Genomic DNA, 72,089 nt, shown 5'->3' with positions numbered 1-72,089 from the left:
GCTTGAAAGGCACAACAGGAGACCACATTTCTGAGTAATTCAGAAAGGTAAGCAAAGTTACATCATGGTGAAGTGTGGCGCTGGAAAAAAGCACAGCAAGTCAGGCAGCATTTGAGGAGCGGGGAGTCGACGTTTTGGGCATCCTGAGGAAGGGCTTACACTTGAAATGTCGACTCTCCTGCGCCTTGGACGCTGCCTGACCTGCTGTGCTTTTCCATCGCTACACTTTTCGATTCTGATCTCCAACATCTGCAGTCCTCATTTTCCTCCAAATCATGGTGCAATAAAGCAGAAGCAATCTTAAAGCAACGGTGTGCAAATTCTGGTGTTGCAGACAGCGAAAGGTATTACAAAAAACGAGCAAGTCATGCAAGCTTTCACAGGTCTTTGATTATTCCCATCATGACGTAATTCCCCCTTCCGCCTCTGTTCTGGGAATATCAGATTTAACCTCGTGGATAATCTTCTCCTCATCAGCAACTCTGCTGGAGCTGTCCGTGTAGTTGTGTGAGGTTTAATCGCTTCATCAAACGGGAACCGACACTGTTTGTTCAGCCTGCATTCAAAGTTGGGAAGGCTTTTTTCCGCCAAACTATTGGGTGATGGATAGCATGAAGTTGACGGACATGCACAAAGCCATTCATCTTTTGGAAGTACTCAAAATCGTTGTTGGTAAATGATGTCCCAATGTCCGTGGCCAATACTTCAGAATCAGTGTATCATGAACGATGCTCGCAGCTTTTCAATCATTATCCCTGAATTGTCAATGCATTGTGCACGCACGCTAAAAAGTTGAATGGGCATATACAATAGCCAAGAGCATTGGGCTCTTGAAAGGACCGGCACAGTGGCGGGTATTCATACCAAGTGTTTCCCTCGCCATTTCCATTAATTTGGCAGTCCTGCTGGTAGCATTCTTTGCCCTTGCAGGTGCTGTGGGCGCTGCTCCCCTATGTTGGCATCTAATCCTGGCCACCAGACATAACCTCTCGCCAACATCTTCATGTTGGTCACCCCTGGATGATGATGGTGGAGTTCAGCCAGCGTCTTGAGGAGACTTTTGCTCAGGACAATAACCATTGATCCCCACATTAAAAAAAAAACCCATCGTCGACGGCGAGTATTTGGGACTTATCCATCTGCAAGAAGCAGTTTACTGTTTGTTTCAAATCCCCTCAGAGGTAAACCGACCTATCTTCTTCACAACCAGTGCGACTGGTGCTACCCATCTTGCAAACTGGACTTGTCTGATGAATGCTTCACTTACAATCCTCCTGATTTCTGCTTCTGCTGTCAGCCATTGGGCGCTGGGCGGGCCTTTTGTAATCATGGACTCGCTTCTTGGTCAACATGCAAGGAGGCTTTGTCTCGTTTGATAATCCCTAGAGCTTCCTGAAAATCCTCTGGGTGATTATTTGCGACTGTATTCAGCCAACCATTTTCGAACAGCAAAATGCTGAAACAATCGAGGTGATTTTCTTCTCAACCAATCCCGCCCCAACTGTCTTGGGTGCGAGCCTTTTGCTAAAATCGCTGGTAACTGAAGCAGCTGCCTAATCATACTAAACCATAACTTAAGTTGTATCCTTAACCTGGAAGGCTTCCACACTGTCGGTTCTAGGTCGAGTCGAGGTCTTAAACAAACTTAATTTGGAGTTCAGAGGGCAGTTTCTTAAAGACAAACAACTTCAATCAATGATATGGCCGCACCAGCACTATACTGCATTAGAGCTGGGTGACCATTTCAACAGGTACTTACTTTGGTCAGTTCTGGATTGTGAGCTGCAATGCAATTGAATTCTTGCAAGCCAGGTGTAGGTGGGCTTCCCGGAGTGTGCACTCCCCTGGATACTGGCCTATGAGCTCTCTTACTCAATTCTGGCCCAGTGGGACTCTTTTTTTTTCTGTCTCAAGATCTTATTCCAGCAACATCTGCATTGTCTTTCCGACCCAGGTCCTGAGGAAAGCATGAACCACTTGACAAAGACTTGGCTTTACCTTCTAGTGTTCCTGTGGGCTGATCTGGAGACCCTCTGTCCACTATATGCCCTGAGTGAAGCTGTGTAATTGCCTCCACTCAAGCGGTATTCCTCAGCGCAGTTATTCTTGCGATGCTGGCTATTTGCACTGACATACCCTGCAAATGTTATGCTCCACTTGCTGCATTTCCGGTTGACATGGCCTATTGAAGTGCCTGTTTGAAGTCCAGTGTGGCTTCAGTGAGTAAGTGCTTTTGCAAGGTTATGTCATTCATCCCACTGACACTGAGGCCACAATCCCGTCACCAATTGACCCTTTATTTACACGTGGGAACCTTTTTATGTTGCTCCAGCTTCTTCACACCAAGCTGGTAATGAACAGAACTCTGACACTCCCATTTATTTTAGTCAGCCAGGGCTCCCTGATTGGATCAGGTTAACAGCTCCAAACACGGAAGTCATTCTATGAAATCGAGATGGCTAACTTTATTATAATCACGGCACCAACTGCATTCCAGTTGGCATCTAACCCCTCCACACTTGGTTGCCTACGTGCCTGGTACCTTAGCACTCAAGCCACCTTGCACCCCTACTAACCTGGTGTCTCACTTCATTCCCCCTTGGTCAAATTACTCTTACAACACTAGCAAATCATCCTTCCTGCATGTCACAAAACTGCTTCTTGTTTCCTAAAACCTGGTCCATTTCCCAAGGATGGTAGTCCTTGTTTTTTTTTTCCAGAGATGTCATAAATGCTAATGGTGCCTATTAGAATGGTTCGGTACAACGATTATAGGGTACTGAGAGACCTTTTTGCTTTTTTATGTAAATAGATGAGACTTCAAGCCAAGGTGGTCATGTTCTGGAAGTTACTTGCATAATGAAAGGGTCCAGCTGAGCTGTTCAGTTCAGTCCAGATCTAGTTCCAGATCTAGAACAGCGCGCTGTGCGAAAACTCTCTCTCTCTCCTTCTGCCCTTCTAAGTGGATCGTGCAGCCATCTGTTCCATTTCATTTATTGATTTTTAAGGGGGTTTGCTTATTGGGACTAGATTAGATTAGATTAGATTACAGCGTGGAAACAGGCCCTTCGGCCCAACAAGGCCACACTGACCCGCCACCCACGCCCCTATATTTACCCCTTACATAATATTACGGGCAATTTAGCATGGCCAATTCACCTGACCTGCACTTCTTTGGACTGTGGGAGGAAACCGGAGCACCCGGAGGAAACCCACGCAGACACGGGGAGAATGTGCAAACTCCACACAGTCAGTCGCCTGAGGCGGAATTGAACCCGGATCACAGGCGCTGTGAGGCAGCAGTGCTAACCACTGTGCCACCGTGCCGCTCACCTGTTGTGTATATTCAGAACAGCATAATTAAGTCTAGTTTGGATAGACAGAGTTCATAGGGGTTCCTTATTCTGTTTCGTTATGTAACATTGTGAATTTTTTTTGTGTGTTTGAAAACCTGGTCGTCAAAATGAATGGCTTCCTCCGTGTAATTCTTACTCTACATATACTGACACAGATTGCAAAGTTATGATCTGGGTTGGCTTCCCAAGGATGTTTTGAGTGACCTGCCCTACTCCATAACAGATTCGGGGGACTTTGCGGGATTTTGAAGAGAAAGTGGTAGGTGCTGGTGTTTTTATTTCGCGTGTTGGATTGGTTGGGTAGACAAAGCTTGGGATAGCAATAGCTCTTTTGTCGCTAAAACGTTTCTGGAGGTGGATCTGGTGACCTTGAAAGTTTTGTAAAAGATGAATAAGACCAAACTGCAGGAATTAGCAGACCAGCTGTAATTGGAGCTGCCTGCCTCTGTAAGGAAAGTAGAGGTAATTACAGCAGTAGCTGAGCATTTGAACTTGCTGGAGAAACCATCAGAATCTATAGAGATGGCAAGAATTCAATTGCAAATGAAGCAGCTTGAGTTAGAGGCGAGAGAAAAGGAAAGGGCAGCAGAAATGAAACAGCTTGAGTGACGATTAAAAGCAGCAGCAGATCACCCAAAACATCCTTGGGAAGCCAACCCAGATCATAACTTTGCAATCTGTTTCAGTATGTGTACAGTAAGAATTACACGAAGGAAGCCATTCATTTTGACGACCAGGTTTTCAAACACACACAAAAAAAATCACAATGTTACATAACGAAACAGAATAAAGAACCCCTATGAACTCTGTCTATCCAAACCAGACTTAATTTGAACTTCAAAAGCTGACACTTAAAAGAGAAAGTCAGTTTAAAAGGCAGGAGACACAGGTTGAAGACAGCATTAGCGAGGAAATAGTGCGAACTCATGTGGAAGAGCAGACAGTTAGAATGGCAAGGTTAACAGCTGAAGCGGCTGCTCCATAGACAGTGGTTTTATGGGCTGGTCCATAAAACTCGGTTTGGCTTCCAGAATCAATTTCAGTCCCCAGAGGAACAGAAATTGTGACAAAGGGAAATCCTGATGTGGAAAACGAAAAAGTAGATCACCAGTGAAGATCATAAGGATAACTTACCGCAGGGTAAGAAGGAAACCATTCCGGGAGACAAAGAAGTTGCAAAGCTCCAATGTTCTATTTGTAATAAAGTGGGCGGCACGAAATCACAGTGTTGGTGGGCTTGGAGAAAGCTTTACTTTTCTATTATTTATCCAACATTTTGTAGCTAGAGACCTTTGATAGTGTTGGAAATGGCGAAAATCCACGATTTTCGCTGCACTCATGTACTCCTTTACTTGAGTACACGTGACAATATAATTTAGCTCTACTTCTCGGGGAATTAGTGGAATTTCAGTCATCAACACAGATTCTGTTGAGCTCAGAGGAAAGTGATATATTTGCTGCTTGTTTAATGTATGACTAATGTAGCTCGTGATTCAAACAGACTTAGCGTCTCAAAGGACGTTCAGCTTCCACATGAGATGAGATTGTCTTGCCCATGTTATTGTATTTCAGCGGACAGAATCATTGTCTCCATAGCAACAAACAGACCTGCGTGGAACAGAATGAAATAGGAAAAGAACAAAAACAAAGAACAAAGAAACTTCACAGCCCAAGAACAGGCCCTTCGGCCCTCCAAGCATGTGCCAATCCAAATCTACTGTCTAAACCTGTCGCCCAATTCCTAAGCATCTGTATCCCTCTACTCCCCACCTACTCATGCACCTATCCAGACGCATCTTCAATGTATCTACCATGCCTGCCTCTACCACCTCTGCTGGCAACACGTTCCAGATACCCATCACCCTCGGTGTAAATATGTGCCACGTGTATCCCCCTTAAACTTTTCAACTCTCAACTTGAAAGCATAACCTCTCGTTATTGAAGTCTTCAGCCTGGGAAAAAGTTTATCTCTATCTACCCTGTCTATACCCTTCATGATTCTGAGCTGCCTGAGGAGCCTTGTTCAGCTTCTGCAATTCAAGTTGCAGATGATTCCACTGTTTTTACTGAACAGCGGTGGAGGGTCAGACTGACGCTTTACGGCTATGATGGCAATCAAGTAGCCTGAAATGTCCTGGAAAAAAGAAAGACAAACTACTGCAGATGTAGGGTATCTCTATTAAACAAAGGAAATATCTGATAAGCCCGAAAGAGTTGGTGGTTTTTGTGTACAGAGAAACAAAAGCGAAGAGTTAGAGTCTGCCTTAACACTTCTTCGGAATTTTGCAATCTCCTAGATAGCATCAAGTGCCTTTATTTGTTATTGGAGCTGAACCCATCCGGGCAAGTGGGGAGTATTCCACCACACTCCTGACTTGTGCCTTATAAATAGTGGGTAGATTTTGCAGAGTTAGGAAGTGACTGCAGAATTCATAGCCTCTGACATACTGTTGTGGAACCAATCCTGATATGGCTAATCTAGTGTAATATTAGGTCAGTGGCAATCCTCAGGATGCTAATAATGGTGATTTACGTGATGATAGTGTCTCTTAATATCAAAAGGGGTTGGTTAGAATCTCTATTGTTGGAGATAGTAATTGCCTGACCCTTGGGTGGATCTAATGTTAATTACTACTTTTCCAGAGATCATGAGTCTATAAAGCAGAGGAGCAAAGTTAGCCCATTTGGCCCAACGAATCCTCTATGCCATTCGATCATGTCTGATAAGTTTCATAAACCTACTCTTATGCCTCCTCTTTGTCCCCTTTGATTCCCTTACTCATCAAGAAATTATCACTGCCTTAATTACACTCAGTGACGGTCTCCGCAGCCTTTCTATGGCAATGAGTTCCACAGCTTCACCATCTTCTGGCTGAAGACATTACTCACATGTCAGCTCTAAAGAGTCGTCCCTTCACTCGAGTTTTCAGAGTTCTCCACATTTTTCCAAACTCCATCGAGTACAGATACACAGTCCTCAACTCCTCCTGATATGTCAAATTATTCATCCCCAGGATCATTTTTGTGAAATTCCTCTGAAACCCCTTGAAGACCAAAATATCCTTCCTTCGACCACATGCTCCAAAATCACTCACAACACCTTGAGTAAGTTGTAAATGTCGACTAATAAGTATATGAAAATAATGAGTACATGGAACTTTCATTAGCAAGTTACCTTTCCACATAGTCCACTATGATTTCATTGTATTCTGATTATTGCAATAATTTTCTAGCAGATGATTGCGTGGTCCTGTGTTTAATTTTATGTTTGACTAATTATTTTCAAAGGGCAGTTATTAGAGGAAGATGTAAAATTATGTCCAACATTATCAAACGCATCAAAGCAAATTAAACCTCAAACTGGACCATCAGGTTAGTGCAACCATGTTCTGCTCATATAATTATTGATGCCACTGGATCTGTCCGTTGTGAGCTTGAACAAATATTTTCCCAGTATGATGCCTGTAGTTATTCAATATATACCAGAATAATCTGACTTGTTGCAATTTCATCTGGTCGACCTGCATTGCGCCTCCCCAGTAAATTGGCAGCAACATTCAGCTCTCCTATATCGATGCTGTGAGTTCCAACCTGTGGATCACACCAAGTCCCACCTGCTTCAGAGATGTGTCATGATATCTCTGAAGAGGATGATTCGGAAAATACATTGATGCTTTTAAGTACTTGGCACTGTCAATAAAGGGAAGTCAGATAAAATGGTTTTGCAGTAATTATTCAGATTTATTGAATGGTATTGAGTTAAATCGTTTTTGTTTTTACCTGGAATACAGATAAAATTCATTTTTTGAAATTGAGCATCATGATATTGTCAAATGAATATTTTGCTGTACATGTGGACCAATAAGATATCAGATTTCGTGAGAAGGATCTTTGTTTTCCATCAATTCTGCTATTTCAGTACTTTTATACACTCTGTGTTTCCTTTCACAGCACAGGTCACAGAATCATAGAAAACCCACAGTGTGGAAGCAGGCCACCGAGCCCATCGAGTTCATACCAACATTCCATAAAACAGCCAATACAGACCCACTATCTACTACCCATGCAACGTTGCACTCCCTATGGCTTACCTACATAACATGCACATCCCTGGACAATTTAGCATGGCCAATGCACCCTAACCTGCACGTCCTTGCACTGTGGAAGGGAACAGGAGCACCCGGAGGAAACCCACGTAGACATGGCAAGAACGTGCAAACACGACACTGTCGCCCGAGGTTGTTATCAAAACAGGGTCTCGGGCACTGTGAGGCTTCAGTGCTCACCACTGAGCCACAATGCCACCCTCAGGCAGTTGCTCAGTTTCTGAACACTGTCGTCCATTTTTCAAAGAAGAAAGAACAAAAAACGTAACAGCACAGGGACAGGCCTTTCGGCCCTCCAAGCCTGCGCTGATCCAATTCCTCTATCTAAACCAGCCATAGTCTTTCTAAGGATGTGTATCTCTTTGCTCTCTGCCCAATCATGTAATTGTCGAGATAAATCTAAAATGATGCTGTAGTTCTCATTCCTAAAACTTCCGCTGGGAACGCATTCGTGACACCCATCACCATCTGCGTGAAGACCATTCCACGTATATCTCCGTTAAGCTTTTCCCCTCTCACTTTGAGCATGAGACCCTGAGTAATTGAGTCCTCTACTCTGGGGAAATGTTGCATGTTATCCACCCAATCGACACCTCTCATGATTTCGTAAAACTCAATCAGGCTGCCCCCCAACTTCCTTCTTCCCAATGAAAATCCTCCTGATCGACTCAAATTCTCCCCACATCTCGCACCAGACAACATTCTGATGAAACTTCTCTGCAACCTGTCCAAAGCATCCACAACCTTTTTGCAACGTGGTGACCAGCATTGTAACCATTGTTCCAAATATCGCGGAACCAAAGTCTTGTACAACTGAAACATGACCTGCCAAGTCTTGTACTCAATATCCCATCCAATGAGAAAAACAACATACCGTACTCCAGCAAGTCAGCCATAAATCAAAGCTTCCATTTCTGAACGTGGTTCTGAACGCCGTCTTCTTGGACTTCTGCACTCAGCGGTTTGCAGACAGATTCCTTCTTACATTTCAAAGATCAAACATTGCTGTATGTTAATTTTGACGAATCAAGTATTCCACAAACCAAGATTTTTTTTTTATTCCTTAGAAGTTCTTCCACCCATATGTTGATCCACTCGAACACGTTAATTCTCACACTTCCATTATCTTCACAAACCCACGATAATTTAAGAATCTTGATCAGGAATAAGAGCATGCGAAATCGAAGCAGAAGTCGTTTATCCTGAAGCCTGCTAGCTGTTCTATGGAATCAGGGCTTATCTGTTGCAAGTTGTTTTTTTTGTGCTGGTTTCCCATTTCCTTTAACTGTATGATATTTCAAAAATGTAACTAACTCCTCAAATACTTTCAGTGATCTAAGTTCCAGAAATGTCTGGGCGTAGAGCTCCAGGCAGTCACTAATACCTGAGGAGCAATTCAATTTAACCATGTTCAGCAAGTTAGAGAAATTGCACCAAAATTAGTAGTGTAGTACAGTGAAGAATGTTCTCTAAGATTACAAGGGGGCCTTGATCAATTGGGCCAATAGGCCGAGGAGTGGAAGTTGGAATTTAATTCAGATAAATGTGAAGTGTTTCATTTTGTAAAATGAACAAGGGCAGGACTTACATAGTTCATGAAATTTTCCCGGGGCGTAATGTCAAACAGATAGACCTCAATGTTCAGGTGCACAGTTATTTGAAAGCTTTGTCACAGGTAGACAGGTTGGGAACTAAGGCATTTGGCTTCCTTGCCTTCATAGCTGAGGCAAATACATGTCGGAGTTGGAATGTCATGTTGCATTTGTACAGGACGTTGGTGAAGCCACTTTTGGACTATTGCGTAAAATTATGAGGGGTATAGACAAGATGAACAGCCAAGCTATTTTCCTTGGGGTTGGGGAGTCCATGATTAGAGATCATATTTAAAGGTGAAAGGAGAAACTTTTCGAAGTGACCTAAGGGGCAACGTCATCAGACAGAGAGGGCTTCCTTTATACAGTGAACTGCAACAGGAAGTGTTGGATGCAGGTGCAGTTATACTGAGAAGGTATTTGCACAGGTAAAGGAATAGATCAGCTTTAGAGGGGCATGGGTCATACACAGGCAAATGGGACCAAATTTAGTTTGGGGAAACTGGTTGGCAAAGGGCAAGTTGGACTGAAGTGTATGTTTCCGTGATGCATGACTATATGATGGTCTGATTGAAAACCAAAATCAAATTTAAGATGACTCGCATCAGAGAAAAGTTTAATAAACTATCGATTGGATCATGGAGATATGTTTCATTAAAGAACACAGACCTCGACAAATAAGAAGCAACGTACATTCCTAGTATTCAACATGTTTATCGTTGAAGCTTACTTTATAGATAAAATATTAGAGTAACTTAATCCAATCTACACTTCAATTGGAAACTATCCCTTTGGCCCCTGGAGATGACAGCCTTAAATAGTAACGAGGGACCCATACTGCTAGTGGGATGATTGAATTGCATTTGTAGAAGTCAGGAATATTGGAATGCAGTTAAATGGAGTACGCATTTTAAAGCTGCAAGGATAGCGATAACGTTGTCTGGGAAACATCACAAGATCATGGAATATCGAGGGTCATCTATAAAGATTATCCACCACTGACCATCCAGTCACATTGTGAATTGGATTAGGTGCGTATGTAAGTAATTAACAATATGATTGTGCCGTAATTGCTAAAGGTTGGATAAAATGCATGTAGAAATGTTTATGTCTTTCCTTCGGTCAGTAAAGAAGCTTCTGAACCTCCAGATGTTACTTCACATCCGTGTGACATCAATTATCTCTATGAAGCTAAAAATGGAATCTGGGGTCATGTGACTTCTTTCGCCATTCCACCCAAAAGCATTTGTTTCACACCAAAAAAATCTTATAAATGCAAGTTACCTTAAAATGAGCTTACGTATTCAAACTGAAATTTGAATTCATATTATTTCATTTATGTCATTCATGCGTGGGATATGAGCATTATTGGCAGGGCCAGCATTTTTTGCCTGCCTCTCATTGTCATTGAGAAGGTGGTGTTGAGCTGCAATCTTGAAATGCCAAAGTCCACCTGCTGTGAGTTGATCCAGAATGCCCTGAGGGAAGGAATTCCTGGATGTTGACCCAGCGACTGTGAAGGAACAATGATATATTCCCAAGTTAGGTTTTTTTTAGATTAGATTAGATTAGATTAGATTACAGTGTGGAAACAGGCCCTTCGGCCCAACAAGTCCACACCGACCCGCCGAAGCGAAACCCACCCATACCCCTACATTTACCCCTTACCTAACACTACGGGCAATTTAGCATGGCCAATTCACCTGACCTGCACATCTTTGGACTGTGGGAGGAAACCGGAGCACCCGGAGGAAACCCACGCAGACACGGGGAGAACGTGCAAACTCCACACAGTCAGTCGCCTGAGGCGGGAATTGAACCCGGGTCTCTGGCGCTGCGAGGCAGCAGTGCTAACCACTGTGCCACCGTGCCGCCCACAAGGTTGGTGAGTGGCTTGGAGGGGAACTTGTAAGGGGATGGGTTTCCCTCATATTGGCTGCTCTGTCATTCTGGGTGGAATTGTTTGCAGATGTGGAAGGTGTTGACAGTGACATTTTGGTACATTTCTGCAGTGAATCCTGTAGATAGCACACAATTCTGCGACTGAGTGTTATTGGGTGGAGGGGGTGGATAATGTTGTGAATGTAGTGTGTGTCAAGCAGGCTGCAAACGCAACTTCAAATGACAGTATTACTTTTCTGACAGAGGACCACACCTACTGAGTACAATAATGATTCTCATCTGCTACTATACACCTTCGTCTCATGGCTCTGCCGCCCTCCATTTGCAGCTCCGGCAGGTTTGTGGCAAGCATGAGTGAGAAAGCATGGACTCTAGTAAGTCACAGGCCAGTCCAATAAACTAAACCTTGTATTGGACCATTTGAGTTCCCATTCCGAAAAATTATATATTGTCCTGTTGAGACACGTGCTCAGTTTCTGATTGGGTGAAATGATGTAAAATACCTTGTTCTTATTCCCATTTGAATCTCTTGTGCTTTTCTCCATTTTACCAGTTTGATAAGCATGAAAAAGTTATTAAACTGTTCGGTGAATCTGTCAGCATCACATACTTGCATTAAAACATTTCATTCATTATAATTTTCATTTCTCACTGATTGATTTAGTCTGTCTATCCATAGGTTTAAAGCGTGTCTTTCTTCATTTCTGGAGTTTGTTTGAATCCATAAATGCATTGCATCATTTTACCAAATTGGTGTGATTTAGAAGGCTAGTTTAGCTGTTGTTTTTTGCTGTAACTCCATTCATACAGAGGCTCATCTACGGTTTTTTTTAATAGTTAACTTAGTGGCAATTGTGCTTCTGACTCGAGGCAAGTGTGAACTCTCTCGACGCATCACTCGCTATTTGCTGGCAATGTCAACAGCAGATCCACTTCTCGTCATCCTTAATTTCGTACTGAACCAAATAAATAATGTTTATTTCTCAGTTAATTTCTTATCCATCACTCCTGTGTGCGCTGTGAGAGTTGTTCTTTTCCATGCAGTACTGGACTGTTCAGTTTGGTTCGCAGCTGATTTCACATTTGATCAATTTGTAGTAATTTGTTGCCAGAAACTCAGATATTGCAATATGAGAAATGCATTTGTGGTCATAATAACAGTGAGTGTGGTGAGCTGTTTGTGGTCATTTACTTTGTATTTTGTATTTATTCCTTCATTTGTTATTGACAATATACCATGGTTTTGTGTCACAATACCAAACTATTACGCATCGTTATGTTGGAAGATGTATGAATGGGCTGACAGTATAATTATGCTGTTGCTTCCACTCATATTGATTTTGGTATTTAATGCTCTGACTGTCAGGAATATTATAACATCCAACCAGATCCGCTGTCGTTTCCAGATCCATGGAAATGGGCAGAATAAAACTGATTCAGGAGTGGTAAACCGGAGAAAATCCATCTTCCTGCTTTTTGCATTATTTGCAAATCTTATACAGTTGTAGATGACCAATGTCATACGCACGTTAATATGGCAAGAAAGAAACTATAATTATGAAGACAAGACTTTTAATGACACGATATTTATCTTTCAAGAAATTGGATTCATGCTACGGCTTCTGAATTCATGCACCAATACCTGCATTTATGCTCTAATACAAACAAAATTCAGAGAGGAGTTAATCAGTGGAATAGAATACCCGTTTATTCGAACTGTTAAGCTATGCAAATAAGCATACACGTCTGACCTCTATTTGAAGACATTCTTGCAGTCAAAAAACAAGATCTCCTTGTTGACAGAGCTTTTGGAATTTCCCTGGCTGCACTAGCTGAAAAGAAATTCATGTTCTCAGAATTCGAACGAACCTTCCCAGTCACTCAAATTGGAAAGAATTCGCTCTAAGAAAAGAAACGAATTGAAATTAGCATCATTTATCAAGTAGATTGTGTCTTTCTAAAGCATGTTGCTGGTCGAACGCATGACTCATTGCTTTTGTATTTCATGTTAATAACTTTTCCAATTTCTAAAGTTTTGCATTTTCCGATTAATAGGTTTATGTTCTTCTGCTGAAAGGACAGTGCCAGCCTCATGTGGATATGTTCACTGATTAACAGCCATGATTACCAAATACAAAGATTAAACATAAAATTTTCCCAGATGTTGTCACTGTTGAATCTGAATTGGCCAGTATTACTTGCGGCTGTTACCACAACACACACCATTCAGAAGTATTTTCCACAACACACGTTGAGTCTCTGGCATTAATGGGTAAAAACCACTTGACTGGTCGTTCAAATTGTTGTATACCATATCCCACAATCCATTCTTGAATCTGCCCCATTGCCGACATTTCTGAAACTTCTTCTTTGGGTGTGCCTTGCATGCTTTTTAAAAGCTGTTATAGACTGCAACGTGATTTTTCAGTTCCGATATGTAATTGTGATTTGTTTTTAACACATTTTCCTGTTTATTTTTGGCGCATTGAATGCATGGCACAGTGGATGATGACCTACTTCACCATATCAGGACAGCTCCATGAACGTTGAAACTGAACGCCAAGAATCACTGTGAAAGAAATTCTGTGGAATGACACTAATTATGACGAAATTTCTTGACAACTGTGAACGACATCATTAACCAATCAGGATGTGCTGAAGTAAATTGATACAAAATACATGATCTCCCCCGATCAAACACGCTACAGCGCTGAAATAAACCCTTTGATGGCTGGAATGGAATTGAACGCCAAGTGGTTGACTTAATATTGTGAGCAATTTTGGTCCCATGCCCCACGAAAGAGGTATTGGCCCTGGAGCGGGTTCAGAGGAGGTCCACGAGAATGAAAGGCTCAACATATGAGTAACGTTTGAGGACTCTCGGACCATACTCGATGATGGAGATCTGTGAGTGGGGCGCGTGGTCTGACTGAAACAGTCAGAATACTGAACAGTCTGTACAGAGTGGTTGTTAGGGATATGATTATATTGGCACAGAGGCGAGAACCCGAGGGCACAGCCTGAGATTAAAGGGATGATCTTTCACAACAGAGATAAGGAGAAACTTCTTTAGCCAGTGAGTAGTGAATGTGTGGAATTAATCGCCACAGAAGGCTGTGGAGGCCAAGTCATTTAGTATATTTAAAACAGAAATACTTAAGTTGTTGTTTGCCAAGGGGATTGATTCGAAATGTGTCAAGATCAGGTCATAACAGGGTAAAAACAAAGGACTGCAGACGCTGGAAACCAAATTCTGGAGTAGAGTGGAGCTGGAAAAGCACAGCTGTTCAGGCAGTATCCGAGGAGCAGTAAAATAGACTTGCTCAGTTTCCCCAATGTACCATGCCTCAGGGCATCCTTGCCTGTAACGTATAAGAGACAATGTTGGCTGAGTCACATGAGTACCTGCCACGTACATGGTGGGAGGTGTCCCCAAATGTAATGGTGGTATCCATGTCCACACTCTGGCACGTCTTGCAGCGCCTACCGTGACAGGGTTGTATGGAGTTTCCTGAAGAAGGGCTCATGCCCGAAACGTCGATTCTCCTGCTCCCTGGATGCTGCCTGACCTGCTGCGCTTTTCCAGCAACACATTTTCAGCTCTGATCTGCAGCATCTGCAGACCCCACTTTCTCCTCCAAGGGGATCAAAGACTACGGGAAAACGCGCGGAAATGTGTTAGAAAAACCTGTCAACCATGATTGAATGGCAGAGCACTCGATGGGCTGATTGATGTAATTTCTACTCCTATCTCCGATGGTCTTTGGTCTTAAATGATTCCTCTCTAACAACGGATGTGTGATGTTTGGTGGCTCATTGTAATATTGCACAGATAGTCTGTAAGAATATAAGACCATAATAAAGGAGGCCGTCCGTCTCCTTCAGCCAACTCCAACATTCAATAGGATCTTGTTGGATCTGACAATTCGTGGGTCCACTTTCCAAGCGGTTCCCCAAAAGACTTGATTCCCCGACTGACCAATAATATGTTTCTCTCATCGTTAAACACCCAAGAGGATGCAACCCCCACAGTTTTTTTCCCCCTGCATTATGACCACTCCCCAGTTGGCAACCTACATGTGTGGCACTATAATTAAATTGCATCGTGTTCACCTTTTGCACGACATTGTTAACCAACTGGAACCTGACTATTGCAGAACTGCTAAATCACAATTCCTGTACGAATTACAAGACAGTTCTAGCCATGAAAGATACTTCAGTGTGGACGAACGGGTCCTCATTCTTGAGGGTATCCTTAAATGGAAGCTGCTCTCAGAAAGGCAATGCTCTATCCTTTCATCAGAAAGAAAATAGCTAGAAACAATTTGTGTTTCAATCTGTGATTCCCACCTCCTGGGAAATCTGTGCTGGTCTTCTGCTGATTTCAAAGGCAATAAGGAAGGAAAAGCTTTATCTCTTTAATCTACTAAATACTAAGAAAATCTATAATGTTTAATTTTAACCAGGATTATTTACTTTTCTACTTTGTATCTAGGCATCCTTGTATGTAGGATGGCGCCGGGAATGGAGATGTTGTCCACTTTTCGCTGTACTTCTGTATTTCTGTACTTGAATTGTAATTCTCAGGAAAATAGCGGCATTTTATTCTTCAAAATGTATAACTGTGAAATAACCCTCAGAGGAATATTGTTACTTTGCTGCTTCTCAGATTGCAGCAATTGGTGCAGTTAGTGATCCAAACATATTTATTCTCTCACAGGGCATTTAGCTTCTCAATAAAATGAGGTTGTGTTGACGTTATCATTATTTTTCGGCAGACAGAATCGTTGTCTCTCCTCTCACAGGCGATCTGACTGGGACAGAATGAAATACTCAGTAATCTTACAGGCCGCACGAATTTACTACCCGATACTTGCAGCTGTTGGTATTGTTGGTAAGTATATAAATGCAGCTATGTTTGTGTAAACCTATTTAACTCCACTCCCCCATTCTTCATTGAAATTTGATGGAGGTTGCTCGGCTTTGGTTCATTCTAACCTTTTGCATTTCTAGTGGTTTCATCCGACGTTGATTTTCACTCTTGTTTGCTTCCATCTGTGCAATCAGGTTTAGCAATAAATATTTTACAGACTGTTAAATTGCATTACAGAGCAGGCTGAGACAGCACTAGTTTCCCATCCTGAGTTACACTTGAGAATGTAGTGGATCGCGGCGTTGTCAAACCACTGCAGACCAACTGGTGTAAGACCACCTGTATTGAGTTGTAGATTCATCCAGCATGGAAACAGATTCTTCCGTTTAACACGTCCCCACTGACCAGATTTCAAAGAACAAAGGACCAAGAAAATTTACAGCCCAGGAACAGGCCCTTCGGCCCTCCAAGCCCGAGCCAATCCGAATGCACTGTCTAAACCTGTTGGTCAATTCCTAAGCATCTGTATCCCTCTGCTCCCCACCTACTCATGCATCTGTCCAGACGCATCTTAAATGAATCTACCGTGCCTGCCACGACCACTTCCGCTGGCAACACGTTCCAAACGCCCACCACCCTCTGTGTGTGAAGTACGTGTCGTGTGTATCGCCCTTAAACTTTCCACATCCCTCCTTGAAAGTGTGACCTCTCGTTATTGAATCCCTCACCCTGGGAAAAAGCTGGTCTCTATCCACCCTGTCTATACCCTTCATGATTTTGTAAACCTTAATCAGGTCCCCCCTCAATCTCCTTTTTTCTAGTGAAAATAAACCTAACCTACTCAACCTCTCTTCATAGCTAGTGCCTTCCATACCAGGCAACATCCTCGTAAACCTTCTCTGCACCCTCTCCAAAGCGTCCACATCCTTTTGGTAATTACAGAACTGTACAGAGTATTCTAAATGTTGCCGAACTAATGCCCTGTACAATTTTAACATGACCTGCCAGCTCTTATACTCAATACTCTGTCCAATGAAGGCAAGCATACTATATGCCTTCTTGACGACTTTTTAGATTAGATTAGATTACTTACAGTGTGGAAACAGGCCCTTCGGCCCAACAATTCCACACCGCCCCGCCGAAGCGCAACCCACCCATACCCCTACATTTATCCCTTACCTAACACTACAGACAATTTAGCATGGCCAATTCACCTGACCTGCACATCTTTGGACTGTGGGAGGAAACCGGAGCACCCGGAGGAAACCCACGCAGACACAGGGAGAACATGCAAACTCCACACAGTCAGTCGCCTGAGGCGGGAATTGAACCCGGGTCTTTGGCGCTGTGAGGCAGCAGTGCTAACCACTGTGCCACCATGCCGCCCACCTGTGCAGCAACCTTCAGGGTACAATTGACCTGCATTCCCAGATCTCTCTGCCCGTCAACTTTTGCCAAGGCTCTTCCGTTCATTGTATAATTCTCTCTAGAATTAGTCTTGCCACTTTTCCGCCCAACTCTCCAGTCTATCTATATCCTCCTGTATTCTCTGACAGTCTCTTACACTTTCTGCTACTCCACCAATCTTTGTGTCATCTGCAAACTTTCTGATTATATCAACAATGCCCTCTTCTAGATCATGTATATATATTACAAACAACAGTGGACCCAATATTGACCCCTGTGGAACACCACGGGTCATCTTTCTCCATTTCGAGAAGCTCCCTTCAACCACTACTCTCTGTCTCCTGTTGATCAACCAGTTCTTTATCGACCTAGCTACAACACCCTGCACAGCATGTGACTTCACTTTCTTCATTAGTCTACCACGGGGAACCTTATCAAACGCCTTACTAAAGTCCATGCATATGACATCAACAGGCCTTATTTCATCTAACAACTTGGTCACTTCCTCAAAGAACTCGATTAAGTTAGTAAGGCACGATCTCCCCCGCAAAAAAACCATATTGCCTATCACAGATAAGCTTATTCTTTTTAAAATATAAATAGATCCTATCTCTCAGTACCCTCTCCAGCAACTTCCCCACCACCAACGTCAGGCTCACTGGTCTGTAGTTACCCGGAACATCCCACCCATTCTCCCAGGTTCAGCACACAGCCTTCATTCATTATCTTTTAGAGGACAAATCCTTTCTCTAGTTATCCGCATGCTTCTTATATAAGAATGAAATCTTTTGGGATTTTCCTTAATTTTGCTCGCTAAAGCTGTTTCATGATCCCTTTTAGCCCACTTGATTCCTTGTTTAAGACCTGTCCTACTCTTCCGATATTCCTCCAGAGCCCTTTCTGTTCTTAGCTGCCTAGACCTTATGTACGCTTCCCTTTTCCTCTTGGCTCGTCATACAATTTCTCCTGTCATTCACGGTTTACCAATCTTGTCCTTCCTATCCTTTGCCTTCAACGGGACATCCCTGTCCTGCACTACCTTGAACCTATCTTTGAAAGCCTCCCACATCTCAAACGTGGACTTCCCTTCAAATAGCTGTGAACAATCCACATTTCCCAGCTCCTGCCTAATTTTGATATAATTGGCCTTGGCCCAGTTCAGTACTCTTCTCTTAGGACCACTCTCTTTTTTATCTATGAGTATTCTAAAACGTACTGATTTGTGGTCACTGTTCCCAAAGAAATCCCCCACCGCAACCTCTAACACTTGGTCTGGCTCGTTCCCCAGTACCAGGTCCAATATGGCCCCTTGCCTCGTCGGACTATTGACATACTGCTCTAGAAAACTCTCCTGGACGTTTCTTACAAGTTCTACTCTATCCAGACCTCTGACGCTGAGTGTATCCCAGTCAATGCTGGGAAAATTAAAATCTCCCATCACTCTATTGCCTCTACATCTGTTCACAATCTGTTTACCTATTTGTTCTTCTACCTCACGCTGACCATTGGGAGGTCTGTAATACAGCCCCAACAGTGTAACTGTACCCTTTTTATTTCTCACTCCACCCATAATGCCTCACTATCCAAGACCGCCATAGTGTCCCCCTTTAGCACAGCCGTGATATCATCCCTTGACCAGCAATGCAACTCCACCCCATCTTTTACTTCCCTCCCTGTCCTGTCTGAAGCGTCTATATCCTGGGACATTTAGTTTCCAATCATCATGCCCTTCCTTCAACCAAGTCTCTGTGATGGCAATAATGTCATACTCCAAGGCACCAATCCAAGTCCGAAGTTCATCTGCCTTACACACTATACTCCTTGAATTAAAGTAGTTGCATTTCAGACCACCAGTTCTTTTACGCTCATCTGCTCTCTGTCTGGTCTTCCCTTTATTAATGTTATCCTCATAATTCTTACAGTCTCCAGTCTCCACCTCGCTGCCTATTTGTTTTCTCTTCTGGTTCCCAGCTCCCCTACCACATTAGTTTAAAACCTCCCCAACAGCAGTAGCAAAAACTCCCCCAAGGACATTGGTTCCAGTCTGGTTCAGATGTAGACCATCCATTTTGTAATAGTCCCCCCTTCCCCAGAACCGGTCCCAATGTCCAACAAATCTGAACCCCTCCCTCCTACGCCATCTCTCAAGTCACGTGGTCATCCTGCCTATTGTTTTGTTTCTACACTGGCTAGCACGTGGCACTGGTAGTAATCCTGAGATCACTACCTTTGACGTCCTCCCCTTTAACTTCTCTCCGAGCTCCCTGAATTCTTCTTTCCGGACCTCATCTCGCTTTCTCCTATATGCACCAATACAACTGGCTGTTCACCGTTCCCTTTCAGAATGCTCTGCAGCCGATCAGTGACATCCCTGACCCGAGCACCTGGGAGGCAACATACCATCCAGGAGTGCCGTTTTCGCCCACAGAACTGCCTATCTACTCCTCTCACAATAAAATCCCCTATGACTATGGGCCTTCTAGACAGCAGTGCCCGCCACGGTGCCATGATCGTGGCAACTGCTGCCCTCCCCTGGTGAGCCATCTTCCCCAACAGTATCCAAAACGGTGCACCTGTTTTGGAGGGAGATGACCGCAGGGGACACCTGCAGTGCCTTCCTGCTCTTTTTCTGCCTTTCCTAAACGTAACTATTCACATTTGCCTGCACTAGACTCATATCCCGCTAAACCTTTCCTAAACGTGTAGACGTCCAACTTTGTTTGAAGTGATCCAGCAAAAATGAAGAAACGGTGACGTGTGCCCAAGCCAGAAGGTGACGTGTGCCCAAGCCAGAAGGTGACGTGTGCCCAAGCCAGAAGGTGACGTGTGCCCAAGCCAGAAGGGAAGGCAAGTGCTGTCATTCCCTTACATCTGCTGCTTCTAGACAGTAGTAGCTGTGAGGGTGACAGGGAACTGTCCGAAGAAACTTGGTGAGCTGCTGCACTGTGTCTTGTAACTAGCACGCACTGCCCGTTACTGAGTAAGACTGGGGGAAATGAGGGTTTGCAAATGTGGTGGCCATCATGTTCGCTGATGTAGCCTGAAATAAAGGCAAAGTATTGCAAATGCTGGATATCTGCAACAAAGAAAGGAAATGTAGGATAAACTCCACATGCCTGGCAGTTTATGTGGCGAGAGAGAGAAAAGTTAAGGTTTCGGGTCTGGAATGACACTTCTTCAGAATTTTCTTTGGTTCTGAATGGAGTCGAGCTTCGTGAGTTTCATTGGAGCTGCATGCTTTCAGGCAAGTTGGAAATCTTCTACAACACTCTTGACTTGTGCGTGGCGATGTTGGAAATTCGTTGGAATGGTGTGTTTTTTTAACAGCAGGATTCCTGGCCCCTGTCACATTGTATAAGCAACAATACCTGCGTGGTTTATCCAGGGCTGTTTTGGTTTCAATGTTAATCCTCGGTATGTTGATAATGGTGGCAATCTGATTGAATATCAAGGATGGTGGTTCAAAGTTCTTTTGTTGGAGATGGTGATTGTGTGACACTTGTGTAGAAAGTTTGTGAGAAGATTTGTAGCTCGGGTGCTCGTTGTAGTGGGTCTGTTCGCCGAGCTGTTGCAGACATTTCGTCCCCTGTCTAGGTGACATCCTCAGTGCTTGGGAGCCTCCTGTGAAGCGCTTCTGTGATCTTTCCTCCGGCATTTATAGTGGTTTGAATCTGCCGCTTCCGGTTGTCAGTTCCATCTGTGGATGAATGCCATGCCTCTAGGAATGCCCTGGCTGTTCTCTGTTTGGCTTGTCCTATAATAGTAGTGTTGTCCCAGTCGAATTCATGTTGCTTGTCATTTCTGCGTGTGTGACTACTAAGGATAGCTGGTCGTGTCGTTTCGTGGCTAGTTGGTGTTCATGGATGCGGATCGTTAGCTGTCTTCCTGTTTGTCCTATGTAGTGTTTTGTGCAGTCCTTGCATGGGATTTTGTACACTACATTGGTTTTGCTCATGCTGGGTATCGGGTCCTTCGTTCTGGTGAGTTGTTGTCTGACTGTAGATCAAATGGTATTTAATTGCCCTTTGTTTGGCAATCAGGAATGCGAATCGAAGTAGGCTGTTCTGTCCATCGATTCTGCTATGTCATTTAATTATGACTGGTCTGTTTCCAAACCACATTCTCACACCTTCTCCCCGTAATTATTTATTCCCTTACTCATCAACAATATATCCATTGCTGTCGTCAATACGTTCACTGACATTTCCTCCACAGCCCTCTGTGGCAATGACGTCTACAGATACACCATCATCTGTCTGGAAAAAAATCCTTCTCATCTCAGTTCTGAAGGGACGTCCCTTCAATATGAAAATATGCCTTTGGGTTCTATTCTCTCCTACAGTGGAAACCTCTGCTCCATGTCCATTCCATCCAGTCCACTCAGTGCTCTTTAAGTTTCAGTCAGATCCCCCTCATCATTCCAAATTTCATCTAGTATAGATACAGAGGCCTCAACCACCCGCCAAGTTACAAACCCATCATCCCCTGGATCATTCGTGTAAACCTCTTCTGGACTCTCTTCAAGTCAAACACATCTTTCCATTGGCACCTTTCCTTTTAAAAAAAATGCTCACAATGTCTTGCGTAAAGCATTAAATATCTCCAAACGTGTACATGGAACTTTCACTTTCATCACGTGTGCGTCAATTTCATTTTCCACTTAATTCACTCCAAATTCATACTTTTGAGATTATTGCATTAATTTCAAGTCATTGCGAGTATTGAAAGACACATTTTCTGAATGCTGAAGATTGAATGGTCCCATGTTCAAATGTTTGTTGTTTGACTAAATGCTGTTTCCAAGAGCAGTGATTAGCAAAAGATGTAAAAAAAATTGTTCTACATTATCAAACACAACATTGCACAATAACTTCAATTCTGAACCATGAGGTTAGCACGACCGTGTTGTCTTCATGTAATGACTGAAGCAAATCGCGTCCCTGTGAGGTAGCAGTGTTAACCAATCAGCCACTGTGACACGTCCACACAGTTCTTTGATTTCTGCATAGTTTTGTCTACTTGTCCTCTCTACTTCAACGCTTCTGTTTCTCAAACGTGGTTCTGAACACCTTCTTCTTGGAGTTCTACATACTGTTCATTTTACACTCCAAAGATTAAGCATGGCTGCATGCTAATCATCTACCATTTGAAAGGCTCCCACATGTCCGATCTGGATTCATCTTCAAACAACCATCTCCAATCAAAATTCTCCACTTCCTGCCTAAGAGTGTTGTAGTTGAAACTTTATTGCTGGAACAGCACAGCAGGTCAGGCAGCATCCAGGGAACAGGAGATTCGACGTTTCGGGCACAGGCCCTTCTTCAGGAATGAGCGGAGAGTGTTCAGCAGGAGAAGGTAAAAGGTAGGGAGGAGGGACTTGGAGGAGGGGCGTTGGAAATGTGATAGGTGGAAAGAGGTCAAGGTGAGGGTGATAGGTCGGAGTAGGATGGAGGCGGAGAGGTCAAGAAGAAGACTGCAGGTCAGGAAGGCGGTGCCCGGCTGGAGGGATCCGGCTGAGACAAGGTGGGGGGAGGGGGGATGAAGAAACTGGTGAAGTCCAAGTTCATCCCCTGCGGTTGGAGGGTTCCCAGTCGGAAGATAAGACGCTCCTCCTCCGACCGTCGCGTTGTTGTGGTTTGGCGGTGGATGAGTCCAATGACCTGCATATCCTCGGTGGAGTGGGAGGGGGAGTTGAAATGCTGTGCTACAGGTTGGTTGGGTTGGTTCGTCCGGGTGGCCCAGAGGTGCTCTCTGAATCGCTCCGCAAGTAGGCGGCCTGTTTCCCCAATATAGAGGAGGCCAGTTCTCCTTCCATCAATTTAACACTTTCACTCGAGGACTGCTGTTATCCCTTTTCATGAGCAACTCGAAAGTCAAGAAATTATGGTTCCTACTCCGAAATGTTCCCTCTCTGAAACTTCACTCACGTGTCCGAGCTCACTTACAAAAGTAGGTCCAGTATAACACCTTCCCTGGTTGGACTGTTTGCTTATTGTGTAAAAGAAACCCTCCTGAATGTTCCTTACAACTTTTTCCCATCCAAGCATATAGCACGAAATGAGTCCCAGTCAATGCAGCAGAAGTTAAAATTACGCACCATAACAGTCATGTCGTTTTGACATCTTTCCAAAACCTGTGTGCATATTCTTTCTTCAATCTCCCGCTGGCTGTTGGGAGGTCTATAATATACCCCCGCATTGAGATTTCACCTTCTCGCTTCCTGAGTTTTAACCAATTTGCTTCGCTACACGAGCCCTCTGATCTTCCCTCAGTACAACTGTGAGTTACCCATTTACCAGTAATGGATCTCCACCACCCATTTTGCATCCCTTTTTATCTCACGGGAAACATCTAGGTCCTGGGACGTTCAGCTGCCAATGCTGTCCTGGTTTCAATCAAGTCTTTGTAATTGCAATGATGTCATAGTTCGAAACACTAACCAAAGCTCTGAGTTCATCTAACTTGCCAATTGTATTTATTGCATGAAACACATGCATTTCAGACCACTTCCCCTGTTCATTTCAACAGCGTTTCCTGCCTTCGCTTGTTCTTTTTCGTGGTTGCCTTGGTTTCTATCTATCCTTCAATTCCTGCATCTACTGCTCTACTCTATTCCTGAAGAAGGGCTTATGCCCGAAACGTCGATTCTCCTGTTCCCTGGATGCTGCCTGACCTGCTTCGCTGTTCCAGCAACACATTTTCTGCTCTACTCTACTGCTTGCCACCCACCGTCACACTCATTTGAATCTTCCCCAACCAGTCTCTAAAGCAGCTCCCCAAGGGCATCAGTCCCGGTCCTGCCCAGGAGTAACCCCTCCATAGATATTCCATGATTGATAAAGAGATATTCAGCTAGCTGTTGGTGTTGCAACATTTCAACATTTACATTAGCAGTGATCTAACTGAGATAGTTGTATATACTGATCATGACGCTTTAAAGTTTTCGGAAATTTGTAAGTATCCAAATTTCAGTGCCGCTCATTATTGCAGTCATTCGACTTGAGAATTACGCACAGGGCAGGACGACAGAACATAAATGCCTACGTATTTTCGTCACTTAAGGGAAGGAAGGCACCAGTGTTTGGTGGCAGACAAGGAAAACGGACTGGGATCGATGATAGTGAATGTTTGCATGCTCACAGTCAATGTAATGTATATTTACTGTTGTGTACAAATAGTGTAAGACTAAAGGTTATTAAAAATCGATTTATATTGGTGTGTTTCTTTATGGAGAGAGTTGAGACAATACTACGGATTCAAGATTAGAAATTCCTCCTCTTTTTTGGAGCAGTTTGATGACAAAGATAACAAGATATCTATTGAAAGCCGATGAAGTAAATCGCTTTTGAAGTCTTCGGGACTTTTTGTTAAAATGCTTGAACAATAAAAGTAGCCTGAATGGGTGGGGTAAGCTCCTACTCAAGTAGGCATTCTAGTTTTAGCTTTGCAGTCGCATCAGGTTTTTTTTGAAGATGTGGAAACTGTTTTACTTGTTTTTTTGGTTGCATCTAAAATCAGGGGGTTCTCTGCCTGCTGCCAGAATTGCATTGAGGCAGTCTGTTTCACTAAATTTTCCCCTTTCCAAGGATGTGTTTATCCCATGTTACTATATTGAAACAGTTGCCGCTTAGTAATTCAATAATCTATTATTCTGTTAAGATTTCCAATAGAGTTAATTTTTTCTAATGTATTGTTCCTTCTGCTGGATTTTAAGTACGATTCATGAATAATTGAATTGTATTTGGAACACAAGACCTCGCATTTGCCTTACAATGAACAAAACGTTCGAGTCAAGGCTATCTTCTGGATATATTTTGGCGATGGTTTGGACTGGGCCATAACACGTTTCTGGCAAATTACCACATTTACGAGTCCCGTAACGGTTCTCATGTGCTCGTATGCGTCCCATGTCCGACCTCTATGTTGCTCTTATCCCTATTGCAACTTTAACTTTATTTCTTTTCTTCATTAACTGTACAATAATCATGAAAAATCTATTGAACCCTTCTGTGGAGCTGTCAGCACCATATGCTTCCATTAACATATTTCAATCATTATAGTTTTCATTTCTCGATTATTTATTTATTCTGTTCATCTATTCTTTCAAAGTATGCCTTTATTTTATTCTGGATTGCTTAAGTCAATAACATCATTCTAATCTTTCACCCTATATAGTGTAATTTCGTTCATATGTTGATCTGAGGTAGTTAGTGTCATTTAGCAGACATATTAAGATGACACCTTGGTTGTGAGTCAAGTCATGAAGAGGTGTATCTTTCTTTAATTTTCTTACAGTTAACTCTGTCGGAATTGTGATTTTGAATCGAGGCCATTGTGGGCTCTCCACATGCATCACTCGCTATTTGCTGGCAATGTCGACAGCAGATCTACTTCTCGTCATCCTTAACGTCTTATTCGACCGAATTAACATTCTTTTCTTCCCAGTTAATTTCTTATTCATCACTCCTGTCTGTGCCTCGAGAGTTGTTCTGTACCTTGCAGCCTTGGACTGCTCAGTTTGGTTCACAGTCGGTTTCACATTTGATCGGTTTGTAGCAATTTGTTGCCAGAAGCTGAGAGCGAGATATTGTAATAAGAGAACTGCATTTGTGGTCATAATAACTGTGACTGTGGTTAGCTGTTTGCGGTCAATTACTTGGTATTTTGTGTTTATTCCATTATTTGTTATTGACAATGTGCCATGGTTTTGTATCGCAATACCAGACTATTACACATCATTATTTTGGAAGGTCTATGTATGGATTGATACGATAATTACACCGTTACTTCCAATCGTATTGATTTTTATATTGAATGCTCTGACTGTCAGGCATATTATAACAGTCAACCACATCCGCTGCCGCCTTCAGATCCATAGAAGTCGGCAGAATAATACTGACCCAGAGGTGGTAAACCGGAGAAAATCCATCGTTTTGCTCTTTGCGTTGTCTGCCAATTTTACACTATTTTGGGTTGCATATGTCGTCCGCACTTTAAACTGGAAAGAAATAAACTATAATTATGAAGACATGACTTTTGATGATCCAATATTTGTCTTTCAAGAAATTGGATTCATGCTACGCCTTCTGAGTTCCTGCACCAACACGTGCATTTATGCTTTAACACAAACAAAATTCAGAGAGGAGTTAATCAATGGAGCAAAATATCCATTTTCTAGAATACTTAAGCTGTGGAAATAATCATGCAGGTCTGAACTCTATGTGAAAATGCAAGTCTTGTCATGAAAGTGGATCACCATGTTGAAAGAGGTTGTACGATTTCCCTGACTGCACTAGCATAATTAATTCATGTCCTCAAAATGGAAAGAAGTTTCCATATATTCAAATTGGAAATAATCCGCTCTGCAAAAAAAAAACATTGAAATTAACATAACATTTCAAGTAGATTGCGGATCTGTAAATGATGCAGCTGGTCAAAAGGCTGAGACTTTGCTTTTGAGGTTCATGTTCACATCTTCCACAATTTCTAATGTATTTATGGCTTTGCATTCTTTGGTTAATGAGTTTATGTCGTTGTGATAAAAGTTCGGTGGCAGCCTCATGTGAATATCTTCAGCGATTAACTACCACAGCGACCAAATGTAAAGATTAAACTTCAAATCTTCCATACTGCAGTTTCTCTGGAATCTGATTTGACCTGTATTATTAGCAGTGTGACAATAACTCACAAATATTCAGAAGTGCTTTGCACAATGCACGTTCCGCCTCTAGAATTTCATCAGAAGAACAACTAGTCTTTTCTTGCACATTATTTTCTCACATCTCTCAATCCATCCTTGAATCTGCCCCATTGAAAACATTTCTGAATCTTCTTCATTGGGTATGCCTTGTATTGTGCACTTTTAAAGCTGTTTAAGAATGCCCGTTGAGGTTTCCATTACTTTCTAAATTGTCACGGGTATTTAAGGCATTCTCTTGTTTATTTACCGGCACATTAAGGGCAAGAGACTGTACATGGACCGTTCCCTTACTATTAGAACAGCTCCCTGAACATCGAAACTGAGCACCAATATTCACTGTGAAAGAGCTACTGAGTACTGGCACTAATAATGATGAAAATTCTCGGCACATGGTGAAGAAAATTGTGCACCAGCCAGCATGTGCTGATGTAAATGAACACAAAATGTATGATCTCCTTTGATCCATGGATAAGCGCATGGCAGATCCAGTTACTTACTCCTCACTGGCCAAGAAATAAACCGTTTCTGGTTAGAATGGAACTGAGTGGCAAGTGATTGACTTAAGGCGCTCCACTTGAACAAGGGGTGAGTGACCTTTGGTGGTTCAATGGTACATTGAGTAGCTGTTTTATAAGACCACAAGGCGAGAAAAACGAAAACAGGACGAGGTCGGCCGTCGACTTGATCCTGCTCCAATGATCAATTTGATCATTTCTGGTACGACAGTTCTCACTCTCACCTTCTTGCCCTTTCACCTTAACACTTAATGCTCTAAATGTACAGGAGTGCATAACTCCCCGCCTTAAATATACAAAATTAATTCAACACCACTTCCCCTCGCCTCCACCACCATTGCTTTCTGCAACAAGGAATTCTAAAGGCAATCCTCAAAAGGTAGAAATCCCGCGTCTTCCAAATCGGACATTGATTTTCCTTCACTATCTTGCCTGTATGGGCACAATTCTAACAACAGTCATGAAGCTTGACTGTTCAAATGCAAGCCAGTGCGATTTATCGACACCGGATCCACAAATATCTGTCCAACACTGATGCCTAGTTGTAGTAGTGTGTACCATCTACAAGACACACTGCAAGAACTCAACTAAAACCCTCAGACAGCGCCTTCCAAACTCATGAAAGCTTCCATCTGCAAGGTCAAAGGCAGCTGGTGTATCAGAATACTGACCCCTGCAAGTTCCCCTCCAAAACACTCATCACCCTCACTTGGAAATGTATTTGCTGTCCTTTCAATGCCGCTGGGTCAGGATTCGTGAAGTCCCTCCATCAAGATATTATAGGTCGGCCAACACGTACGTGGAAAAGAAGGCAGCTTACCAACACCTTTTCAAGGGGCAACCAGGAATGAGGGCAAACACTGCTGGCCCAGCTGCAATGCCTCCATCATTGCACAGTGAAAATAAGCTGACCTTTTAATTCGTACTCAAAAAGTCGATTAAAAACAGTTATGATTTTACACACTTGCCTTGTGGCATCCAGTAGTCTCAGCTTGCCAACATGCAAGTGGCACAGAACACTGAACTGTGAACATTATAGCACAGTACAGGTCCTTCAGACTTCGATCTTGCGCCGACCTGTGGAAACAATCTGAATCCTATCGATGCTAAACTAAATCATTTTCATCCATCATTTTATCCAATGACCTGTTAAATGCCCTTAAACCTTATGGATTTGTTACTGTTGCAGGTAGTGTATACCATGCCGTGACTACTCTCTGAGTAAAGACACTACCTCTGACATCTCAATTTAAAGCTATGTCCCCTCGTACTGGCCACCACCATCTGAGGAAAAGGTTTCTCAATGCCCAAACGATCTAATCCTCTGATTATCTTATATGTCTCAATTAATTCACCTCTCAACCTTCTTGCCTCCACTGAAAACAGCTTCAAGTCCCTCAGGCTTTCCTCATAACTCCTTCCCTTCATGCCAGGCAGCATCCTAGTAAATCTCCTCTGAAACCTTTTGAAAGCATCTACATCATTCCTATGATGTGGTGACCAGAACTGTGCACGCATTCCACTGAGCCCACACCAAGAATTTTGTATAGCTGCAGCATGACCTTGTGGCTACGAAACATAATCCCTCTACCAATAAAAGCTAACACATTGTATGCTTTCTTAACAACCCTATTAACCTGGGTTGGTAACTTTCAGCGATCTATGTACATGGGCACCAAGATCACTCTGCTCATCTGCATTGCCAAGAATCTTAACATTAATTCAATGTTTTTTATTGCTGTTGCTTCACATTATTGCTGTTTCCACATTAAACACCAGTTATTCAGCTTATCTATGTCCCTCTGTAACCTGCAACATCATTCAGAACTATCCACAACTCCATCGACATTTGTGGCATCCTCAAATTGCTAAACCACCCTTCTTCGCTCTCATCCAGGTCGTTTATAAAAATAACAAACAGCAGTGGAACCAAAACAGATCTTTGTGGTACACCACTAGTAACTGAACTCCAGGTTGAGCATTTACTATCGGCTGCCACTCTCTGTCTTCATTCAGCTACTCAATTTCTGATCCAAAACGCAAAATCACCCTCAATCTCATGCTTCTGTATTTTGTGCAATACCCTACCGTGGGGAAACATATCAAACGCCTTACTGAAATCCATTTGCACCACTTCAGCCACTTTACCCTCATCCACCTGTTTGGTCGTGATCTCAAAGAACTCAATAAGGCCTGTGAGGCACGACCTACTGTTCAAAAACATCTGTTGACTATCCCTAATCAACTTATTCCTCTCGAGATTATTGGAAATCCTAATTTTTTTTAACATTTTCCAATAGTTTACACACAACTGAAGTAAGGCTCACTGGTCTATAATTACCAGGGTTGTCTCTACTCCCCTTCTTGAACAAGGGGACAACATTTGCTATCCTTCAATCTTCTGGCACTATTCCTATAGACAATGACGACATAAAGATTAATGCCAAAGTCTCTTCAATCTCCTCCCTGGCTTCCCAAAGGAACCTAGGATAAATACCATCCAGCCCAGGGAATTTATCAATTTTCACACTTACCGGGATTGCTAATGCCTCCTCCTTGAGCGTCTCAATCCCGTCGAGTCTAGTAGACCATATCTCACTATTCTCCTCAGTGTGAATACTGACGAAAAATATACGTTTATCGCTTCTCTATCTTCTCGGATTCCATGGACAACTTCCAACTGCTATCCTTGATTAGCCCTAATCTTTCTCTCAACATTCTTTTATTCCTGATATATTTGCAGAAAGCTTTCGGGATTTCCTTGACCCTATGAACCAAAGTCTTCCCCTGTCCCTTCCTGGCTCTTCTTAGCTCTCTCTTTCGGTCTTTACTGGCTAACCTGTGACTACTTTCTTTACTTCCAGTTCAGATTGCTAATCAGTCCTGAAACATAACAATGCTTTGTGTTCATTTGACACTGAAATAACTGCACAGAGACCAGTATTCGTGCACCAAGACACACACTTTTAACATGTGCACAAACATGTTCTCTGACAAACCAGCTCAAAACCAGTCCACAGACCGAGATTCTCTTGTTTATTTACTTATTAAATTTTATTTTAATTTTATGTATGCCATGCACTAAAACTGCACAGCAGACACTCATAACACAAATGCTCACTTGGCTCTGTGTGTGTCTGTGTGTGTGTATGCGTGCACATGCACATGTTTGGTGACTCCGTTATAAAAAAGACACAATTGTGCACGATATTTCTTCCACATTTTCACCAACATGAAAAACACTCATGTGGGCAATGATCCATTAACAAGCAAAGTGCGATAAGGTCAATATCTATGTGAGAAAAAAAATGAAGTGGCGGGGGGATTTAACTAGAAATGGGTTTGGAGGAGGAAAGAAAGCAATCCATTCTCCGTGGTGTCCACCTCTTCCTCAAGGCAATCGTGGACAACGTGTTCCCCCTCTCCAAGGACATCTGGTCTCGAACATAACTGCAGTAGGGTGCAGGCAGTCAACACAGAAGGTGATCTCTTTATATCTGTCAGCCAGAACTCCCAGATTGGCCCAGGTGGACAATCCCAATCAAAGATCGCATAGTCAATGAGATCCGTTGACCTTCATTCTAATCACTGCATCACATACACACCCACTCCCACCCATCCCCCAACCATTGATATCTGTCTCTGCTGCTGTCCAAAACGTAAATGGAACTTGGCGTGGTTTTACAGAATTGCTTCCTTGTCAACCTGCAAGATGAACTTGGCTCCTTTGATAATCCTTCGACCTTGCTGAAAAACCTCCATGTATTTAATTGGGACTTCACTCAGGCAGCCGTTTACGTAAATAAAAATGCAGAGCTAATCAAAAATAAATCTTTCTCAGCGAGTTTTAATCCATCCGACTTGGTCCTGAGTTTTTTTCCACAATCAGTGGTAACTGGACGAGCTGTGTCTCATGCAAGATTGAAGCCGATGTTGTACCCTTAATCCGTTAGAGATCCCTAGTTTTGGCTCTCAGTGTAACCAAGGGCTTACGCAAACTGAAGGTTTGGAGTCTAGAGTGCTCTATGTCACTTACACAAGCTGCACCATATAAAACTGCATTAGAACCAAGTGACTATTTCGCCAGTTGTTTGACTGTTCCAAGCCAGACACGGGTGAGCTTTCCAGCGTGCTCACTCCCCTGGATACCAAATTATGAGTTCTCTCATTTAATTCAGGCCGAGTGAACTCTTTCGCTGTCTCAAGTATGCAAACTGGAAGTGGTTACTATTGCTTGCCGGCCGGGTACTGCAGAAAATGTACCCTGCTTGGTTAATGCTGGCTTTGTTTTGGGTTTTTGCTGCAGGACCACCTGAACTACCATCGTTCAGCATATGACCTGAGTGAAGCTATGCAATTGCCTTAACTTAACTGGTGTCCCCAAAGCTCAACTGGCCAGGCGAGAGTTCCCACTTTTTCAGCAAACCATATGCTCCACTTGCATTCAGCAAAATGGCGCTTTTTATGGCTCAGTCAGTAATCCCAGTCTCGTCTCCCCTGAAATAACTCCACAGAGACCAGTATCCCATCACAAATGACCAGTGAATTGACACTGATCCAGAGCACTCAGAGCCAGCGCTCAGAGTGAACAGAACCCCTGACACTGATGAGGCATGGGACATATTGGTTAGCCTGTTGCTTCACAGTGCCAGGCACCTGGGTTCAGTTCAAGCCTCGGGCGATTGTCTGTGTGGAGTTTGTACATTCTGCTTGTGTTTCCTCTGGGTGCTCCGGCTTCCTCCCACACCACAAATATATGCAGGTTAGGGTGGATTGGCAATGCTGAATTGCATAGTGTTCTTGGGATGTGCAGAGTAGGTGCCTTACTCAATAGTAAATGCAGAATAATAGGGTATGGCAATGGTTCTGTGTAGGTTCCTCTTTGGAGAGTCGTTGTGGACTTGTTGGACTGAGTGGCCTGTTCCCTCACTTATGGATTATATGGATTCCGTGATCCTGTTTAGATACGTCAGGCAGCATTCCCTCATTGGACCAGATTAACAGCCCCAGTTGGGGAACTCATAATGATATCTATCTCACCGGCTGCATTTAAAATACTACGCGACCCACGTCCCAGTTACATTATACCCCCCTCCCGAATTGGCAACCTATGTAAGTGGCACCATTAAAAAAAACCTTACATCCTATTCACCTGTTACACAACATCATTAAACATCTGGAACCTGAGACAGCAGCACTGCCAAATCATAGTTCCTGTCTGAATTATAAGGCAGTTCTAGCCAGGAAAGGTATTTTAGTGTGGAAGAACAAGTCCTCATTCTTGAGGGCACTTTAAATGGAACGTGCTCTCAGAAAGGCAATCAGAAAGAAAAGGGCCCGAGACAATCTGTGTTAGATTCCCACGAACTGGGATACCTGTCCCAGTGTTATGTTGATTTCAAAGGCAATGAGGAAGGAAAAGCTTTATCTCAGTATGGCATTTACATATTACTAAGAAAGTCTGTGCTGTTTAATTCTAACTCGGTTTCTTTAGTTTTCTACTTTGTATGTGGGCATCCTTGTATGGAAGATGACGTCGGGAATGGAGACATTGTACACTTTTCGCTGTCCTCCTGTACTTCTGTACTCGAGTACACTGCCTGACCTGCTGCGCTTTTCCAACAACGCATTTTTCAGCTCTGCTCTCCAGCATCTGCAGTCCCCACTTTCTCCGACACGTGACAATACAATCAGGTACTAACTCTCGGGAAATTATTGACGTTGCATTCTCCAAAGAATATATTACTTTGAGGTAGTCATCAGAGGAAGGTTGGTACTTTGCTGCCTGTTCAAATTACTGCAATCAGTTTAATTGGAGATCCAAACATATTTATCGTCTCACGGGGCATTTATCCCCTAAATAAAATGAGTTTGTGTCGACGTTGTTATTATTTTTCGGCAGACACAATCATTGTCTCTCCTCTCACAGGTGACCTGACCGGTACAGAATGAAATACTCAATAATCTTACAGGCCGCACGAATTTACTACCCGATACTTGCAGCTGTTGGTATTGTTGGTAAGTATATAAATGCAGCTATGTTTGTGTAAACCTATTTAACTCCACTCCCCCATTCTTCATTGAAATTTGATGGAGTTTCCTCGGCTTTGGTTCATTCTAACCTTTTGCATTTCTAGTAGTTTCACCAGGAGTTGATTTTTACTGTAGTTTCCTTCCATCTGCATAATCAGGTTTAGCAACAAATGTTTTACAGAGTGTTTAATTGCAATTCAGGGTAGGCTGAGACAGCATTGATTGACAATCCTGAGTTACAATTGAGATGGTGGTGGTGAGCTGCTTTCTCAAACCACTGCAGACCAATTGGTGTATAGAGTAATCCAGGGTGGAATCAGACTTTTCGATTTAACTCGTCTCTGCCGTTTCCTAAAATTAACTATTCACATTTGCCAGCACTTGACTCATATCCCGCGAAACCTTTCCTAATCGTGCCGACATCCAACTGTGTTTTAAGCGATTCAGCAAAAATGAACGAACGGTGACGTGTTTCCAAGCCAGGAAGGTGAGTGGCTTAAAGGAAACTTGCAAGTGCTGTCATTCCCTTACATCTGCTGTTTCTGGACAGTGGTAGCTGAAAGGGTGACAGGGAACTGTCTGAAGAATCTTGGTGAGCTGCTTCAATGCATCTTGTAAGTGGCACACACTGACTGCTGTTACTGAGTAATACTGGGGGAAATGAAGGTTTGTAAATGTGGTGGTCATCAAGTGCGCTGATATTGCCTGAATAAAGGCAAAGTTCTGCAGATCCTGGATATCTGCAATAAACAAGCGAAAATGTTGGATTAACTCGGCACACCTGGCAGTTTATGTGTAGAAAGAAAGAAACGTTATGGATTCGAGTCTGGTATGACTCTTCCTCAGAATTTTCTGTGATCCTGAATGGAGTCGAGCTGCATGAGTGTCATTGGAGGTGCATCCATCCGGGCAAGTTGGAAGTACTCCATCACACTCCTGACTTGTGCTTTGAAGACGTTGGGCATTCGTTGGGATGGTGTCGTTTCCAAGCAGGATTCCTAGCCTCCGGCACATTGCAGTAACAACAACACTTAAGTGGTTAATCCAGGGCTGTTTTGGTTTCAATGGAAATCCTCAGCATGCTGATAACGATGGAAATCTAATTGCATATCAAGGAGGACGGCTCGAATTTCTTTTGTTGGAAACTGTGATTGCGTGACACTCGTATCGATCAAATGGTATCTAATTATTGCCAATAGGCCATTAGAAATCAGAAATACGAGCATACGTAGGCAGTTCTGTACATAACTTCTGCTCTGTCATTCAATTATGACTAGACTGTTTCCAAACAGCATTCTCACACCTTCTCCCCCTAAGTATCTATTCCCTTACTCACCAACAATCTATCTATTGCCATCTTCAATACACTCACTGACATTTTCTCCACAGCCCTCTGTGGCAATGAGTTCTGCAGATTCACCATCCTCTGGCTGAAAAAAAATCCTTCTCATCTCAATTCTGAAGGGGCACCGCTTCAATTTGAGGCTATGCTTTTGGGTTCTAGTCTCTCCTACAGCGGAAACCTCTGCTCCATGCCCATTCCATCCATCCGCCCAGTGCTCCTTAAATTTTATCAGATGCCCCTCATCATTCTAAACTTGATCCAGTAAAGACACCGAGTCCTCAACCAGCTCTCATGCTACAATCGCTTCATCCCATGGATCATTCCTGTAAAACTCCTCTGAACCTGTTCAAGTTCAACACACCTTTCTATTGGCACTGGTCCTAAAAACGCTCATGATGTCTTGTATAAAGTATTAAATATCTTCTGAAGTGTGCATAAAACTTTCACTTTCATCAGGTGTATGCCAATTTCATTTTCCACATAGTGCACTCCAAGTTCTACATTTGAGATTGTTGCAATAATTTTCTCGTCATTACTAGTATTGAAATATATTTTTTTCTGACTGCTGAAGATTGAGTGGCCCCATGTTTAATTTTTGTTGTTTTCCAAGAGCAGTGAGGAGCAAAAGATGTAAAAATATTGTTCTACGTTATCAAACACAGCAGTGAAAAATAACTTCAATTCTGAACCATGAGGTTAGCACGACCGTGTTGCCTTCATATCATGAATGCAGCGACCCTGGGTCCCTATCGCTGTGCGGTAGCCTCGTTAACCACTGAGGCATCCTGTGACACACACCCACGCATTTTTTTGGTTTCTGTATACTTTTGTCTATTTCTCCTCTCTACTTCAAAGATTCAATTTCTCAATGTGGTTCTCAACACCTTGTTCTTGGATTTCTGTTGTTCTTCTGTGAACAGATTTTTTTTTCACAGTCCAAAGATCAAGCATGGTGGTATGTTAATCGTCTACCATTTGTAAGACTCCCACATGTCCGATTCGCATTCATCCTCAAACAGCCACTTCCAAACAGAATTCTACACTACCTGCCTACGAGTGTTGTATTTCTGCTTCCAACAATTTAACACGTTCACAGGAGGACTGCTGTTATCCCTATCCATGATTGACTTAAAACTCAAGAGATTATGGTTCCTGCTCCCGAAATGTTCCCCCTCTAAAACTTCACTCACCTGTCCATGCTGATTTCCCAAAAGCAGGGCTAGTATGACCCTTTCCCTGGTTGGACTGCTTCCATATTCTGTAAAAGAATTCTCCTGAATCTTTGTTACAACCTCTTCCCATCCAAGTCCCGAGGACGAAGTGAGTCGCAGTCAAGATGGGGGATTTTGAAATTAGATTAGATTAGATTAGATTAGATTACTTACAGTGTGGAAACAGGCCCTTCGGCCCAACCAGTCCACACCGACCCGCCGAAGCATAAACCACCCATTCCCGTACATTTACCCCTTTTACCTAAAACTATGGGCAATTTCCCATGGCCAATTCACCTGACGTGCACATCTTTGGACTATGGGAGGAAACCGGAGCACCCGGAGGAAACCCACGCAGACACGGGGAGAACGTGCAAACTCCACACAGTCAGTCGCCTGAGTCGGGAATTGAACCCGGGTCTCTGGCGCTGTCCACCATAATAGTCCTGCTGTTTTCAAAACGTTCTGCGTCTTGCCAAAATCTGTGTGCATATTCTCTGTTCAATTTCCGTCTGGCTGTTGGTAGATCTGTCGCTGCATTGAGATTTCACTTTCCTATTCCTGAGTTCTACCCAATTTGCTTCACTGCACGAGCCCTCTGCTGTATCCTCACCCATAACTGCTGTGAGATTCTCATTTATCAGCAATGGATCTCCTCCACCCCTTTTGTACCCTTTCTATTACACCTGAAACATCTAAAACCTGGGACAATCAGCTGTCAATCCTTCCCTGCTTTCAACCAAATCTGTCTAATTGCAATGATGTCATAGTTGAAAACACTAACCACAGTTGTGAGTTCATCTAACTTGCCAATTATACTTCTCTCATTGAAACACATGCATTTCTGGCCAGTTCCCCTGTTCTTTTCAACACCGTTTCTTGCCTTCTCTTGTTCTTTTTCGTGTTTGCCTTAGTTTCTATCTATCCTTCAATTACTGCATATACTGCCCTACTCCACTGCTTAACACACACACACACACCCCACCTTCCCCCACCCCGTCACATCAGTTTGAATCTTCCCCAACCAGTTCATAAAGTAGGTCCCCAAAGGCATCAGTCCCGGTCCTGCCCAGGCGTAACCCGTCCAGAAATATTCCACGATTGAGAAAGAGATATTCAGCTTGCTGTTGGTGTTGCAACATTTCAACAATTACGTCGGCAGTGACCATTCTGAGATAGGTGTGTACACAGACCATGACCCTTTAAAGTTTTTGGAAAAATGTAAGTTTCAATATTTCAGACCGTGTTAAGGTGGACCTCATTATTGCAGTCATTCCGTTTGAGAACTATGCATAAGGCAGGATGAGAGAACATCTTTGCTGACTTTGGGGAAGGGTGGCGCAAGTGTTTGGTGGCAGAAAAAGAAAATTGACTAAAATACGCCACAGTAGTGAACGTTTGCACGCTCAGAGTCAATCTATTGTTGTGCACAAATTGAGTAAGATTAAAAGTTATTAAAAATCAACGTATATTGATGTGTTACTTCATGGAGACAGTTATGATGATATTCGGGCTTCAAGAGGTGAAATTTATCATTAGATTTTTTTGGAAAAGATTTTTGAAGACAGAGGTAACAAGATGTCCAGATTACAGAGGAGGAAGTGCTGGATGTCTTTAAACGGTTAAAGATGGATAAATCCCCAGGATCTGATCAGGTGTACCCGAGAACTCTGTGGGAAGCTAGAGAAGTGATTGCTGGGCCTCTTGCAGAGATATTTGAATCATCGATAGTCACAGGTGAGGTGCCGGAAGACTGGAGTTTGGCAAACGTGGTGCCACTGTTTAAGAAGGGCGGTAAAGTCAAGTCAGGGAACTATAGACCGGTGAGCCTGACCTCAGTGGTCTGCAAGTTGTTGGGGGAATCCTGAGGGACAGGATGTGCATGTATTTGGAAAGGCAAGGATTGATTCGGGATAGTCAACATGGCTTTGTGCGTGGGAAATCATGTCTCACAAACTTGATTGAGTTTTTTGAAGAAGTAACAAAGAAGATTGATGAGGGAAGAGCAGTAGATGTGATCTTTATGGACTTCAGTAAGGCGTTCGACAAGGTTCCCCATGGGAGACTGGTTAGCAAGGTTAGATCTCATGGAATACAGGGGGAACTAGCCATTTGGATACAGAACTGGCTCAAAGGTAGAAGACAGAGGGTGGCGGTGGAGGGTTGTTTTTCAGACTGGAGGCCTGCGACCAGTGGAGTGCCACAAGGATCGGTGCTGGGCCCTCTAATTTTTGTCATTTACATAAATGATTTGGATGTGAGCATAAGAGGTACAGTTAGTAAGTTTGCAGATGACACCAAAATTGGAGGTGTAGTGGACAGCGAAGAGGGTTACCTCAGATTACAACGGGATCTGGACCAGATGGGCCAATGGGCTGAGAAGTGGCAGATGGAGTTTAATTCAGATAAATGCGAGGTGCTGCATTTTGGGAAAGCAAATCTTAGCAGGACTTATACACTTAATGGTAAGGTCCTCAGGAGTGTTGCTGAACAAAGAGACCTTGGAGTGCAGGTTCATATCTCCTTGAAAATGGAGTCGCAGGTAGATAGGATCGTGAAGGCAGCGTTTGGTATGCTTTCCTTCATTGGTCAGAGTTGTGAGGACAGGAGTTGTGAGGTCATGTTGTGGCTGTACAGGACATTGGTTAGGCCACTGTTGGAATATTGCGTGCAATTCTGGTCTCCTTCCCATCAGAAAGATGTTGTGAAACTTGAAAGGGTTCAGAAAAAATTTACAAGGATGTTGCCAGGGTTGGAGGATTTGAGCTACAGGAAGAGGCTGAACAGGCTGGGGCTGTTTTCCCTGGAGCGTCAGAGGTTGAGGGGTGACCTTATAGAGGTTTACAAAATTATGAGGGGCATGGATAGGATAAATAGACAAAGTCTTTTCCCTGGGGTGGGGGAGTTCAGAACTGGAGGGCATAGGTTTAGGGTGAGAGGGGAAAGATCTAAAGGAGATCTAGGGGGCAACGTTTTCACGCAGAGGGTGGCACGTGTATGGAATGAGCTGCCAGAGGTTGTGATGGAGGCTGGTACAATTTACATTTAAGGGGCATTTGGATGGGTATATGAATAGGAAGGATTTGGAGGGATATGGGCCAGGTGCTGGCAGGTGGGACTAGATTGGGTAGGGATATCTGGTCGGCATGGACGCGTTGGACCGAAGGGTCTGTTTCCATGCTGTACATCTCTATGACTCTATGACTCTATATCTGTTGAAAGCCCTTGAAGTATACTGCTTGTGAAATCTTGAGGACTTTTTAATTAAAATGCTGGACTATTGAAGCAGCCTGAATGATTGGGGCAAGCTCTTATTCAAATGCGACTTCCAGTTTTAGCTTTTCAGTAACATCAGTTATTTTTACAAGATGTGGAAGCTGTTTTGTTTCTGTTTTGGTTGCATCTAAAATCAGGGGGGTTCTCTGCCTGCTACCAGAGTTGCATTGAGGCAATTTTTAAACTGAATTTTCCCCTCTGCAATGTGTTTATAGCATGTTACCATATTGGAAAGGTTCCTATAGATTTACCTAATCTATATAAAAAAAAAGACTATGCTTCAATTCTGATAAGTTGGTCAATTGAATTGCATTTGGAACACGAGACCTGGCATCTGTCTTTAAAATAAGAAAATGTTAGTGTCAGGCTATCTTTTGAATATATTGTGCCGAATGTTTGGTCTGGGCAATAACACTTTTCTGGCAAATTACCACCTTTACCGAGTTCCATAGCGATTCCTATGCGCTCGTACACGGACCGTGTCTTGTTTCTATCTTGTTCTTCTCCTTATTACCACGTTCATTTAATTTATTTTCTTGATTAATGGGACAATAACCATGAAACATCTACAGAACCCAACAAGCATGACATACTTGTGTTAGCATAGCTCAATCATGATAATTATCGTTCCTCGTTTATTTATTTATTATGCTCATCTATTCGTTCAAAGTATTGATGACACAACATCATAGCTAAAAGGGTTGGAGAAGAAGTACTCATTTATTTTTACTGCATGTGGACTACCAATAGAGATACAGTCAGATGAAGGATCAAACGTCTTATCCAAACTATTCAAGGAGGTTTTGGATAGCTTGAGCAGAAAACAATTCATATCTACTGCGAACCTTCCAGAATCGCAGGCAGCGCGAGAAAGGTGGCATCAAACATTAAAGACCATGTTGAGGGCCAATGATCAGGACTATCAAGATGATTTGGACAACTGAGTTCCATTTGCGCTTTTTGCAATAAGAGATGTACTGAATGAATCGACCACATTCAGTCCATTCGAATTAATTTCTGGACATGAAATAAGAGGACAGCTAAAATTGGTAAAGGACAAATGAATAACTCAGAATTTAGAGACCACATATTTGGAGTATGTGTAAAACTTTATAGAGCGAGTAAATAGAGCTGGGTCATTGGCTAGACCGCGTTTAAAAGTATCCCAGCATACACTGAAAAAGCAAGCGGGCAAGAAATCCCACGTTTGCCTTTGGGGATAAGGTATTGGTGTTACTTCTAGTAATAGGTGAACCTTTAACAGCACGGTTTAGTGGACCTTATCAAATCGAGAGGTAATTGAGTGAAGGGAACTTCTTGGACTCCAGACAGGAAAATTTCACAGAGTGTGCTCAAAAGGTATTTTGACAGGGAAGGAAAGCAAGAGAAGGCGTCAATAATGACAACCCGGAAGGAAAAACCAAATTCAGAAGATTCTGAATTGGACATTCGTAAAATCAAATTGCATAATGAGGAAGTTATCATAACTTGCGATAAATTATTGAGTTATCTTCCACAGGAAAAGTGAAATGTACTGAAACAGTTTGTACTGTCGCATGGAGAGATATGTGGAAAAAAACTGGAAAGTACTAACCTAATTGTGCATCATGAAGATGTAGGAGATGCTGTTCTGATTAAACAACATCCTTATAGACATAACCATCTAAGGCTGGTGCAGGTTCAGAAGAGTGAAGAACGGATGTTCCAAGATGGCATTATCGAATTGAGTCACAGTGACTGGAACTCACCCAAAGTCATGGTGCCAAAGCCACATGGTACCCCAAGGTTATGTGTGGACGATTGCAAAGTAAGTGCCGTCACAAAGACTGATGCATATCCAATTCCGTGGTTGGAGGAATGTGTCAAAAAGGTGGAAAAAATGTTTACATTTCTAGGTTGGACTGGCTCAGAGGCTACTGGCAGGTACGTTTGTTACAAAGAACAAAGGCAATTTCGGCTTGCAGATAATGCCAAATGAAGTAAATTAGTTAAAAGTCATGTCATTTGGTATGAAAACGCTCTGTCCATATTTCAGAAGTAACTAATAAGGTTATGGACGGATCTCCAACTGCTGCAAATATGTTGCTGGAAAAGCGCAGCAGGCCAGGCAGCATCCAAGGAGCAGGAGAATCGACGTTTCGGGCATGAGCCCTTCTTGAGGAACGTCGATTCTCCTGTTCCCTGGATGCTGCCTGACCTGCTGCGCTTTTCCGGCAACACATTTTCAGCTCCGATCTCCAGCATCTGCAGACCTCACTTTCTCCTCGAGGATCTCCAACCTGCGTTGTGTACATTGATGACCTGGAGATTTTTAGTCACTCATAGAAGGAACATTTCCACCATCTACTGGACTTCTTCAATCGACTTCAGAGGGCAGGCTTGGGGGTAAACCTAGCTAAAAGTGAATTTGCCAAAGCCCAAGTCTCTGACCTGGGTGATGTTATTGGACATGGACAAATAGCCCCACGGGATGTGAAAACGAACGTAAATGGTGGGTTTCGCGCACTTTCAATGAAAAGAGCAGTACTCCAGTTCCTGTGATTGGGTCTGTTTTACCGAAAGTTTGTGACAAATTTTAGCCGAATGGCTGCTCCACTCACCGAATTGTTGAAAAACCAAGGAATTTCAGTGGACAGCATTCGACAGCCTAAAAACCGTGTTAATCACTGCCCCAATGTTAGCCAAACCTGATTTTGTGAATCCTTTCAAGTTGGCTATCGATGCCTGTGATGTGGGTGTCAGTGTGGTTCTCTTGCAGGAGGGTGACGAGGGAATAGAAAGACCCATTGGGCATTTTTTCAGGATGTTGAACGTTTATCAACACAAATATTCTACAGTTGAGAAAGAGACTTTGAGCTTGGTGTTGCCATTACGACATTTCGATGTTTATTTTGCCAGCAACGCATCCGATGCAATCGTATACGTTGATAATAATCCGTTGACATTTGTGGAGAAATTTAAGGAAAAATGCCTGATTGTAGCGATACAGCTTGTTGTTGCAGTCATCCAATTTGACATTTGTGCAAGGAGCGCATCATGAACATATGGTTGCCAATGCACTGGCGGGACTCGATGATATGCGAAGGTGTTTGCTGGTGGGTGTGCCACGGCCTGAATTCGAAATTGGTTGTGCATGCGTTCATGTATATAGTCATGTGTATAGTGTGTGCATGTGTGTGTGTGTGTGTGTGTTTCAGCATACTAACCATTTTTTGAGGGGTTTTAAAATGAAGCCATCTTTGCACATCAATGGTTCTATTTTTAAGGTGGGAGGTGGCACAAAGGTAGTCCTTTGTTTAAAAAAAAAATCGTTTTTTTCCTTCTCTCAAGGATACCGTGCCCTTGTTTTCTTTTCAGAGGTGACGTTAAACATCCCAGGCTCCGATTAGGCTGAAGTGGTACAGAGATGAAAAGGGTACTGGGAGACCTTTTTTGCTTATATGCAAACAAATCGGTCTTCAGACCAAAGCTTGCAAGTTTTAGAAGCAACATGTATAATGAAAGGGGAGTGGTCCGTTCAGAAAGCTGAAGTCTTGTTTTTAGTCAGTTCGGTAGTGCTGTGTGTGAAGAAGGGCTGCTGAAGACAGTCAGTTGAGACTGGAACATCTCTCTCTCCTTCTGCCCTTCTAACTTCGACCTGTAAGCCTCTGCTTCATTTTTACTCCGGGTTTGGCGAATTTGCTCATGGTATCTGTTGTGTATGTTTGGAACCGCATAATTAAGTCTAGTTTGGATCGACTGAGTTCTGTGGGTATTTTGTATTCTGTTCTTTGTGTCTTATTCCGTAATTTTGTGAATACACTTTTGTCTGTTTTAAATCCTTGTAGTCAACGTAGCTGACCTACTCCGGGTAACTTTCACTGTTCTCACGCCAAAACAAATAGCAAAGCTACGGTCTAAGCTGCCTGCTTAAAAATGTTTGGAGTAATCTGACGTTGTCCATAACGCATTAAATAGCATTATCTCTGGTCCGACAGTCCTCACACACGCACATTTCTCACCATTCCCCATAAGAGTTAATCCCCAACTGCTCAAACATCTGTCTCTTTCAGCCTTAAATCTACAGGGAGTGCAGCCAAACCAGTCCATGTGATTGGTACTCCAAAGACAACCCGCTGAGCGAAGAAATCCCTTTTCATCTCCGTCCTAACTGGATGCCTCTTAATCCACGCACTCGCATAAGGACAGCTCCAACAACACACAGGAAGCTTAACAGCATCCAGGACAAGATATGGGAGAGTCAGTGTTGGACTGAGGGGCCAAAGTTAAAAATCACACAACCCAGATTATAGTGTGATGTTGTTCCACCTGATGTAGGTACAGAGATCCACTCCCTTCACCACCGGCACTCAGTAGAAGCCGTGTGTACTATCCCCAAATCCACAAAAGATCCCCTGGCAGCACCTTCCAAACTCACAGCAACTTCCACCTCGAAGGAAACGAGCAGCAGATACACGGGAACACCGCTCGCTGCAAGTTCCTCTCCAAAAGAATCATCAACCTGACTTGAAAACATATTGCCTTTGCTTTTGTGTCACCATGTCAAAGTCCTGGAATTCCCTGTCTGAGGGCTTTGTGGGTAAGCCGACATTACGTGGAAAAGAAGACGGACCACCACCAATTTCTCAAAAGGCAAATAAGCATAGGAAATAAAAGCTGGCCAAGGCGCAATTCTGCGCTATTGCACAAAGCAAATAAGCTGACCTGTTAAGTTGCGCTCATGAAATTGATTAAAACGAGTTGTGGATTTAAATTCCTTCTATGACTATTCTCGTTTATCCCAATTCAGTTTTCTAATTCATAGCAATGCAATGCCTTTATTGACGCAGAAATAACTTTACGGAGACCGGCATCCAATCATCAAACCATCTTTTGCTCAATACACTGGCTTTGACCAAACAGCTCAAAGCCATTTCGAAAAATGAGAAGAATTTCCAGGTTAATTTGTTTTTTTAAGCGCTGCAAGCAAATATTCTTCGGGCACGGGCTATTTTCTTCCATCACCATTGAAATAACTGCACAAAAGCCAGTACCCCGTCACAAAACCACCCTTTATTTTCACTTGCAACGTATTTGACTCTGGCCCAGTTTCCGCAGAGTCTGCTCTCACCTTGAACAAAAGACCTGGCACTCCTGTTTATATCTGTCAGTCAGGACGCCCTAATTTAACCAGGACAACTGACCCAATCAGAAACTTATTTTGCATGCAGCCCATCTGTCTGAATTCGTTCTAATCACTGTACTGCCCTCATCCCAGTTGACATTCTAACTCCCAACGTGCCTGGCACCTTTGCAAACTAACCATCCTGCACCCTACTGATCTGGCACCCCATGTCATTATCGATCGGGCACATTTCTCTGAAACCACTGTCGTATCTCAGTTGCTGCATTAGAATACAGTTCTGACCAGGAAATATTTGTCAGTGCTGAAGCATTGTTTCGCCATCATGAGAGTTCCCTGAATGGTTTTCCTGTCAGAAACGCAGAGCTCCACTCTTTCATTCCAAAGAAATGGGACTGAGTGGCAAGACGTGTGAGCTTCCCACTTACGACAAAATCTATTCGTGTTTTGTTGGTGGAAAAGGTAGTAATAAATGAAAAGCTATGCTCAGTATAGCACCAAAAGTCTTTTCAAACTGTAGTGCATTGTTCTGAGTTTCAAAAATATTTCAAAGTCAGTCTTTTAACTTTTAACTTGGTTTCATTATTTTTCTACTTATTACCAAGGACTGGAATGGTTGACCTGGAACTTTGAGTCTTTCTTTTCCCAACATTTAACATAAGACTTTGTACCAAGGTATCTTTTACCTCAGAAGGAGCTCGGAATGCTATCATTGTACACTTTTTGGTGCATTCTCGTACTTCTGAATTTGAGTAGACATGATAATAAAATTTAATTTCAATTCTCAAATAATTAGTGACATGTTATTCTTCAATCTAGATTCTACTGCGTAATAGCCCTCAGAAGCAATTTGTTAATTTGCTACTTGTTCAAGTTACTGTAACTAATTTAATTCTGGCTCATCCAGATTTGTAGTCTCACTGGAACTTCTAAATAAAAGGATGTTGTGTTGACAATGTTATTGTAATCCGGCAGACAGAATTATTGACTCCACAATAACAGAAGGATTTGACTGGGACAGAATGAGACATTCAGCAACCTCACAGGTAGCACGAATTTACTACCCAATACTTGCAGCTGTTGGCATTATTGGTACGTCCCTAATTCCAATTATGATTGCGTAAAATCTGTTTAACTTCACTCCTTAATTCTTGATTGAAGTTTGAGATACCTTTTCAGGCTTGGTTATTTCTAACAAATGCATTCCCAGTGATTCCAGCGGTATTTCGTTTTTATTGGGATGGAATGGTGGCTCAGTGGTTAGCAGTGCTGCCTTATAGCACTAGGAAGCTGGGTTCAATTCCACCCTCGGGCGACTCTGCGTCTGCGTGGGTGTCCTCCAGGTGCTCCGGTATGCTCTCACGATCTAATGTTGTACAAGTTAGGTGAATTGATGATGCTAAATTGACCATAGTGTTCAGGGATGTGTGCCTTAGTCAGCGGTAAATGTCGGGTAGGGGTATGGGTCGGTTTCCCTTCGGAGGGTCAGCGTGGACTTGTTGGATGAATGGACTGCCTCCACACTGTGGGGAGTCAACGTTCATAATTTCTTTCCATCCATCTGGTCAAGCACGTGTATTTATAATTTTTTTTTACAGACGACTTAATTCGAATGCTGAGCAGACTGAGTCAGCATTTATTTCTCAACCCGAGTCACAATTGTGAAGCTGGTGGTGAACTTTCTTCTCAAACCATTCCACAAAGACTGGCGTAAAAGCACTCACAGAGAGTCATAGAGTAATACAGGGTGGATACAGGCACTTCAGTCCAATTCATCCATGCCTTCCAGGTTTTCTGAACTGAGCTACTCCTGCAGCAGGACTTTTCCGCTTAATTGTCACGTCCCAGGGAGTGTTGCTGAACAAAGAGTCATTGGAGTGCAGGTTCGTGGCTCCTTGAAAGTAGAGTCACAGATAAATAGGATAGCAACGAAGGCTTTTAATATGCTTTCTTTTATTGGTCAGATTATTGACTGCGAGTGTTGGGAGGTCATGTTGCGGCTGTACAGGACATTGGTGAGGCCACTTTTGGAATATTGCGTGCAATTATGGTCTTCTTTCTATCAGAAGGATGTTGTGAAACTTGAAAGGGTTTACAAGGATGTTGCCAGGGTCGGAGAATTTGAGATATAGGGAGGGGTTGAATAGGCTGGGGCTGTTTTTCCTGAGTTGGAGGCTGCGGGTGACCTCATAGAGGTTTATAAAATCATGAGGGTCATGGATATGGTAAATATACGAGGTATTTTCCCTGGGGTTGTTGAGTCTAGAACTAGATGGCATTGGTTTAGGGTAAGAGGGGAAAGATATAAAAGAGACCTCAGGGGCAAGGTTTTCATGAAAATGGAGGTGCGTGTGTGGAATGGGCTGACAGAGGAAGTGGAGGAGGCTAGTACAATTCTAACGTTTGAAAGGCATCTGAATGGTTATATGAATAGGAAAGGTTTGGAGGGAATTGGGCCAAGTGCTGGTAGGTGGGACTAGATTAGGTTGGGATATCTGGTCGGCATGCTCGACTTGGATTTAAGGGTCTGTTTCAGTGCTGTACATCCTCTGAACCTCTTTCAAGTCCAACACATGCTCCCTCAGACACCGGGCCCAAGCTTAATGAACATATCGTGAGTGAGTTGTGAAATGTACACTAATGAGTAAGGGATGTTGATGAATAAATGGAACTTTAACTTTTATTACACATGTGAGTAGACAATTGTAGTTTTGCATGTGGAATATATCTAAGGGAACAGATGAAGAGAGCTCACAATATGCTATGTTTCAAACAAGCAACTGCAGTTGTTGATGCAGAGCCAGCTGGATTAGGACACTCTTGATCATGCTGTGAGAATATGGTTTAATGTCTGAGATCCATCATCAACAGGTATACTTTGGTGTGTATTTCCAGATGCTTATAATTATAAATTTTCAATTAATTATAAAGTTTGACTATGTATGCATACACCTAAAAAACATCCAATAAGCATTCAAGAGATTCCAAGAATATCCTCTGGACATGACAGTTTCAGAGAGTAATGGAGAGCCTGCATTCTGTTGCAGGAGGATTGAATGACAAGTGTGGAAGTCAACAGTACTCGTATGTGTTTAGGTACAGCACGCATTGTGAAGTAACCAAGTGGTATGGGCTTCGGGAAACATCATGAGATTATAGAACACTGAGGGCCTTCCATAAAGGTTGTCGATCACTGACCATACAGCCGTGTTAGTAAGTCAACTGGGTGCATCGTTAAGTAATTATTAATATGTTCGACCTGCAATTACTAAAGGAGAGACAAAATAAATATGTAATTTTTTTATTCCTTTGTTCATTGAAGAAGTTCTTGAACTCCAGAGGTTCTCTTCTTGCCAATGCAACATCAAAAAAGCTCTTTGATACTGGAAGTGGACTCTGGATATTGAGTGATTTATTTAGTCATTTCTCCCTGACACCTCAGCTCAGTTCACGTCGAGAAACCTAACCATTCCAGGTAAAAGATACTTTAACTCTGTTATGGACTAGGCCAGACCACTCAAAACATTCTTAAGCAGTCAGCCCAGACAATAACTTTGCACGTAGTTTCCGTAAGTGTACAGTGAAACTTACCCAGTTTAAGTTAGTGAAGTTGACTACCAGGTGTAAAACAGACAAAACAGTTATTCACAAAATTACACAATGAAACACGAAGAACAGAATAAAGAACACGACAGAAATTTGTCTATCCAAGCTAGACTTTATCTGTTGTTCCAAACAGTCACAATAAGCAAACCCACTTTAAAATGCAGAACTAAAAAAAAGGTTAGATGATTGCAGGTTGAAGTCAGAAAAGAGAGTTTCCACACAGCTCATTGTTGAACCCCTGACCACATCTGGACTGAACTAAATTGCTCAGCTAGAGAGTTGACCACTCCTTTTTTATTCTACTGCTCACTTCAAAAACATGGCCAGTTTGGCCTGAAGTCTCATCGGTTTACACACAAACAAAAGGCCTCTCAAACTCCTTTTCATCTCTGTACCAAACAGTCTGATCGGAGCCTGGCCTGGTTTATTACCCCTCTGAAAAAAGTCAAGCACAGTGTCTCCTTGAGCTAAGGAACAGCTTTTAGGGGGAACAAACAGCTTTGTAACAACACTAATTTATACATTCAGAATGAAGTTTGAAATCTGACTATTCCTTATCTTCATTCCTGTGTGTCATGTAACCATCACTCACTGACGAGCATTTGTTACCCATGCCTAATTGCCCCTTGCGAATATGGAGGTAAGCTGAATTTTTGGTCTGCTGTAGTGCCCCTCCTGTGGTTTAAGCTACAACAATTTGAGGGAGGAAATTCCAGAATTTTGACCCAGTGACAGTGAAGGAAAGGTGTTGTGTTACCAAGTCAGGATGGGGAATTGCGTGGATGGGAACGTGCAGTGGGTGGTGGCATTCCTATGTATTTGTGACGTTTGTCCTTTTAAGTGCAAGTATTTAAAGGCGTGTTAAGTGCTGTCTACGAAGCTTTGGTATAATTCTGCAGGACACACTGGTCTTGGAGAGGTTGGATGTATTTTTCTGAATGTGATGCCAATGAAGCAGGCTGCAATCACAACTTCCAGTTATAGTATTACTGTTCTGGCAATGTATTGCATTTACAAACTTACATAATGCTTCTCAGCTGCTCCTGCGTTTCCTCATTTTACTCCAGCGTCCCTGATCGACGGCCCCTTCAGTTTTGTGACCAGCACAAGTAAGAAACCATGACTTTCTTCAGTCACAGGCCAGTCCAATAATCTAAACCTCATAATCAACTGTGTCAATTGCCCTTCACAAAGTGTATAATGTCGTGGATGCTCATGTGCTATGTTTCTAATTGGGTTTATTGATATAAAATAACTTCTCTCTATTGGTATTTTGATTTAATTTTGTCCATTACCAGTTTGGTAAGCGTGAAAAATCTGTTAAACGTTTCGTTGAATCTGCCAACATAGCATGCTTGCATTAGAATATATCATGCCATGCAGTCATTTTACCCTCAATTAGTTATTTACTTATTCTGTGTGTCTATTTTTGTCAAAGCAAATCATTATTTTATTCTGTGCTTGCTTGCATCAATCATTACATTGCAAGGTATCACCATCTGTGGTGCAATTGAGTTAAGAGATTAATATGAGGCAATTGTTATTATTTAGCACATGTTCAGCCGATGTTTTTGGTATGACTTGCGTCATAAAGAGGTATATCTTTATTTTTCATACAGTTAATTCCGTGGGAATTGTGATCCTGAATCGAGGCAATTGTGGACTCTCCAAATGCATCACTCGCTATTTGTTGGCAATGTCTACAGCAGACTTACTTCTTGTCATTCTTAACGTCTTACTTGACCGAATTAACATTCTTTATTTCCCAGTTAATTTCTTATTCATTACTCCTGTGTGCTCTTTGAGAGTCGGTCTGTACTTTGCAGCCCTGGACTGTTCAGTTTGGTTCACGGTTGCTTTCACATTTGATCGGTTTGTAGCAATTTGTTGTCAGACGCTAAGAACAAGATATTGTCATCAGAGAACTGCATTTGTGGCTATAATAACTGTGAGTGCAGTCAGCTGTTTGCGGTCAATTACATGGTATTTTGCATTTACACCTTTATTTGTTATTGACAATGTGCCATGGTTTTGTATTGCAATACCAGATTATTATACATCATTGTTTTGGAAAATGTTTGTGTGGATTGACACGATAATTACACCATTGCTTCCAATTGTATTGATTTTGGCATTCAATTCTCTGACTGTCAGGCATATTATAACAGCCAACCGCATCCGCTGTCGCCTGCAGAACCAGGGAAATGGGCAGAATAATACTGATCCACAGTTGGTAAACCGGAGAAAATCCATCATCTTGCTCTTTGCATTGTCTGCTAATTTTATATTGTTGTGGATGACGCATGTCGTACGCTCTTTCAACTGGCAAGAAGTAAACTATAATTATGAAGATAAAACTTTTAATGATCCAATATTTGTTTTTCAAGAAATTGGATTCATGCTACGGCTTCTGAATTCCTGCACTAACACCTGCATTTATGCTCTAACACAAACTAAATTCAGAGAGGAATTAATCAATGGAGTAAAATATCCATTTGCTCTAATTGTCAAAATATGCAAATCATCCAACAGGTCTGACCTCTCTTTGAAAATGCATTTACAATCATAAAACAGAATCCCCAATTTGAAACTGATTGTGGAATTTCCCTTGATGCATCAGATTTCCATGCCCTAGTAATTAGAAAGAAGCCTCTCAGCCACTCAAATGGGAAATAGAGTGTTCTGCATAAGAATTAACAAGTTGAAATTAGAATAATATTTCAACGAGATAGAGTATCTGTAAAGGACGGTGCGGGTTAAAAGGCTGAGTCTTTGTTTTTGCGTTCCATTTTTCCTATTTCTAATTTCTTGCACCAATGCAATTCTTCATGAATAAGTTTATGTTCTTGTGCTGAAAGGACAGTGGAAGCCTCATGTGAATGTGTTCCACGACGAACTACCAGGGCAACTAAATGCAAAGATTAAACTGACAATCTTCCAAAATGCTTTCATCAGGGATTTAATTTAACTGACATTAATAGCACCTGGGACCATTACGTTCGATATTCAAAACAGTTTGGCATAATTCACGTTCAGTCTCAAGGCTTCTTTTCTAAAACCAACTCGTCTGTTTATTGCACACCATTACCCTAACATCTGTCTTTTAATACCTCATTGTTGGCACTCCAGAACCTTCTTCATTGGGTGTGCCTTGCATTTCTTTTAGCTGTTATACAGTTGCCAGTTGTGGTTTGTGGTGCAATGATAACAATCTCTCTCTCAACGTTGTACAACAAACCAACTGGCCATTGACCTCAGGAAGAAAAGAAGAGGATAAGCCCCTACCTACATCAAGGGATTTGAAGTGGAGATGTTCGAAGGCATTACGTTCCAATGACTGTCCATAACCTACTACCTTCACAGATCGATGCTATCGGCAAGAAGGCACAACAACGCCTCATCATCCACAGGCAGCTTCAGAAATTCAGCAGGTACACAAAGACCGCCTCCAACCTTTGCAGATACACGATCGAACATATTTCATCAAGCAGCCTGGGTAACAGCCTGGTCCAGCCACCGCTCTGTGCAGGACAATAAAAATAAAAAACTACAGAAAGTTGTTTGCACAAACCGGGACCATCACGGAAGCCAGAGACTCCATTTAAAACTTCTCGTTGTTCAGGAAAGGCTGCCAACATCATCAAATGCCCCTCCCACCCCAGTAATGCTCTCGTTCAGTCTCTTCCATCAGGGAGATGATGCATAAGCCCTTGAACACTTGCAGCAACAATTTCAAGGAGATTTTCTTCTTTCCCCCCGTTGTTAAGTTGATGATTGCACTTCTCCGACGTCATATAATGTTGATCTTGCCATGTTTGATTTTGCTTTGTGCATCGCTTATGCAGTCCCAACCTTGTAGGCCTCAGTTCGTCAAAGCAACCTGTGAGCTACATGTCCTTCTTTGCTCTGATCTGCCTCTACTGTTCATAAAACAAAACTTTTCACTGTATGTGACTACAATAAAACAAATCAAATCAGTATCTATTTCCAATTTCAACTCTTTATTGTTACTTTGTCCAATTTTTTTCCAGGCATATTGAAGTAATGCACACAGCGGCCTGCATCTAAGATGAAAAGCTCTCTGAACATTGAAACTGAGTACTGAGATTCACTGTTTAATCCTGACCACTGACACTAATTATACTGAAAGTTCTTGGCCATTGAGACACATTGTTAAGAGAATCCTGACCCAGCCAGTGTGTGTTGAAATAAAAGTGCACAAAGTGTAAGAGCTCTTTGCTCAGAGGGTAAACACAGCGACCTACTCCTTACCGACTATGAAATTTACCACTTAAAGATTGAAATGGAACGGAATGTCAAGTGAGTGTGTTCAGTCATTCCTCTCTAACAGGGGATGCGTGACATTTGGTGGCTGAGTGGAACATTGTGTAGAAGGTCGACAAAACCATAAGGTGTTCATCGATAACAACAGGAGGAGGCTGTTCCACCCTCAAGCCGACTCCACCGTTCAAAATGATCATGCTCAGTCAGCATTCCTCACGTCCACTTTCCTGACTTTTCCGCACGACTCTTCACTCTCTGAATGATGAAGAGTCTGTCTCTTTTCGCCTTAAATATTGAAGATGTACGCCCCAAAACTCTCTGCGAAAAGGAGATCCACAGAATCGCAACCCTCAGAGGGAAATAATAACTCCTTGTCTGACTCTTATAATGACACCGCTTAATCAAATTGTCTGCATGAACGCCGCTCCAATAGCACTCAAGAAGCTTGATGCCCTGCAGGACAAAGCAGCCCCCACTTGTCACACATACACACACACAGATGCACAAACACATAGACGCACGTATCGACGTGACAATCAATAGTATTGCCTTCAAAACAAGAGGGATTTATGGGGAGAGGAGTTTTGACCCCATTTCAACGTTTCAAATGCCAAAGCAACAGAGACACCATTACACTGAGATGCACACATCCCTGGATGGTGTCAGCTTCCAGAGTTTTTTTGGAGCTGGACCCATCCAGACAAGTGGGGGATAATCCATCACACTTCAGTCTTGTGCCTCCTAGGGAATGGATAGATTTTAGCGCGTCAGGGGGCGAGTTACTTCCTGCAGTATCCTTCGACTCTGATCTATTCTTGCAACTACTGCTTATGTGGTGAGTCCAATTGAGTTTCTGCTCAATGTAAATCCCAAGGATGTTGACAGTGAGGGATTCTCTGATGGTAATGTAGTTGAATGTCAAGGGGCAGTGGTAAGACTGTAAGAAGGCATGCCAGGAGCAGCACGACACTGAGGTATCACCCTGCGGAAGCTACCAAGTAGGACTACTTGCTTGCCAAACGGCACGAAAAGCAAGTGATAGACAGAGCTAAGCAATCCCACAACCAACGGATCAGGTGTAAGCTATGAAGCCTTTCCACATCCAGTGGGAGTGGTGGTGAACAATTAAGCAACTCACTGGAGAATGATGTTTCACAAATATCCACATCTTCAACGATGGGGGAGCCCAGAACATCAGAGCAAAAGGTACGGCTGATGCATTCGCAACAGTCTTCAGTCAGAAGCGCCAAGTGGGTGATCCATCTCCAGCTCCTCCAGTGGTCCCCAGCTTCGCAGATACCCATCTCCAGTCAAGTCGATAGACTCCACTGGATACTGCAAAGGCAATGGGCCCTAATAACATTCCAGCAATGGTACTGAAAACATGTACTCCAGAATTTGCTGATTACCAGTCAACACCGGCGTCTACCCAACAATGTAGAAACCTGCAACACAAAAATAGGATAGATCCAACCCGGCTAATTATGACCCAATCAGTCTCGATCATCAATAAAGTGATAGAATGAGTCATTAAAAGTGCTATCAAGCAGCACCTACTCACCAATAACCTGCTCAGTGACGCCCAGTTTGGGTTTCGCCAGGGTCACTCAGCGCCTGACCTCTTCATAGTCTTGGTTTAAACATGGACAACATAACTTTCCAACTTCTCTACTCAGTACCCTGACTGATGAAGGCCAGTGTGCCAAAAGCCTTCTGCAATGCCCTGTCTGCCTGCGACTCCACTTTCAGAGAACCATACACCTAAACTCCAAGTTCCCCATGTCTCACTTTACACATTAAGGTCTTACCACTTACCATGAAACTCTACCTTGATTCGATTTTCCAAAATGCAAGACCTCACACTTACCTGTACAAAGCTTAATTTGCTATTTCTCGAACACTTGCCCAGATGATCAAGGTCCTGTTACAATTTCTGATAACCTTCCTTACTGTCCATGATACCACCTACTTTAGTGCCATCTGCAAAATTACCAATCATGCTTGTAACTTTTTATCCAAATCTTTGATATAGATAATAACAGTAATGGGCCCTGCACCGACCTCTGAGGCACTCCACTAGTCAGAGACCTCCAGGACAACAAGCATCCTTGCACTAATACTCCCTGCTTCCTGCCATCAATCCCAATTGCATATGCAATTTTCCAGCTCCACCTTCCAAGCGTCCTAACCTCCCAGAGCAGCCGATCATGAGGAACCTTATCAAAAGCATTACTGAGATCCATTCGACTACTTCTACTACCTTTCCCTTGTCATACGTCCTGGTCATTTCGTCAAAGAACTCTAACACATTTGTGAGGCATGATCTTGCACGCGCAACATTATTCCTAATCAAACTTTCTCGTTCCAAATGCATTTAGATCTTACTTCTCTGAATTTTCTCAGCTAAATTACCCGCCACAAATTTTAGGTTTACTCATCTACAGTTCCCAGGTATTTCTTTCCAGCTCTTTTTTGAATAATGGCACAATACTCACTGCCTTCCAGATTTCCAGGATCTCAACCATGGCAAAAAATGATGTAAAAATTGCAGCTAGGACCCCGGCAATTTCCTCTCACGCCTCTTGCGGTGTTCCTGGATATATGTGGTCAGGACTAGGAGATTTTTCCACCTTCATGCATTCTAGTACGTCAAACACCACCTTTGCTATGATATGAACGGTCCTCAAGACATGACGACTAACTTCCCCAAGTTCCCAAGTTTTTATGTCTTTCTCCACAATAAACACAGAGGAGAAGTATTCATTGAGGACATCACCCACCTCCTGAAGTTATGCACATACATGTCTACATTGGTCCTTGAGGTGCACTAATCTCTCTCTCGTTATTGTTTTACCGTTAATATGCTGAAATTACCTCTTTGGATTTACACTAACCTTCTCAGACGAGTCTACCTCATGCCTCCTTTTTCCCCTCCTGATTTCTTTCTTCAGTAAACTCCTGCGTTCCTGATATACCTCCAGGGATTCCCTTGGTACCAGATGCTTGTAGCTGAGCCATACCTCCACTTCTTCTGGTCAAACCCTCAATATCTCTGGTCACCCAGGGTTCCCTATCCCTGTCAGTCTTGCCATTCAAACTCACAGGAGCATGTTGACCTTAAACTGTAGCTATTTCACTTTTAAAGCCCTCCAAATTGCCGGAGGTCACTTTGCCTGCAAACAAATTATTCCAGACCACACCTGCAATCTCCTGTCTAATTCAGTCAAAATACGCCTTGCCCCAGTTTAGAACTTGAACCTGTGGACCACCTTTGTCCCTTTCCATAAATATTTTAGAATTAATAATCTATGGCCATTGGTCGCAAAGTGCTCCCAACTGTCACCTGTCTCACCTGTCCACCCCTTTTTCTCAAACTTTGGTCAGGTTTTGCCCCTTGTCAAGTAGGATTCTCTACATACTGCTTGGGGAAACTTTCCTGAGTGCACTTAACAAATTTACATCTGAACCTTAACGCTCTGATAATCCCAGTCCATGATAGGCAAATTAAAATCTCCTACTATGACAACCCAATTGCTCCTGCAAGTCTCTCCAATCACTCTGCATACTTGTACCTCTAATTCCCGTTGACTACTTGGGGGTCTGTAGAACAACTTCAATGACGTCACCACCCTCTCCTTATTTCTTCGGGAGATTTACTCTGTATCAAACCCGTACTGTCACTGTCCTGGGAATGTTTGATGGGGGACAGCGTAGTGGGAGCTTTACTCTGGCACAGACCCACAATGTCCCTTAGGAAGGGAATTCCTGGATTCTGACGCATTAACACTGAAGAAACGCTGATGTATTTCCAAGTGACGATGTGACAGCGAGACAGAGCGATAAGGTGGGCAATATGTCAGGGCTTCAGATCATTGGCCATGGCTATCATGGTCAGATAGCCACATTGGTGCCTGTGAGTCAACCCACTTTTGAGAAATTTACTCTGTGCCCTCAATGTGCCAGCTTCGTGCAGGCAGCTGGTCATCTGTTTTTTGCAGATTCCTCTCAAACACATATAGACACAGAGAAAGATTCTTAAAGGCTTTATATAGAAGCGCAGGAAATAGGAGCAGAAGTAGGTCATTCGGCCCTGCGAGCCTGGTCTGCCATTCAACGCACTCTGCCTGATCACCCAATTCAATCCCCTGTTCCTGTTCTCTCCGCCATTTCTTTTGAACCCTTTAGCCCTAAGAACAACATTGACTTCCATCTCGAAAACATTCAATGTTGTGGCTGTAACTGCTTCCTGTAGCAGATTGATTCGTAGGTTCCCCACTCTTTGGGTGAAAACATTTCTCCTCATCTCAGTATGAACTTACCCACCCCGCATCCCGACGCCCTGGTTCTGGGATCCCTGGTCAGCGGAAATATTCTTATTGAGTTTACCACAACAGAACTTTCCAGGGTTCGAAGAGGTTCCACCTCATTATTCTCAACTCCAGTGAACACAATCCTAACAGATCCAATCTCTCTCCATGCATCAGTGCTGCCATCCCAGGAATCAGTCTTGGAAACTAGACTAGCTTCCCTACAGTGTGGAAACAGGCCCTGCGGCCCAACAAGTCCTCACTGACGCTCCAAACAGTGACCCGCCAGACTCGTTTCCCTACCCTTACACCTGTCTAAGGTACCTGACACGATGGGCAATTTAACTTGCCTATTCACCTCACCTGCACATCTTTGGACAGTGGGAGGAAACTGCAGCACCCGGAGGTAACCCACACAGACAGGGAAAGCATGTGCAAACTCCACACAGACAGTCGCCCAAGGCTAGAATCGAACATGGGTAGCTGGCAATGTGAGGCAGCCGTGCTAAGCACTGAGCCACCATGTCACCCACAAGCATCCCCTCAGCGACTGGATGCGTGGTGGGCTCTCAGATTTTGTTGCACCTCTCCCTTTCCCAATCTAACGCTGTTCAGACAATAACCTGGTTTGCTGTTCACGCCCTTTAAAGTCGACTGGAGCAACCACGTCTCACATCACCCAATCCCAACCTCGTGAAATATCCGCAGTTATTGGCAAAATCCTACCACGGATAACTCCTCCCTCCACAATCATGTACAATCGAAATAAAAATTTGGAAGTATAGTTTCAGAATGCTTTTATTCAAGGTTTTGTGTAGCTGCAAGTTTGTGGAGATGGGCTGAGTAAAAACATTGTCGTGTTCCATCAGGCATGATCATATTGAATGGCGGATCAGCTTTGATGAGCTGAGTTTGCAATCCATTGCTTATGTCCCTGTCTTAAACTTAAACCATCTACCTCTAATTCTGACACTGTGCTGCCTGGACCAGGAGTCACCAGCCAAAAGGAATCATCTGATTCACATCCACCTACGAAACGTTTCGTAAAGTTCATTGGAACTGCCTCACATTCTTTCAAATCGTAGAAAGTGCACTGTCTGTTTCCTCAAACCACGTGCACCCTCCATATTAAATTGCTTGTCAATTTCTGCTCAACCTTATTTCTGCTGGAGCTGTACCTACATTATTTTGTGGACCTTCATGTTGTGTTTGATGATATCTTTAACATTTTATTGTTTGTTTCGAACAAACGGGTGACTTGTCTGGGATTAATTAAACAAGAATGAACCAGCAACTAAAAATAAACACGGATGCTGGACATACAAAACAGACTGGAGAAACTCAGCAGATATAGCCGCAATTGTCGAGAGGAAGCAAAAATAGCCTTTTCAGTTTCAGTGACCATTCTTCAGAATTAATTATAGAGAGCAAAAGCGGGATTGATTGTGTGTGTGTGTGCGTGTGTGTGTTGGGGGGGGGGGGAGGTGCGTGTTTGTGGGTGTTTGTATGTCTGCGTGTGTGTGTGTTTCTATTCTCCCTCCTTAATTCTGTCTATGTCTGTCTGAACCTGTCTCTATCTGTATATCTCTGTTTTCTCATATTGTATCCTCTGTCATTCTTTCCCTGTCAATCTCTATCTCCATCTTTTCTCTCATTCTTTCTATCTCTCTCACTTGCGGTCTTAAATTCCATCTGTCTATCGCTCTGGATCCCTCATTCTTCTCTCTTAATCTCTCTATCCCTCTCTCACTGACGCTCTCTCTCTCTGTCTCTGACTCTGTCTCCCCACTTCTCTCTACTTTTCTTCCCTACCCTCTCTCCTTTTATTCCTATGCGTGAAATGATGATACCACAATTCTATGGTATTGCCATAAAACCTCTTCAAGAAAATGTTTCTTTTTTGTATTCAGTTACTGATCACACAGAAGTGTTGTCATAATCTGTTTTTCATTGAGTTGAAAATGTTGTAACGCCATATCCCCAGGGGGGTGATCTCACAGGCTATAATTGAAAGGCTTGGGAAATTAAAGTCTTCAGTTTATAATGCAGGGAGAGACTATCTGAATCTCAGAGAAAACTAGCACCTCACACTAAAAATGTCCCGTCCAATTGGTGATGTGCTGAAATTATATTACATGATATTTGCTGTCATTGGAATTCCTGGTAAGTGACAATAGCCAGCGATATTGTGTGATTTTGTTGCTCTCTGCTTTTACTGTATGACTCATAATACTTCGTGCTAAATTAATTGTCACACTTATAAATTCACGTGAAGAGTAAAATGATTTGGTTAAGTTAATCGTTTTGAATTGTACCTGACGCTTTACCCGATATCCATTGGTGTTCATACATCAGTGTCGCTGTAGTGGCTATTAGGTCAGACATGTTCAGCTGCATGTGTATCATTAATTAATCTAATTTTGTATGAATACTGTCTATTTAATTCCAGAGGCAATACGTTTGTCTTTTTATTGCCACTTTTCCTTTTTATTCTTCTTGTTGTTGCCTAAGTTTCGCCTTGTCTGAGTTTTCCTGCATGCTTATGTTCTACACAGGGTATAATGAGTAAATGATTTGCCCTTAAATGCTCTCATATCGTTTTGCATTATAATCATATGCAGTCCCCTTCAGAAACGTTCGTCCCCTCTTCTTATTCACCTTCATACATGTTATCTTTTATTTTAATTGTTGTCTTGGTGCAAGTTCCAGAACAATGTTTCTTCGCACAATCCATCACTGTCACTAGCCTTCTGTTCCTTGACTCATTCACTTCCCATTCAGAGGATCGGTAGACAAGTTTCCCATTGTCTTATCAGTGAACAGATTATCTATCTCATCCTCCAACATGCCTGCCTCATCCATCAACGCCATCAGCAATACATATTGACTTACCTTCTGTCCCTCTGACCATTCTGTCACAACACAATGAAATTAAGGTCTGAACTCCTTCCTGCAGAGGTCCAAAAGGAAAAGGATCTATACCTTTAGCTCCCTCGATTACACTTAACAGACTCCTTCTCCTTTCAATAGCAACAACTATTTACGTGAATATTTTCAGATTTGATCACTGCAATCATTTCTAAAAAGTCCCTTGTGATTTTGAGGAAGGTCAAATACAGTTTGACTAGTAGCTTTTCTGATTTCCTCCCTTCAGTTCGCAAGATAAACTTACAACCTTATTGTACATGGAGGATGCATGTTCAGTCATTTTCACATTATCTTCTATTCCTTTCCTTTCAGCTAATTTACTGGCGATTGTCATCCTGTCTCGCGGAAAGTGTGGCCTCTCTACCTGTACCACTCGCTACCTGGTGGCCATGGCAATAGCAGATTTATCAGTCATTATTTTAATCAACTTTTTGTGGCACATCAGTTATCATTATTTCCCAGGGACATTGCTGGATATTGCTCCTGTGTGCAGCCTCAAAACTGTACTCGCCTCTGCAACGACAGACTGCTCTGTCTGGTTCACAGTTGTTTTCTCCTTTGATCGATTTGTGGCCATTTGTTGCCAGAAGCTGAAAATGAAATATTGCACTGAGAAAACTGCAGCCATTGTTCTAACAGTAACCTGCGTCCTGCTCTGTTTAAGAAACATCCCATACTACTTTACATTTGAGCCATTGATGATAATTGACAATGTACCGTGGCTCTGCACTGTGAAACCAAGTTATTATACTGATCCTGGATGGGTGGGGTTTGATTGGTTTGATCGGATTTTAACCCCTTTACTCCCTTTCACTTTAATTCTGTTGATTAATGCACTTACGGTCCGACACATTTTAGTCACTAGTCGAGTACGTAAGGGACTGAGAGGTCAGAGCAATGGAGAGAATGCCAGAGACTCTGAGATGGAGAGCAGACGGAAGTCTGTGATTTTACTTTTCACCATTTCGGGCAACTTCATCGTTCTGTGGTCAGTGTATGTTGTAGAATTCTTATATTCTAAAATTACAGGAACCGATCCTATGGATTACACACTGTCTGAGTATATATTTCAACAGGTTGGATGGATGTTGCTAGATGCAAATTGTTGCATTAATACCTGCATATATGGGTTGACTCAGTCGAAGTTTCGAGAGCAACTCCTGAACATGTTGCAATACCCGTTGACAGCAATTATTAAATTACTGAAGAAATAAAACAAATGAAACTTGTCCAAGGCCAGCCAGCCAATCAGACAGCACCATGCAATAACTGAAAGCAGATCAGCTAAACAGATAATGATCTGCTGCAACTTCTTCCATCAGGCAGAAAATACAGAAGCCTGGACCGTTGCACCGACAGGCTCTGGAACATTTTCTTTTCAGCCAGTATTAGGCAGATGATTGCACTCTCTAGCCTCAAATAATGCTCATATTGTTAACATTGATATCACCTAGCGCACACCCTGTGCAGTCTCAACTGAATGCCTCTGTCTAAGTTTGTTTTATCTGTACGCTCTTCCTTACCATGATCTGCCTGTACTGCTCGTAATCAAAGCTTTTCACTGAACGTTGGTACACGTGAAAATAAATAAATCAGCCAATCAGATAACTCAAGCCATGGACTGATGAAAAAGCTAAACCAATGCTCGTCCTTGAACAGAAAGCACTGTCCAAACAAGAAGTTGACTCGTGACATCAGTCGCCTTGGGAGACCAGTTGGTAATTCCGACAGAGGCTGACCAGTGACCAGTAGTTGGTGTAACCAACAGAGAGAGTATTAAAGTTGACCCGCTTCTCTCTTGTCTATTTGAATGAACATGGTCTCTGCCTGACATCTGCACCATGTGGTCCAAGAACCTGGTCAATTGGAACAATCCAGGAAGAACGACTTCGATGGTTCAAGTACCAAACACTGTCAGAATTCCCTCCTCAGCTTAGCATCACCATTGGGCACCCACAATGTCATGGAGAATCGATTTGGTCCATCACTTAGCACGCTTGCAACTTATTGACCAATCGTAATCCAGTCCTTCCGTTTGCCATTGTGTCTTGAAATATGAGTGAATGGGAGTGTGAGTCGCTGCTTATTTTCTCTTTATTTGCGGATTGTTGTGCGCTGCTGCCAAAACCAGCATTTGCATCTCAGTTCCAATTGCACAGAGATCAACCAGACCCTGGAACCTCGTAATGATGGCAGATTTCCTTCCCTAAAGGAGTGATCAAGCTGGACTATTGTGGCAGCAGTGAAAAAGGTTTCACAGTCACCAGGAGTTTTGTGTTTTATCACAGATTTTAATGAATGCAGAATTAAACATCTGTGACTCGAGGGAATGAACTGAATTATTGGAATATTGCTTCTGCATTACTGATTCCCATGAATTTACGACTGTGGAAGCCCTTCCTCCGTATTTGTGTGATTGTGCAAGTGTTTCTGTAGTGCTGAGTTGGCTATGAGTTTGTATTAAGAATTTCAATCTGTGTTTGAATTTATGCATTCGTGTGTTGTTTCCTCTGTGTGTTTTTGATAACGTGTGTATGTAATTTTGCCTTTCTGTGTGTGTAAGTGTGTCTGTCTCGCACTGTTGTGTCTGTCCAAAAATGATATTGTTTTGCGTGAGTGCATATGTTCAAGTTCGGCGTGTTTGCTACCATTAGGATGGGGCCATCTTTGGCTGGTCAGGATTTATTTCCCATCACTAACTGCCCTTTACACGATGATGGTGTGTGTGTGTGTGTGTGTGTGTGTGTGAGAGAGAGAGAGTGTCTGGGTGAATTTGTGCAAGCTTCTATGCTTGACTCTGTATGTATTTGTGTATGGGGGTGGGGTGTGGGGTAGGTGTCTGTGTGTCAGAGAGTCAGTGAGAACTACAACACGCAACGAAAACTTCCCGGCACTCTGTCAGTGTCCAAAAACAACCACCTCACTATTCTAATCCCATTTTCTAGCACTTGACCCACAGCCTTGTAAGCCTTGGCATCGCACTTGTACATCCAAATAATTCTTAAACGTGATGATGGTTTCTACCTCTCCCATCCTTACAGGCAATGAGTTCCAGACTCACACCGACGCCAGAATGAGAAATATATCCTAGCATCTCCTTTTATGCTCTTGCCCTTTGATATAAATTAACGCGGCAAAACCAACATTGTATACAGTTCAAACACGCACATAAATGTAAGCCTCGGTGAATGAAGCCAAGCACATCACATGCATTCTAATCCACTTTATCCATCGTTCCTGATACCTTCAGTTGCTTCTGTCCATCGACACTAACACCCTCTGATATCCGATGCTTCCCAGGGTCCTATCATTCATCGTGTATACCCTTGCATTGTTTTCTTGCACAGGTCTATCACTTTACACCTATTCGGATTGAATTGCATTTGCCACTGATCAGCCCATGTGATCGGCCAATCTACACCCTGCTGTAAACTGAAACTATCCTCCGTATTACTGATTGCTATTTACCAACCCTCCAATGTTTGCATCGTCTTCAAACTCACTGATCATTCCCTCTACTTTCAAGTATCGTTTAGAGTAATAAACTAGATTACAGCAAGGGACCCAAACTGAGCCCTGCGGTATCATTGGACACAAACTTCAGTCAGAAAATCACCCCTCATTTTTCACTCCATGCTTCCTGCCAATTGTGGATTCAATTTTTCGTATTTGCTTGGATACCATGGAAACGATAATAACCTTAGATATCAGCTCTCCATGTGAAACTCTTGGAAACGTTGAATCCCTACAGTGTGGAAACAGGCCCTTTAGCCCGAAAGTGAATACTGACCCTCTGAAGAGGAAACCACGCAGACCCATTCCTCTACCCTATTGTCCTACATTTACCCATCATTTATGTACCTAACATAGGCAGCCCTGAACACAATGGGCAATTTAGCACGGCCAATTCACCCCGAACTGCACATCTTTGGGTTGTGAGAGGAAGCCCACACAGAGACAGGGAGAATGTGCAAACTCCACGCATACTGGAATCAAACTCCACGAGACTGGAATCAAACCCGGGTTCCTGGCGCTGTGAGGCAGCAGTGCTAACCACTGAGCCACCATGCGGCCATCATCGTAAAGCTCACTGATGTCCAATTTGACACCATCAGTAGCCCCAAAACTACATACCTGGTCACATCTTTGAAAAACTCAGTCAAGTCTATCGGAAATGCCCTCCCTGAATATATCCATATTACCTGCTCTTGATTAATCTCTATCTCTTCTAATGCAGATTCATTCTGTCCCTCACAATTGCTTCCAGCAGTTTTCCCACCAATGAGGGTACACTGACTGGCCTGTAGTTTCATGGTTTATCCATTGCTTCCTTTTTGTATAACAGGAACATATTTCCTGTGCTTCAGATAGCTAATCCCTGAGACAGCGAGGTTTATAGACAGATACAGGCTCACACAGGGACAGGGCAAGACTCCACTGGACATTTACCGAGGATACTCTGAGACAGACAAGAGCTGTACAACAACAGATGACAATGAATAGTTTTATGTTCCCTGCGTGGTACCGTAAATGCATGAAGGCAGATGGAAATAGATCCTTCTCTGTTCCATCCAGAGTAATGGGCATGAGAGGCAGAATTATTAAATCCAGGTGCTGTTGAACCAGTAGCTAATATTCATCAGTGAGCCTAGGTAGTGATGAGGAAATAGGGACTCAGTGTGAAGATTGATAAAGAGCAGAAAACGGAGAGTGGGAATAAACAGGTCATTTTCAGGATATTAGACTTGCAGTAATGGGTGCCACAAGGGCTATTGCTCAAGACAGAGCAATTTATCACCTCGATCAATGATTGAGCTGATGGGATCACTGCGTTTGCTGGCAACATAAAGTTTGATGGTACAATAAACTGTAAGTAGGACATAGAAAGAATTAAAAGGGGGGGTTGAACAGGAGCAATGTGTGGGTGAGCAAGATACATGACCACTTGCAGAAGCTGAGAACAAAATATGACACTGAGAAAACTGCGAGTGTGTTTCCAGCAACAATAAACACCCGGTTCTGTGTGAAAAAAACAACCCTTCTATTTTCAACATCAGCCTGCTCGGATAATCAGCAATGTACCAATATACTGTTGTACTGAGTCAGATTATTGCACTGAGATTGTTGCATACGGTTTTAACACCTTCACTGCCATTCCCTTTATTTCCTGTTGCTCAATGCTCTAACAGTCATCCACATTTTAGATTAGATTAGATTCCCTACAGGTTGGAAACAGGCCCTTCGGGCCAGCAAGTCCACGCCAACCCTCCGAAGTGCAACCCACCCGGACCCATTTCCTCTTTGAGAAATGCACCTATTTAGCATTGCCAATTCATCTGCTCTGCAGCATCGTTGTGATTGTGGGTGCAAATCAGAGCACCCGCAGGAAACCCACGCAGGCACGGGGAGAACGTGCAAACTCCTCACAGTCATACAAGGCCGGAATTGAACCTAGGACCCTGGTGCTGTGAGGCAGCAGGGCTAACCACTGAGCCACCGTGCCTCCCTAGTGACCAGTAAAGTCCAGAAGAGGCAAAAGGTTGAGAGGAAAGGAGAGAATCACAGAGAATCAGAGATGGAGAACAGAAGGAGATCTGTGACTTTGCTCTTGCTCGCTTACTCCATGTGACTGAACACAAACTGGTTCTATGCTGCTTAGGTTACATTGCTGCACAAACGCATTCATTTATGCAGCAGCATTAGGTAGGTTCACAGCCAATATCAGTAAAGCAGTAAAACATCATGTGGCGTGAATTCCTTCCGCTATGTGAAAATAAAACTCCTCAGCGACGCCCGCTGGCAGGTCCTATTGTATCCAGATCATGAAATTATTCATGTTTATTCACTCATGAGATCTGTGTGGGGCCATTGAGAAAGTCATCATTTGTTACCCGCCCCTAGTTGCACGTTTAGATGGTGGTGGTGAGCTTCCTTCTTGAGCTGTTGCAGTCGGTATGCTGTAGGGTAGACCCACTATGCTGTTAGGAACGTAATTCCCGTATTGTGACTCAGCGACTCTGAGGGAATGATGATATATTTCCAAGTCAAGGTGGTGAGTGGCTCAGAGGGGAAATTGCAGGGGGTGGCGACCCCGTTTCCCTGCTTCCATTGACTTTCTAGATGGAAGTGGTCGGTGGTTTGGCAGGTGCTGTCTGAGGATCTTTGGTGAGATGCTGCAGTGCATCTTGTAGATGGTGCGCACTGATGCGACTGCTTATGGATGGAATGGATGCTTAATGATGTGGTGCAGATAAAGCAGGCGCTACTTTGTCCCTGGATGGTGTCGAGCTTCACTCACCCAGACAAGTGGGTAGTTTCTTCACGTTCCAAATAGGGATTCCTTATTCGACTGTAGGGAAAGAGTTGAGCTGGGAAACTGCAGATTCCTCATTGTAGCGCAATACAAAGGAATTGTCCAGGAAAATGGAATTTCCTACTGAGTAATTCCTACCTACTTGAAATCCTCTGTTAGTCTCCAAAAAAATCAAATACTTCAGAGGGATATGATTAAATTAAATAGAATAGTGCATCAGGAAATATTTGACAATTAAATACGTGGTCTTTGTCCTCAGCTCAGTAACAATTTGACAGATAAATAACCCCTACAGTGTGGAAACAAGCCCTTGGGCACAACAGGCCCACACCAACCCTCTGAAGGGAATCCCACCCAGACCCATTCTCCCATCCTACTTCTCAACATTTATCCCAGAATAATGAGCTTAATGTACTCACCCCTGAACACTATGGGCAAGTTAGCATGGCCAATCCGCCCTAACCTTTGGACTGTGCGAGGAAACCAGAGCACCACGCCGACATGGGGTAAAAATGCACAAACGCCACATAGAGGCTGGAATCGAACCAGTGACCCGAGCACTGTGAGCCAGCGTTCCGCCCTAATACTAATGTCACAACAGCCAACCATAAACTGTTTCGATGTGAGAGATTGTGGCAGGTGATTACATGAATTAACCACAACACACCCACCAAACATTTATTTATGCAATGAAATCGCCAATGTTCAGAGCGAGGTTCAGCAATGAGGAACTGCTAATATGAATCACTGGCATTATGAATCAATAAATCTTCTGAATGATAACAATTGGTTGGGTTCCCTAATTCTAAGCATGCAGCTACCCAATTCAAATGCGCTGCTACGACAATGCAGTCTGAAAAGATTTCCTGCCTTGAAGATCAGACAGAAAGTAGCTCCCTTGTGCTGAAAGTGATACAATGCTACGTTCTGCTGGCCTGCCTACTCCACTGCACAGAGAGTGGTGAAGTTATTCAATCAGAGAGCGACAGCGGGAGACAGGGAGGGCCCGAAACGTCGATTCTCCTGTTCCCTAGATGCTGCCTGACCTGCTGCGCTTTTCCAGCAACACATTTCCATCTCTGAAGCCCACAGTGCCATTCAAACTGACAGAAGCATCAACAAAAACAGGCAGGCGGACACACACAAGGACACAGATACTTGCAACTCTGCTGAGGTCCTTCAGTGTGGAACATGTTCATGTGGAGAAACGCTTGTGCTCCCACTGCAATGCGGAAAAAAATTGTCTTTGAGCAGTCGTCCCGACATTATGCACATTAAATGGAATATTTCCACTGCAATCATACCGTGCCCTTCCGAGTGAACTGGTTTGAAAGGAGACACGATAAATTTTATTGCACTTTCTTCAGCTTACAATGTTCTCTGATACACTCTCACAAATTCTAGGTGATAAATGATTCAGAGTTGGAGGCGGTGAGACCAACCTGAGAGGCTGAGGGGTGATCTTATAGAGGTATAGAGGGGCATGAACAGGGTGAAGAGTCAAGGTCTGTACAAAAGTGGAGTCTAACGCTAGAGGGCATAGTTTTAAAAAGAGAGAGGAAAGATTTAAAAGGGACAAAAGTGGCAACTTTTTCATGCAGAGGGTGGTGCGTGTATGGAATGAACTGCCAGTGGAAATGCTGGAGACTGGTAAAATTACAAAATTAAGTCATAGAGTCATAGCGATGTCCAGCACGGAAACAGACCCTTCGGTCCAACTCGTCCATATCGACAAGGTTTCTCAACTCAATCTAGTCGCACCTGCCAGCACCCAGCCCACATCCCTCCAATTCCTTCCTATTCATATAATAATCCATATACCTTTTAAATGTTGCAATTGTACCAGCCTCCACCTTTTCCTGTGGCAGATTATTCCACACAGACACCACCCTCTGCGTGAAAATGTCTCTTTTACATCTTTCCCCTCCCACTCTAAACCTATGCCTTTTCGCTTTGGACTCACACCTACCAGGGAATAGACTTTGTCTATTTACCCTATCCACGCCACTCATGATTTTACAAATCTCTATAAGTTCACTCCTCAGCGTCCCGCGGTTCAGGGGAAATAGCACCAGCCTATTCAATTTCTCCCTTTCGTTCAAATCCTCCAACCCTGGCAACATCCTTGTAAATCTGTTCCGAACCCTTTCAAGTTTCACAACATCTTTCCGATAGGAAGGAGACCAGAATTGCACGCAATATCCCAACAGTGGCCTAACCAATGTCCTGAACAGCAGCAACATGAACTCCCAACTCCTGTACTCAATATTCTGACCAATAAAGGAAACGCCTTCTTCACTATCCTATCTACCTACGACTCCACTTTCAAGGAGCTATGAACCTGCACTCCAAGGTCTCTTTGTTCAGCAACACTCCCTACGACCTTCCCATTAAGTTATAAGCCCTGCTAAGATTTGCTTTCCCAAAAGGCAGTACATCGCAATTATCTAAATTAAACTCCATCTGCCACTCCTCAGCCCATTGGCCCATCTGATCAAGATCCCGTTTTAACCCGAGATAACCTTCTTTGGTGTTCACTGCGCATCAAACGACGTCTGGATGCGTATATGAAGTGAACGTGTCTGAAATGATATGGGCCAAATGCTGGCAAATGAAACTAGATTAATTTAGAATATCTGGACGGCAGGGACGGAGTTGGGCAATAAGGTCTGTTTCAGTGCTGTACGACTCGATGATCCTATGACTCAAAGACTCTATATCTCAGGGACAACATTGAATGTAATCAGGAAAAACTGCTCTGTGTCTCAAACGACATTCCCTGCAGAACAAAGTGAACCTGCAATGTGAGAGTTTGATTTTTCTCCCAAAACGTTGCTGCTTGTGCAGTGGCATGAGTCCAGCAGATGGTGACGTTATACCACTTTAAATAAAAGTGGAACAGACAGACACAGATTGAGGGAGAGAGAGAGAGAGAGAGACGGTTATTTTGATTCACCTCATTTTAATTCAATCATACAAACATCCACCAAGACAAAGTTTCCCATTGCAGGCAAACATGGACACAAAGACAAACACATGCATACAAAACAAAGATGCACATGAACATGAGAATTACCAGTTTGAACACAAGAGGGACTGAGAAAGAGGAAGAGACAGACAGACAGAAAGGACTCACGTCCAAAACAACAGAGACCCCATGGGACAGATATACAGATACAGTGATACAACCAAACACAGATAAATACAGATGTATGAATATCTAACAGACACAAATACATAGTTACACACAGCAACATCCACACGGATGCATATCCGTCTATAGACACAGTAGGTAGTCACTCACACATAGAAACACGCATAAATAGACAGACACACACAGATAGAGAGACAGACACGCACCGATAGATACAGGAAAACACACATATACATAGAGGCAGACACACACACACATGCAGACAGGCAGAGACCACATACATTCACAGAAACAGAAACACACAGAGATATTCACCGCAATACGCACAGCAACAACACGAAGGGACACGGAAACCTATACAAAAATGCTAACACTGTATGAACACACAGGCAGCAATACAAATACACACAGACACAAACACACACACAATAGACGTGTATTTATACAAATACACACCGGCACACATGCGACACACATTCTTATACAAACACACACACGCACACATGTGGACAGGTAGAGGCACATTTACATATGCAAACACACACGCCGACATACACGCACACACTGACACACAAACAGAAGCACACACACAGACACACATACAGATAGATATTGCAAAGGGCAGCAAAAGTGACTACTGAAATTTTTTATGTAATTTTGGCCAGATAGATGCTCGTTTAACAAATTTGTGAAAGAAACAATCAAAACTGCTGTGGCTAGCAGAACATTCCGCGGCCTTTCAAAGGATGAAGGTAGTCTTAATTAATGAACCATCGCTGGCAATACCTGATTTTCCAGACTATGGGAAAAGCATCCAGTGATCTTCCTCATCAGTCTTTCCCACCATTCATAATACACATTGTGTGTGTGTGTGTGAGAGAGTGTGTGTGTGTGTGTGTGTGAGAGAGTGTGTGTGTGTGTGTGTGTTTCTGTGTGTTTCTGTGTGTGTGTGTGAGTGTGTGTTTCTGTGTGTGTGTGTGAGTGTGTGTTTCTGTGTGTGTATGAGTGTGTGTGAGTGTGTGTGTGTGAGAGAATGTGTGTGTGTGAGTGTGGGTGTCTGTGAGTGTCTGTGTGTGTCTGTGTGTGTGTGCCTGTGTGTGTGAGAGCGTGTGTGTGTGAGAGAGTGAGTGTGTGTGTGTGCGTGTGTGTCTGTGTGTGTGTGTGTGTGAGAGAGAGAGAGTGTGTGTGAATGTGTGTGTGTGAGTGTGGGTGTCTGTGAGTGTCTGTGTGTGTCTGTGTGTGTGCCTGTGTGTGTGAGAGCGTGTGTGTGTGAGAGAGTGAATGTGTGTGTGTGAGTGTGTGTTTGTGTGTGTGTGAGTGTGTGAGAGAGAGAGAGTCTACAGGAAAGCAGGCTATAAATTATTTAGATTATGGACAGATGACTCATAATATTTTGGCTACAGCTGGATTCTAATCCTTTGTAATAAATTTTAAATTTGCAACTGTACAGGAGCCAGGACCAAGGTTTCTGCTAATCTTTGTCTAAACCACTGGTAGATTGAGGAACCCTGTTCATATATTGACATCACTAACTTTAGTGACAACTCCTCAGAAGACCTCCAGGTGATTGAAAAGATGAAAGCTGTGCTTTGGAGCTTTCTGGATGGTTTTCTGAAAATCTCGATAGTTCTGGGGAATCAGGATGAAGGGGTAGATAGTATGAAACACTGTCGATCCTTTGGATGGCTCGCTACAGTGTGTTGTTTGATGTTGCAGGACCCACTGACTGTCTGTCTCGGCCTTTTGTTGTTTACTGGGAAATTTGTCGGAGCATGTCTCTCCCAGAAAACTGTTGCCTTTTGCTTTATGCTGATGCCATTAGTACCTGGTTGCTGTGTTTGCACTGTGTGTGGTATTTAGAGTATGTGACTTCAGAGTTCTACTTTGCCCGTGTAGATTACCTTGCTGTTTCCTCCTTGGCCATGCCTTGCTGTTTGGCCAAGTTGGCCATCCACCTGTTTTAGGAGCCAGGAGACTTACCTTTCCCCCTTTTGTAGAAAGAATGCCATGCGAATGAATTGCTAAGCTAATTTGTAACAGTTGGTTCTCTTGTCAGGGAAACCCATCTTTCTTGTGAAAGCCAGCGTTTGCATTGGTCTAACTGGTCATCCCACATCTGATAACTGATAGAATTCAAAATATAAAAATACAGTGCCATTTTGTGGTGCAGAGACAACATTCATTAAGAACAAAAAGTGCAAGTGATTATTTTAGTGAATGTAATGAGGTCAGCCAAGTGGAAATCATGGATTTTGCGTTCCCTGATTGGGGCTGTTAACCTGGTCCAGTCAGGGGGGACTGATCAGAACAAGAGCCTGAAGGATTCTGTTCACTCTTATTGCTGGAGCTGGGAGAGCTGTATCAGTGTTAAGGACTCTCCACGTGGAAATAAAGGGTGATTCGATGGTCCGAATGGCCTTACATCCACTCCTATTTCTTATGGCCTTCTTATAGACTTGGTGATAGGATACCTGCCTCTGTGGTGTTATTTCAGTGGCAACGAGTGCAAAGTAGGCTTCTGAAGAAATTCACTCTCAACAGTTAGGAGTAACCAATTCTGGCATCATGCCGTTACTTTGACACTTAACTCATTCGATTCTGCCATTGAAGATTTGACCCAATATATGGAAAGAATATGTGTTTTTTTTTCTGGACAAATGACATTGGGATAGATGTAAAGCAATGAGTAATTCTCCCGACAACTTGTAGACGCGCAGTGTTTTCTGTGAGTAGAAACCTATCTTTCCCTGAGGAATCAGAGATGAAAATGTTTCAAGATTTGATAGATTTAGTTCAGGAACGCTGTGGCCCAAAGCCTCCTATAATTCTGACAGGCTCCCAGTGTTACTCTGCAATTCGAGAATCAAGAGAATCTGTATCTGGATTTTTGACCAGGTTAAGAAAATCGGCAGACGCATGTGACTTTGATTTAATACTTAACGAGTTGCTGACAGACCGTTTGGCCCTTGGGATTAATGATGCAACCTTGCAAAAGTACCTTTCTACTTGAAGCACAACTGGAATTCAAACAGGCACAACAATTATATCCTGGGTCATCC

General features: G+C 43.0%; 3 protein-coding genes across 3 annotated transcripts; all 3 read left to right on the top strand.

The window, feature by feature from the left end:
- Nucleotides 1-15,780: 15,780 nt before the first annotated feature.
- Nucleotides 15,781-26,436, top strand: LOC148138406 (putative G protein-coupled receptor 139). The gene is made up of 2 exons (XM_087981540.1): nt 15,781-15,850; nt 25,532-26,436. Exons 1-2 carry the CDS (start codon nt 15,781-15,783, stop codon nt 26,434-26,436), a joined length of 975 nt encoding a protein of 324 aa, XP_087837666.1.
- A 6,963-nt stretch (nt 26,437-33,399) lies between these two features.
- LOC148138405 (putative G protein-coupled receptor 139) lies at nt 33,400-50,613 on the top strand. Its single transcript, XM_087981511.1, has 2 exons — nt 33,400-33,469; nt 49,664-50,613. Exons 1-2 carry the CDS (start codon nt 33,400-33,402, stop codon nt 50,611-50,613), a joined length of 1,020 nt encoding a protein of 339 aa, XP_087837637.1.
- An 8,118-nt stretch (nt 50,614-58,731) lies between these two features.
- LOC148138404 (putative G protein-coupled receptor 139) lies at nt 58,732-60,777 on the top strand. Its single transcript, XM_087981696.1, has 2 exons — nt 58,732-58,798; nt 59,876-60,777. The coding sequence occupies exons 1-2, from the start codon at nt 58,732-58,734 to the stop codon at nt 60,775-60,777; spliced, it is 969 nt and encodes a 322-aa protein (XP_087837822.1).
- Nucleotides 60,778-72,089: the final 11,312 nt, after the last annotated feature.

This window comes from Chiloscyllium plagiosum, unplaced genomic scaffold, assembly GCF_037043375.1.
Source record: "Chiloscyllium plagiosum isolate Xiang-an unplaced genomic scaffold, Cpla_swu_hap1 HiC_scaffold_40, whole genome shotgun sequence".
In the NCBI taxonomy this organism is placed as follows: domain Eukaryota; kingdom Metazoa; phylum Chordata; class Chondrichthyes; order Orectolobiformes; family Hemiscylliidae; genus Chiloscyllium; species Chiloscyllium plagiosum.
Note: the sequence above shows the minus strand (reverse complement) of the source record. Positions and strands in the feature narration are given on the sequence as shown.

Bases quoted from the DNA above. Each gene is read 5' to 3' on its own strand.
- LOC148138406 (XM_087981540.1), top strand. From the start codon at position 15,781: ATGAAATACTCAGTAATCTTACAGGCCGCACGAATTTACTACCCGATA. The intron at 15,851-25,531 runs GTAAGTATATAA...ATTTTCTTACAG, and splicing joins TGCAGCTGTTGGTATTGTTG to TTAACTCTGTCGGAATTGTG.
- LOC148138404 (XM_087981696.1), top strand. From the start codon at position 58,732: ATGTCCCGTCCAATTGGTGATGTGCTGAAATTATATTACATGATATTT. The intron at 58,799-59,875 runs GTAAGTGACAAT...CTTTCCTTTCAG, and splicing joins TGCTGTCATTGGAATTCCTG to CTAATTTACTGGCGATTGTC.
- LOC148138405 (XM_087981511.1), top strand. From the start codon at position 33,400: ATGAAATACTCAATAATCTTACAGGCCGCACGAATTTACTACCCGATA. The intron at 33,470-49,663 runs GTAAGTATATAA...TTTTTCATACAG, and splicing joins TGCAGCTGTTGGTATTGTTG to TTAATTCCGTGGGAATTGTG.